Source organism: Bufo gargarizans, chromosome 1, assembly GCF_014858855.1.
Source record: "Bufo gargarizans isolate SCDJY-AF-19 chromosome 1, ASM1485885v1, whole genome shotgun sequence".
Classification (NCBI taxonomy): Eukaryota; Metazoa; Chordata; class Amphibia; order Anura; family Bufonidae; genus Bufo; species Bufo gargarizans.
Window position 1 is genome coordinate 227,459,269 of NC_058080.1, and position 72,089 is coordinate 227,531,357.

The 72,089-nt window shown below is 44.0% G+C and overlaps 1 long non-coding RNA gene across 1 annotated transcript; it reads left to right on the top strand.

The window, feature by feature from the left end:
• The first annotated feature begins 24,267 nt into the window (after positions 1 to 24,267).
• Positions 24,268 to 28,978, top strand: LOC122920309. Its single transcript, XR_006386907.1, has 4 exons — positions 24,268 to 24,326; positions 24,893 to 24,963; positions 27,180 to 27,224; positions 28,798 to 28,978. It is a non-coding gene; the product is annotated as an uncharacterized LOC122920309 (long non-coding RNA).
• The last annotated feature ends 43,111 nt before the right edge of the window (positions 28,979 to 72,089 follow it).

Genomic DNA, 72,089 nt, shown 5'->3' on the forward strand with positions numbered 1-72,089 from the left:
GGCCACATCTGCAGTTTAACGTGTGCGCTTCGAAAATTTATCTGTGACATAAAATGTAATTTTTCCGTAGACAGTGTCCGCTTATGACAGTCACCTTACTAGGGCCACATCTGCAGTGTAACTTGTGCGCTTAGAAAAATTGTCTGTGATATACAATGTAATTTTTCCGTAGACGGTGTCTGCTTTTGACAGTGACCATACCAGGGCCATATCTGCAGTGTAACGTGTGAGCTTCAAAAATTTATCTGTGACATACATTGTAATTTTTCAGTAGATGGTGTCCGCTTCTGACAGTGACCTTACCAGGGCCACATTTGCAGTGAAACATGTGCGCTTCGAAAATGTATCTGTGACATACAATGTACTTTGTCAGCTTTGAAACCATACTCCCCCTGGAACCCAAAGACTTTGGTTTCCCGGAAGCAGCTCAGCAGGTCATGGGAATAAAGCTGCCGGATAGCAACAGCTGGAGGGCCGCAGGTTGAGCATCCCTGTTTTAGAGGATCAGGCCCTCACCTAATTATACCTAATAGGTAATTTGCGCGCATGCTGCCTTGCTTGGATGTGGTAGCTGTAGCCGTTTCTCAGACTCTCCAGAATCGAACACTGATTCCCCCTTACCCACGGTCACCGTGGTTGGCACTTAAAATAACATTGAAAGTTGATAGGAAAGACATCCCAATGCATCGTCGCCATAACGGAGATGTGCGATCGGCCCCAGGTTATCTAGAGTCACCAAAGCGGCAGCAGGTCCTCGCCCATGATGTTTTAGATGGTCAGATCAGCAGTCGCTTGCTCCAAATGTTTTTGAGGGTCACCAGCAGGCTATCAATCATAATTTTTCAAGGCTGTGTATGATGCCCTACTTTATGTGTAACAAAGGGTGTATCGGAGTGCTGGTTCCTTGTAATTTTTGGCAGCACTTGCACTTTATATACAAGTAAATATACAGGAAAGAATGTTTCCTAACAATTTTTCCTATAAAATTGATTTTATCTTCGGTTTGGTGCGTATTATTGTCAGAAAATTAATACTTGGACAACATCGTTCCCAGCAGCGACCTAAGAGTCCAAGATGCATCCAGACATCCTCCCCGTGCTGTTCCCGAACTATTTCAGTGGTGTTTTCATCAATTTCTGACCTTTTCCTATGAACCAGGCACCCTCCCCTCTTCAGAGCAGGGGGTGCCTGGTTTATTGCTCGGGTTCTCCCATTGACTTCTATTATACTCGGGTGCTCGGTAGAGCACCCGAGCATCCCGATGTATTCGGCCCGAGCCCCCGAGCACTATGGTGCTCGATCAACACTAGTCAGACATCAATGCCCACTCGTCACTTGTGAAGAGCGGAAGCTGACTGGAAAGGTGAGAAACCATGTTGCAGCTGGTATTCCACTACTCACAAAGCCTGGCCAACATGTGGAATGTGGAGTTCCAGCGCGTGCTCACATTGCACAAAAGTCGGTGAGCTGGCAATTGCAAGCACTGCTGCAGCGTTGCCAGACCGGCAGAAGCTGTCGTTGACTTGCGGAAATGGGCACACATGCAGCGCACCTTCACCAGTAGCTCAGGCAAATTGTGGTAGGTTTTGAGAAACCTCTTAACCACTAGGTTGAACACGTGGGCATGGTAGTGTGTGAGCTTGCGGAGCTCCAAAGCTGCCACCAAGTTACGGCCATTATCAGACACAACCATGCCTGGTTGTAGGTTGAGTGGCGAGAGCCACAGCTCAGTCTGGTCCCTTATTCCCTACCACAGCTCTGCGGTGGTGTACTGTTTGTCACCTAAGCAGATCAGTTTAAGCCCAGCCTGTTGCCGCTTCCCCACAGCAGTGCTATACTGCTTCCAGCTACTGACTGATGTCTGACTGGTGCTGCAAGATGATAATTCTGAGGTGGAAGTGGAGGAGGAGAAGGGGGGGTTGCACCCACTAACGTAGGTGGTGGCGGAAACCCTGATAGAAGTAGGACCCGCAATCCTTGGCGTCGGTAGCACCTGTGCCATCCCAGGGTACGACTCTCTCCCGGCCTCTACAACTTTCACCCAGTGTGCCGTCAGGGAAATGTAACGTCCCTGGCCAAAAGCACTTATCCATGTGTCAGTCGTTAAGTGGACCTTCCCAATAACTGTGTTGGTCAGGGCACAGATGATGTTACGGGACACATGCTGGTGTAAGGCTGGGACTGCACACTTGTGAAAAATATTGGCGGCTGGGGACAGAGTACCTTCTTCCTTTTGCCACCCCACTGCCTCTTCCAGCCTGTTGCGGTGCTGCTGATCCCTCCCCCTCTGTACTGCTGTCCTCGCTCGGCTTGCCACCTTCCTAGGTTGGGTCAGTGACTTCATTGTCCAGCACCTCCTCTTTCACTTCCTCACTCTGGTCAACCTCCTGACTTGTTGACCTAACAACAACCTCAGTTATTGACAACCGTGTCTCATCCTCATCATGAACCTCTTGAGACACTAATTGCGGTTGACTTTTTGGCAACTGTGTCTCATCATCATCATCCACCTCGTGAAACACTAATTGCTGTTCCCCACCATCATCTTCTTGTGACTGTGGATGCTCCAGAGTTTGGGAATCAGGGCACAAGATCTCCTCATGTCCCTCTTCAAGCAGGCTTGGCAAGAGGCCTAAATTAAGGAATGGCGATGAAAACAGCTCCTCGGAATATCCGAGTGTGGGATCACTTGTTTGCCAAGACTCTCCATGGTGGATGGAAGGAGTATCAGGGGGACGATTCTGTTGACCAGACTCTTGGCTACTGAGACTGGACTTTGTGGAAGACAGGGTGGTGCTTAACTGGCTGGAAGCATTATCTGCTGCAATCTAACGACCACCTGGTCGCACTGGTCTGACTTTGAGAGTGGTGTCCTGCGCCTCCCTGCAAACTGGGACATGAAGCTAGGTATGGTGGATGAGTGTGTTTCTTGTGCTCTGGCAGCAGGCACAGTTTCACTGCGCACTGGGCCAGCAGCACGGCCACTTCCCTGTCCCTTACTGCTCGCCTTGCGCATATTAAATGGTATATGTCACACGTATGGTAGTGCAGGTTTTGTAAGTGTATGCGCAAATAAAGTACACAGAACGTCACAGATATTTTTAGGATGCGCACACATTAAACTGGAGGTATAGCACAAGTAATGTCACTGTCACCACCGTCTAATAAAAAATTACACTGAATGAATGTCACTGAGATGCGCACACGTTAAACAGGAGGTATAGCGCAAGTAATGTCACTGTCACCGCCGCCTAATAAAAAATTACACAAAAAATATATATTGCTGTCACACACAATAGTCCTTACAAGGACTTTTGGGTCTATAACAAGTGTAAAAACTAAAATATTGCTATTTTAATCCCTACACTATCTCTTCCTTCTGCTCTCCAGCTCTCCCTGACTAATACTAAGCCGAACACGTGTCATTGGGTGCTAGATAGCACCCGATGACGCGTTCTGGCCAGCCTATCACTGTGATGCCAGCAGCCAACATGCCTACGGCATTACAGTGAATGGCAGTACTTACTTGCATGTTTATTGGCTGCGTAGGCAGCCAACAAATGTGCTGGGAGGAGACTCGAGCATCGTGCTCGAGCACACGCACGCGGTATTCGGCCGAACACAGCGATGTGCCGAGCATTGTAATGCTCGAGCCAAACTAGTGTTCGGCCGAGCATGCTCGCCCAACACTAGACTTTACCTATCAATATAGAAAACTGGCCAACCCCTTTAAGGCCGTTTCCCCTTGTTCAATATCTTCCATCAGCATTTGCAAACCAGAGCCATTGGATCTACAGCTACTGATGAAAAATACTGAAGAAATACTGATCATGTAAAAGTGTCATGAATCCACCAAAGCACCATACCTCCCAACCTTGTGAACGGTCAAATAGGGACATTTATGGTTCATTGTGTGAAAGATCCATTTTTTTGCATGTCTATACACTTCAATAATTTTCTTTTTACACAATGGCTCAAAAATAATCTGAACATAGAAATTTCTAACATCCAAATTGCATCAAGTAATGAAATAATATTCAAGGCGGGCTCTAATATACAGAGAGGAACCAAACGCTTTCTAGGTCAATATTGTAATGTAATAATTGAAAATCTATACCAGATCAAAAAGAGTGACATTTAAGGAGCAAAAAGGGACAGAGGGACTTGGGTCAAAAATAGGGACTGTCCCTCCAAAAGAGAGACACTTGGGAGGTCTGAAGCACTGCTCCTGTTCCTGACAACACTGTCTGCTGTCCTCCTTATTTTTCTCAGTGTGTGTGAAAAGGGAGGAGAAAATTCAAGAAGACAGCTCACACAGGCTGTAGATCAAGAGAAAAGCACACAGGGAAGTTGGCAGTAGGAGGCAGCAGCATCCTGGACACATAATCATCATGCACAGTAATTAACAAAAAAAAAATGCACCCAGAAGGGTATGTTGGAATAGAATTAAGCTTTATGTATGTGAATGTAATGATGATATATGTAAGTGATTACAGTACTGAAGTGAAAGTATAAGTACAAATGAACGGAAGTTCTAGTACCCTGTTGGGCCACCTTTAGCTTGGATACAAGATGAGATACGGTTGAGCATGGAGACTTACAGGTTTAGATATCCTTCAGCACATATGCCCACAGATATTGCAGTGGGGCCTGTAGATCCTGCACACTCATAGGTTGCTGTCTTCCAGCTGGCCCCATAAATGCACAATGTGTGACAAATCTGGCAATCGGGCAGACCAAGGAAGTGTTGCAATCTGGCAGAGACATTTCTGGGAAACCCTTGCTGTGTGTCGGTGTGCGTTATTCTGCTGAAAAATGCCAGTTGGAAGGCCTGCCATGAGAGGCACGCTGTTAGTGTTTCTTATATTACTATGAGGGGTGACCGACTGTCGTATGCGATGACTCCATAGATCATCACACCAGCACTTGGGGCAGTGTGTCATTCCACAGCAAAGGCAGGCTTGAAGAGCTCAGCACCAGGCCTCCGTACTCAAACCCAACCATCATCGCATCACAAATAGAACCTGGATTTGTTGCTTAAGACTATATAGTTTCAGTCTGTAGCAGTCCAGGTTTCTCATTCATGACACCACTGCAAATGAAGGTGATGGTGGTTGGTTTTCAATGGCAGGACACAAAATGGTTGCCATGATGCCAAATTTCCTTCTGCTAAGCACATGGAAATGGTTCAGCCAGACACAGGGGGGTGTAATGGAGGTGCCACCTGTTAGATGGTGGACAACTGTGATGGTGAAACTGTGGAAGCTGCTCATGATTGTCATTGGGTCAAACAATATTCTCTACTGGTGGTCTGTTTGGGCCATAAAGAGCCTGGTTACCGTGTGTGTGTTCTTGCGTAAACCCTGCTCTCAACATATCCTAACAACTAGGTCAAAATGGCCTGAATACAGGGCAATTTGTTGAAATGACTTTTCTGCTTCTCTCAGTCCAATAATGCGCCCTCTATCAAAGTCTTTCAACTGGGCAAAATGTATTCAAGAGCTTCATAGAGGAACGTCTAGCAGTTAACAATCTCTCACCAAGAGGTGCCCTACCCAAAAGTAGCCCCTGAGAGACCTATAGGGCAATAAGAGAATTGTTTGTACGCCCTTTTGTGGCAAGATCCAGTGTTATCAGTCCAGACCTGTAATGATTTACATATTTGCCTGAGACATAACTGCATGCCGAGTTTTGCAGCAAATTGACATTTCTATCTGGGTGCTTTATTATTTTGTCAGTGAGTATATTATTGGAGCCCGTCCACATGTGAAAAGTCTGAAACTAAGAGCAGGTTGCAGACTGAATATCAGGCGGTTTGGAAAATGAATAAAGGAATGAAGATTACAGACTGAAACTTAATGTAACTTTTTTAATCAAGATATTCACAAACATATGCACAATTTTTTTCCATTTCGAAATAGTTTGTAGTACGTATGAATGTGTTTTATGGCATTATGTTTGTACTTTATATTAGTTTTATGTCTGGCAGAAAATAGGTCTTGGGGTTGGGAATGGTTAAGGTGCAGTATTGTGTGCTTCAGTATTGTGTTTTTCTGTAGTAAGAGCATACAATTTCACTATATACTGCCTATATCTAACAGATCTTATGACTATTTGCACATAGTATTATATTTTCATGCCAAAGAGTAATTAAGGTTGTTAGGAATTTGCTATTTAACACTTCATACATCGATGCACCTTGCTTTGTAATATATCTGGCAGCAAAACCACCTGGGTTTACATGTAAATATGTAGCCAAGTGAAATAAAGACTGAAAACACAAAGCTCCATGATTCATGTTTAATCTTGCAATGTGATCAGTGTTCATACCACAGAAATGAATACATTTGCAGCATGCAGCACTAAAATCTAAATATACTGAAGGACCGTTCTGCAAAACAACTGCAAATATTGTATTGTAAGTATATGTACAAGAAGCAATTGTAGCCCATAGTAGTAGTTGTAGTAGCTTCTCTCCTGCTCCTTAAAGGGAACCTGTCACCGGCATTTTATGTATAGAGCTGAGGACATGGGTTGTTAGATGGCCGCTAGCACATCCGCAATACCCAGTCCCCATAGCTCTGTGTGCTTTTATTGTGTAAAAAACCTGATTTGATACATATGCAAATTAACCTGAGAGGAGTCCTGTCCCTGACTCATCTCACGTACAGGACTCATCTCAGGTTAATTTGCATATGTATCAAATCGGTTTTTTTACACAATAAAAGCACACAGAGCTATGGGGACTGGGTATTGCGGATGTGCTAGCGGCCATCTAGCAACCCATGTCCTCAGCTCTGTACACAAAATCCCGGTGACAGGTTCCCATTAAGGTAAAGTTTAGATAAAGGTTGGCCAAATTGAACAATTTTGGTTGCATTGGCCAATGATAATATGTGCGTGGACATCTCTAGACTCTCCTCCAAGAGCAGATTTCACAGGGGAAAGGGATTGGGCACATTGCATTTCCAATGACACTCCTTTGATCCCTCTGTCAGAGATTTTAGGCATCAGCTTATTCCCATTTTCCAACTGAGATAAAAATGTGCCTCTCCTGAACCATGGCAGAATCTGGAAAAGTAGCTGTCATACGGCCAACAACTATCTAAATTGTATGGCATGCTTTACAAGATCTAAGAATAAATCTCAGCATCTATTAAGGATATGGTATATTTTGAATCTTATGCAATATTCTCATATTCTGCATACAGGAAATCTTTAAACGCTAATATCAGATTATATTATCATAACGTAGTTCTATAAAATCACCAACAGTGCTGGCTATCTTGCATTCATGCAGTTGTACCAAAGTAAAAATATATACCTCCGAACTTAACTAAGCCATGACTAACCCTGCCCTATTTTTGTCCATACACCGAATCCCACCCAGTGCCCCTGCATAGTAAAGATGCCCCATTAGAGCCATAGTGCTCCTAGTGATGCCCCTTTAATGTCCTCACACAGTATGATGCTCCTTAAGTGTCCCCAGACAGTACGATGCCCATTTAAGTGCTACCACACATTGAGAATCTACCTTAAGTTCCCTCATAAAGTATTATGCCTACTTAAGTGCCACCCATATAGTATGATACCCCTTAAATGTGCCACACACAGTGTGAGACCCCCATAAGGGCCAACATGTGCCCTCCGTACTGTATGAGTCTCTTATAAGTGCCCCAACATAGTATGATGTCCCCATAATTGCCCCATACAGTCTTATGCCCCCTTAAATACCCCCCACACAGAGTGATGCCCCCTTAGTATCCCCAAAGAAATACATAGCCCATGTTCCCATGATGAATGGAGCAGTGCAGGTCTGCTCCAGTCTGTCTGTGACTGCATTGACACCACTGCATTGCACCAGCCTGCCTCAAACCATGGACAGAAGGGGGATGGTGGAGAAAGGAGCTGTTGGCTCCCTCTTTCACCATTATAATCCACTGTATCTGCATCCTGAGGATGCAGATACAGTTGAAATTGTGATATGCAGCAGTGAGCAAAATTAAGGACTGTCCCACTGGATCCGGGATGAATGGGAGGCATGAAAAATGTTATTATTTACATAGTGGTGCCTAATAACCTGACGTCAGTGGCTGCAAAATACTGCCGGCCTTTTTAGTTTTAATGTAGTATGCATTACCATATATAAAAGAGTACCACCCTTACTAGCGTATGGTAATATCAACCAGTGATGCAAATATACGAAAAGATTTCATCGGAGTCATTGCACTAGCATTGATTTCCAAGGCAAATCTTTGATTTTAAGTAAACCTATGAGCCGTACCAAATATTTTCTAGAATGCAGAGAAGCAATTAGACAATTTGTTTTATAAAACAGGGAAATCATACATCAAAACCTACGTCATAAAGAGATATATTCTGTTAACTAGAGTCAAGTTAGTCACCTTTTTTGAGTGCTTGGTTGAATTTCCGTTTTTAATGAAGTAGAATATTTAGCATTACACACAGTACTGACTTTAATAATACTGTTATGTAACTATCTCCTGTTTTTCCTTTGAAGTGTTAAGGGTCCGTGTTTGGCCAGCTAAGAGGCTGAACGGTATGGGGAGAAATCAATAATTCTAATACGAGTATATGTTTTGCAACACTCATCAGGGATTAGTATTCACACTTAGAGCTTGGTATTGACCGTGTAATTAAATTAAGGTCTTGCAGATGCTACTGAAATGACAGTCCTTTGGATTCAATACTTTACCCCCTAGGAACTAAAAGCACAACAGAGATTGGTGCTAAAACTGACCTAGATACTTATTGTTCTGAACTTTGCACGAAACAATGTAAAAAAAGAAATGTTAAAGGGGTACTCCAGGAATTTAACAATCTTCAGGATATCTGATCAGTAAGAGGCTGCCACCCTTCGTCCATGGTGTAGTGAACGAAGATGTTTACTTCAAAACTGAATGTGATCAGTGTTGCTGTAACACAGTGGACAGAGCTGTGTAGTTCTGGCACTGGAGCTACTCAGGCACAGCGGATCGGTGGGGTAGGTGGAGTCAGACATGCGTTGATCAGATATTGATGGCCTATCCTGATGCTACTGTATGAGGCTACTGTCACCATATTTTTTTTGGGGGGGGGATGTTGTAATTTGTTGGTATACAGGTGTTATACGTATCCAAAATGAGATCTTATAAGACCTGATATGGTCCTGATATATCATGCCTTCACTCCAGAATTCTGTCTTTAAAAAGTCACAAAATGGGATTTTTTTTTTTACTTTTTGGACTCACTTGCACAAAAATGTTGTGACTTTTTGCATTTTGACACCACTCACTCCAGTTTTGAAATATGTATGGGGAAGTAGGTGTGGTTAAGGTGTGTAATGCATTCCCCCCAGTTTTACTTGATTTCATGTTCTCTTACATTTAAATTTTTACCCACCATATCAATATGAGTTCCCTTTGTTACACCCCACCACCACCACCACCACCACCACCACCTTTGAAGCTGCAACAAGTTAGATACCTCGGAAACAGTCATTAGTTATCTAAAACAACTTCCCTGCGCATAATTAACTCCTTTTGGCTAAAAGCAATGGACTCTTTGCAGAAATGTGTTTTCACTTTGATAGTAGAAAGTATTAACCATTGTAAAAAAGCAAGCAAATTGAAAGTTTATGATTCAATACAACATGAAAGAGTGAAAGAAGGTGATTCATTTTTCCAAAAGATTGTCCTTATAAACAATAGAGTTTGTTTGCATGAGCTGTTCTTTTATGCTTTCTCTCTTGAAGTAAGAGCAAAAAATTTATTAAAAATTGACTCATGATCTAGAATTTACTGATAGTCCAAAGACAGCAGTCGCCTACAATAGCCTATGTGCAGGGGATCAAACATCTTACAAGGATTTGTTGCAAAACTGACTAACCCTTTATGTTTGCTATTAATATATGGAGGTGCTTACTTCTTTCTAAATCCGATATGTAATTTGATATCAATTTTGGATAGATAAAATGGTTGTAGGGCAGCCAGACCTCACTGCCACGAGCATGGTTTCATTTTAAGTCCAGTGATGAATAAAAGGATAATAGTAGACAGAGTTACAATTTTTCTATTTGACAGTCCCATATCATCTTATTTGCTTCCAACCAACAGTTTAAACAAGTTAAATGATTATATTTAATCTGGCTTCTGCATCCTCTAGATCAGTGGTGTACAAACTGTGGCCCAATGCTTCATGTGACCCACAATGCCTTTCTACGTGACCCTCAAAAGGACACAGAAATGCTTGTCTATGTCCTGATAGCTCTATCCCTTCTAGAAACGTGGAGGATAATGTGTGGTTGGCAATATTATAGGGTGAACAGTGAGACTGAATAAGTATGTTTAAAAGGGGGTTGTTCTGCCTAGGAGCCCTCAACCCGTATGATCCTAACCGATTCCTGATGGCTTCATTGATGTGACTGGGCCTGAGGTACAATACTAACTGAACAGTGCTTCACTGGCTCATCACTAGCAGTGACTTGCAGTTGAGACAGATATGGCTTCTGAAGGATGTGATTGGCCACAGTGGTCACTGGACCAGCTGGTCTCCTCACAGAGACGGCACTGTCTGCCACTTTATCCAGAGCTCACCTATAGCTATTTGGTTGATCAGCACTGATGCCCAGTTGTACCAAAGCTTTGCTATGTATATGTCAGAGCAGCGATGTCATCAGGAGAAACACCCAATCAGCCAAATACGTAGGTCAATGCTAGGGATGGCTCACATGAGTAGGATGCCATCTCATATTGACTAAAACAGATATGCCACCAACACCACAGTGTGATTGGATTTGAGGATAGTCTAAAAGGATTACTGTCCCAGTGTGTATCAGATCACTACCAAAAATATACCAAACTTAACAATAAAGTCTGCCTGAAATCCAAGCCCATTAGAAAGGCTAGAAACACAAATGCCAGGATCTAGGCTGAAAAAAATAGATGCCCAGTGATAGCATATTGCACTGGCTGTGTTTAGAAACCAAATGTTGATGCTTCAGTGAGTGTATGCACACTCAATAAAGATGAGGCCATAACATCAGGGTCAAAGTGGTGCATAACCCTTTATAACCAGTGAGACAGAAGGTGAATTGGTTATCACACAGTGTAGTAGGGGCATACAAATGTGGCTCATGCATGGCATGCCAATCCATCAGACTAGAATATACAGTACCTTCAGAAGTACCACTACCAAGGAGGAGCTCTGTATGAGATCCTTTACAAAGGGGGTGGTCTATCTTATAACTCTGTCTTTCCTAAGAGTTTGGTACATTTTAGTTTCAAAAATCATTTATTTGAAGAATTGTGATTCAAGTACAGATAGTTACAGTATCGAACACATTACAGATCAATTATGTGATACAGATCATTATGGTGAAGTTTTGTCAGAGAAAATCTAACAATAACCAAAAAACATACAAACAAATCGGATCAATCGTTTCAGGTACAGGTAAGTACAGTATACAACTATACAATTTTGCACAGGCATTTTACAGCGTGAAAGTGTATCTGAGGTCTACTGCGAAAGATGACAACATCCATGGTTCCCAGACCTTCTCAAAGACATTGACCGTATCTGTCCTGATTGCCGTGAGCCTTTCAGAAAGAAACAATTTGTTAACCCTATCTATGACCGCTTGTTTACTAAGTGAAGGCGAGCGCCACTTGAAAGCGACATGAATTCTTGCCGCCAGCAAGATAAATTGCGACAATTTAAAGTTGGGCATGGACAACCCTGAGGGCTTGTCACCCAATAAACACAGAGGAATCGTGGCCAAATACCTACAACCTACGACCAAAGCAATCAGTGAACAGATCCTGTCCCAAAACCGCCTCACCACCGGGCAGCCCCACCAGAGTTTGGTACATTTTTATACTGATCTCTAAGATGTTCAATTATTTTATTTTCAAGAATATAGATCACAGCAAAGGTTTCTTTCAGGAATATTTATTTCCAAATAGATATGCGGCAGAAGATTTTAATTATTGTGCAAACGTTTTCGGCCGTATTTGGCCTTCGTCAGGCACTGTGCCGCTGGAGGTAAACAGGGGAAGATGCTGTTATACATGGGGAGCCTATGGCCGCCGAATTGTGTATGTGGTAGCATACCACATACACAATTCGGCGGCCATAGGCTCCCCATGTATAACAGCATCTTCCCCTGTTTACCTCCAGCGGCACAGTGCCTGACGAAGGCCAAATACGGCCGAAAACGTTTGCACAATAATTAAAATCTTCTGCCGCATATCTATTTGGAAATAAATATTCCTGAAAGAAACCTTTGCTGTGATCTATATTCTTGATAACTACGGGGTTGGGAACCCTATCCACAGCATTAAAAGCAGAATAGCCACAAAGTTCGGTACAAAACAATTATTTTATTAGACACACACCGGGACATAACCCAAGAGGTAAATCACCTGTGACATATCTTTCAGACTATCCTCAGATCCAATGACTTTGGTGTAGGTGGCATATCTGTTTTCGTCAATACAAGATGGTGTCCTACTCATGTGAGCCATCCCCAGGACTGACCTGAGATATATATCTGGCTACACGGGTAATTCTTCTGAAGACAGTGTTGTTTTGACATATACATATATATACGACTAGGCATCAGCTCTGATCAGTCATGTAGCTGTACGTCAACTCTGGATAGAGTGGCAATGGAGCAGCCACCTAAAGGTCCCCATGGTAGCGGGAACTATGACTCAAACCTCTACCCCACCTCCCATTTGACCAATAATGATAGGATGGCTTTCCACTGATGTCATGATTGGGTTTAATGAGCAGATTGGCTGGCTATTGGTCTGTCTGCATCATCAAAGGAGGTGTGGTTTGGTCTATATAAAGAGCTACTGCTGGTAATAATGCACGGCTAGCCCTCAAAGTCATGCTTCCTGACACTATGCTCTTTGACTCATGTACATGATTTAGCATAGGGTAAAATGTCGAGTTGTATGAGAGTATAGTTGGTGGAAATTTACCTAGGGGATGTGACAGCAATCTAACTGATCGCCGCAATTAGATCACCAGTATTTATAGACATATCTGGCCAGAAGGATCTTGGTAGGATCATGATATATGTACATGCTTGTTTTTAATGTTTGTAGTACACAGATATATTTTAAAGAACCACTGTAAGAATGATCATCCCTATTAAACCAAGCAAAGTGCCTGGTAGTGTTATCCTGCTGATTGAAATGACACATTTCTTTATTTTATAGCTTGCATTACTGTTGAGTTATTTGTACTTTTATCAGTATGCAAATTAGCAATTTGGAGTACCAAGGGGTGGCCTGTAGCGGAACTATACCCCTAGTCCTCACTACATCCCCCCATGCCCTTTGACAGTGCAGGATATCGCTTCTAGCGCTGTCTTCTCATGCTTGCTCTGTTGTGCACAGACTTGGCGCCTGAGTACTCCATCTGCTGCTGCTTGCCCAACAGTGCAGATTCTAACTGCACAGGCGCTAAGTCTGTGCACAAAGGCGCCGTCAATTAATAGGGTTGATCATGCTGACAAAGGCTCTTTAGTCAATCTAGTCAGGCAGAACACTACACAAATAGTTAAGGCTGCGTGCAGCCTGTAATTGTGGGAGGGGCCAGGTCCCCCTTCTTAAACCCCCTCGGCCAGTTCACCACACCGCGCTCGGCTACTCGTAGTTCCGGTGACTCCCGTTACTTCCGGTGCCCGTAGCGTTCGTGGTCCCCGCCGTGTTGTGTCTCGACTTCCTGACGTCAGGTTTAGGCTCTGCAGAAGGTCCCTGCCGGCCACTCGTGGGAATTCTCAAGCTTGAGGGTTTTCAGGTAGGTAATTCTGGGCTGCACCCCGCAGTTCCTCTTGCCAGCATCCCGTATTACCTCCCCGGAGGCGTTCAGGGGATGTTTCTATTCTGCTTAACCTGAGGCATTCAGGTGTCTTCTCTGTACGTCTTAGCCTGAAGCATTCAGGTGTCTTCTCTGTCCATCTCAGCCTGGAGCGTTCAGGTTTTTTCTCTGTCCATTTTAGCCTGCAGTGTTTAGGTGTCTTCTCTGTCCATGTACCCTGAAGCGTTCAGGTGTCTTCTCAGTCCATCTTAGCCTGAGGCGTTCAGGTGTCTTCTCTGTCCAGGTACCCTGAAGCGTTCAGGTGTCTTCTCTGTCCATTTTTAGCCTGAAGCGTTCAGGTGTCTTCTCTGTCCATGTACCCTGAAGCGTTCAGGTGTCTTCTCTGTCCATCTTAGCCTGAGACGTTCAGGTGTCTTCTCTGTCCAGGTACCCTGAAGCGTTCAGGTGTCTTCCTTGTCCAGGTACCCTGAAGCGTTCAGGTGTCTTCCCTGTCTACTATTGCCTGTAACGTCAGGGTCTCGTTCCTGGTTTCTTTAGCCCACTGCGTGCAGCCGTCATTACTATCATTAGCCTGTACATCAGGTGTCTTCCCGGTCCTACGTAGCCTGCAGCGCTCAGGCAACCCTGCTCACGTCCCCTGCTCATGTCAGGCCTCCTTCTCGCCACAGTCTACGACTCCGCCTCCTGGCTCTCCAGATACCCCTCTGTTCTTGGTTTTCATTTCATCCACGTCTCTCTGTTTCCGTTGTTAGCCGGCACAGCGGTGTGTCCGTCCGCATCATCATTGGTTTTCAGGTCCCGCTCCGCAATTCTCTCACGTCGCTCCTAACTTTTCCAGTCCTCAGGACCAGCCGGGTCGTTCCCGTCGATCCTCAGGCGGTAAGGCAAGGGTATTGAATCCACACTCTCAGGTACGTTCTCGAATACGTTCGCTCACGACCTTAGTAATTACGGTACACGGTCCTCATGACCTCTCCAGCTGCCATATTTTTGTCTGTAATTCCAGGTCTCGCGTAAGGTCTCTACAATCCTCGGAGCCATGTCACAGGTGTCGGACGTCGACGACGCGTTGTCCCTCCCGGGTACTTCGGTCTCTGGCCAAGGCGGCCCAGAATCCCTCCGAAGATGGACCGTACCAAGGCTCATTGCGGAGTTAAGCAGAAGGGGCATCAGGCACCCAGCGTCAGCCAGGAAGGCTGAGTTATACAGGCTGTTGATGACCGAACCCGGTCCTCCTGAAAGAGAAGATCCACCCCCATCCATCCAGCAGTCCTTGGTGCAGTTACAGGCCTCCATGGATTCGCTCGTCTCATCTGTTGCCGACATCAGGACCAGGGTGGTGGACTTGGAGTCTAGAACACCGGCGTCATCCCAGGCGGTGGTCCCTCTCACCGATCCCCCTCTGTATCAGCTACCGGCTCCAGGTACGACCCCGGCTGCTCCCGTGGTGGCTCCTGCACACTTCGTGCCGGACAACATCAGGAAGGACATCCTGGCAGGCAAGGACGTGAATCTCGCTTCCATTCTGATTGCGTCCCATGATGCCGCCGACAATAAGACCTTCGACTGCGGGGAAATCTCGGTGGTCCTTCGGGCCAAGGATGCCCGTCTCAACCGCAAGCTCTCGGTACCAGAGTTCATTTTGGCCTTTAGCCTGTATAGAGACGTGATCTGCTCCGCCTACCCAGCCCGCCGGGAGGAGCTGGACACGTATCTATACAGGGTTACTGATCTTGGGCGCAAGTACGGCGGCACGGATTTTTATGATTACCACCGCTCCTTTTCAGCCAAGGCCGCCGCCGCGCTGACCCAGTTTCAGTTCTCCGTCAACTGGGCTACTCTGGATATGGAGTTGTTCTGCCGGCATTTCGCCGGTCTCCGGGCCCCCGCCTGTTCGACTTGTCAGTCGATTTTTCATTCAACAGAGTGGTGTCCTCAAACGGCCACGGCCCAACCAGACAGGGTCATCCCAGGCCCCTCCGGGGTCTCCCGCAGCCCCTCCTCCACTGATAAGTTAGGCAGACCCATCGTCTACCTTGGCAACAGCCAAGTATGTAACAACTTCAACTTCGGTTCTTGTCTCTTCAGCGGTTGCAGGGCCCTGCACATCTGCTCCATCTGCTTCAGGGCACACCCCAGGTCCACGTGTCCCAAAAAGGCGTCCAAGCGCCTATGACTGGCCGATTGTAACATTGACCTCCTGGCCCTCCTGTTACGGGAACATCCGGTTCCGGGATTTGTGGACTTCCTGATCACTGGCCTCTGCTTCGGCTTTGACACAGGGTTGGTGGCACTCCCCCATTCCAACTGGGAGTGCGACAATCTGCAGTCAGCCAGGTTAGATCCTGCCGCTGTTCAGGAGCTCCTGAACTCTGAGGTTGAGAAAGGGTTCCTCCTGGGCCCTTTCAACCAGATTCCTTTTTCTCGCTGGCGGATCAGCCCCATAGGAGTAGTGTCAAAAAAAGATTCAAATGAAAAACGTTTGATCTACGATCTCTCAGCCCCCCATGATTCCGTCATCCCCAGCATCAATTCACTAATTCCTTCCGAAGAGTTTGCCATGACATATGCGTCCATCGACGAAGCCATTGCTCTCATCCTCAGCGCTGGGAAAGGCGCCTGGTTGTCTAAAACTGACATAGCGGACGCCTTCAAACTGCTGCCTATTGCCCCACACCTATGGCAATTCTATGGTATTCAGTGGGAGAGCAGGTTCTATTTTGCCAACCGGTTGACGTTCGGCTCTAAAAGCAGCCCGTGGTTTTTTCGACCAACTGGCGCAGGCTCTCCACTGGATCCTGATCCATCACGGCAGCGCCCCAGCGGTCATCCACTATCTGGACGACTTTCTCCTCATAGAACCTCCGCTATGTCAGCCATCCGGGCTGCACTCCCTCCTGGAGCTCTTTGCCGCCCCTCACATCCCAATATCGCAGGGCAAGACCTCGGGGCCGGCCACTTCCATCACCTTCCTGGGTATTGTCCTGGACTCCGACAGGATGGAGGCCAGGCTTCCGGAGGCAAAGCTGTTCCAAATCCGAGAAGTCGTTGCAGGGGCCATCACCTCTTCCCAGGTGACCAAGGTCGAGCTACAGTCCATCCTCGGTAGGCTGAACTTTGCCTTAAGGGTGATGCCCCAGGGCAGGGCCTTTATTTCCCGCCTGCTCTCGCTCCTTCCTGCAGCCTCTGAACCCAAGAGCATTGTCCACTTGGACAGGGCTGCCATGGCAGACTTGCGCATGTGGGACAGCTTTCTTTCAGCCTGGAACGGGGTCAGCCTGTTCGTCCCCTCATGGACCCAGTCCTCCGCCGGGGTGTTTTCTGATGCCGCGGCGTCCCGGGGGTTCGCTGCCATCTTCGGGTCCCACTGGTTAGCTGGTCCATGGCCACCTCAGGTCAGTTCTGACCCTCAGGCCCTCAGTTCGTTTCTGGAATTTTATCCCATCGTGGCAGCCGCCTCTGTCTGGGGTCACCTCTGGGCTAATTCCAGTGTCATGTTCATTTCTGACAGTCAGGACTTGGTGGACATCATCTTCAAAGGCCGAGCCAAGTCTGCCAAGATCATGTCCCTTTTGCGCAAACTGGTCTGGCTGGCCATGATCAATAACTTCCATTTCTCATGTTCCCATATTCCAGGTGTCAGCAACACGGCAGCCGATGCCTTATCCAGATTTAACTTTCAAACATTCTTTCAGGTATGTCCGGAAGCAGACCAGACCGGGGCCCGGATTCCCGGCTTCAGCAACCTGATGTTGGATTGAGGTCTCTGCTGGCAACCGCCAAGGACCTCATGCACCGATCCCTCTCCGTCAACACGGCTCGCAATTACAGCACAGGTTGGAACCTCTTTCTAAAATTTTCCAGGGACCATCCCCAACATGATACAGCCTTCGTTTCCTACATCATGGCTTTCATGGCCCATTGCCATGTCAACCTCAAGCTGGCACCCAACACCATCCGTCTGTACCTAGCCGGGGCACAACATTTTTTAGTCCTACAGAATCCAGAGGTTCGCTCGGCTTTCACATCCCAAGCCGTCAAGGCCACACTCAGGGGCATTGAGAAAAGCAGTAAGGACTTCCCGATGGCCGGTCTCCGGCGAACTATTCAGGCAGCTGTCAGCAACCCTAGATGGCAACCCTTTTGGCCCTTCCTTTAGTCTGGTCATCAAGGCCGCAATGTATCTAAGCTTCTACGGCTTCCTACGCCCAGGAGAATTCTCAGTTTCTTCCCAAAAGGCGACCTTTCTGAAAAAGAAGCAGCTATCCTGGAGCCAGGATCACCTGGTGTTAAGCCTTCCTTCCACCAAGACATCCCAAACCGGTCCTCCCATACAGATTCGCTTCTTTGAGTCCAAAAACGCCTGGTGTCCGGTGCTGGTGCTCCGACGTCTCCTAGATTCTACGCCATCTCCAGATCCTGAGTCTCCTTTGCTTCCATTCCAAGGGAAACCCCTATCCACGCCACAGTTCGTCTCACACATCAGATCCCTGGTCGCAGGGTTGGGGATGGACCCCAAAACTATATCGGGACGCCTCCGCACGTCATTCGTCACATGGGTAGGTGGAGGTCTGCCTGTTTCTCCCGGTACATTCCGGATCCGCTGACTGAAACCCGCCAGGTATTCCGTTCCTTGGTTTTGTAAACATGTTCTAACATGCATTAAACAACAGCACTTCCCCTACCCGGTGTATTTTGGCCCTCTTTTAGGCAGGCCCACGTCCCGTGGCTCCAGGCACACACCAGCCACTGTTAGGGCCCCTTCCTGTCACCTTACTGACCGTGGCCGCGGCCACAAATAGTTAAGGCTGCGTGCAGCCTGTAATTGTGGGAGGGGCCAGGTCCACCTTCTTAAACCCCCTCGGCCAGTTCACCACACCGCGCTCGGCTACTCGTACTTCCCCCCCTTTTCCCACCCCTTTTCTCTACTCTTCCTAGGGTTGGCCCTCTTTTAGGCAGGCCCACGTCCCGTGGCTCCAGGCACACACCAGCCACTGTTAGGGCCCCTTCCTGTCACCTTACTGACCGTGGCCACGGCCACAAAACTACACTGTTATACTACACAATACTGCACACAACCTATTCTGTATTTGATATAAGGTAGACATGCTTTTCTAATCCTCGACAACTCCATTAAGGGTATGTTCACATGGCAGTTTCTGCCAAGGCTTTTCACTCTGAATGCAGCAGACCCACTTGCAGTTTAGCCCCACTAAATGGAGCCAAACTGCAAACGGACCGCTACCACGGCTTTCAGCGGTATCCATCCAGACACCACACCAAGAAAGGTTATGCCTTTTCTTTGACGCGGTGATAACTTTAAACTGTCGGAATTCACAACAAATTCTGGCGGCAACGTCTGCCGTGTAAACATAGCCTAACTATATGGCTGAACGAAAGCAGGGCATTTTGAATAACAGACTTACCTATGGAACATAAAGTATTTTGTACGATGTCCAATTACATTTCTAAAACAGCATAGATTTATAACAGTTCGTCCTAGCAGCTTATAAAAACAAAGTGATAATCTTTTTGCATTTAGTTAGTAGCAAGCAGATGGGGATTTTTATATATCAAGTATTTGAAAAGATCAAAAGAATATCCTGCAAAGTATTAAATCAGGGTATGTGCAGAGCATGACTTCCTTGCCGGCACAACAAACCACTTGAACCTCAGTGTATTCTCCAGATGCATTTTGAAAGCTCTTCTCCATCATGAGGAGTTGGCTTCTTATTACACCTTTACTTATCTTCGTTAGCAACATACTGTACTGTATAGCTGGTAAAATATACAGTATATAACTAAAAAGCTATCAGTGTGGAAAGGCATCAATGTGAAATGAAGAAGAGGAGCGTATGAGAGACACAATGGTCTGCTCTGACAAGATGGTATCAGTGTTAAGACAGATGGATTGAGATCTCGTTTGAAGAAGTGTCTGTGGCAGATCCAGAAGGATGCTTGGTGAGTCACGTTGACAGGTGTGTTCTTGAAGTGATTCAGGTGGTCTGGAATGTCACATAAAAGAACGAGAAATTATCCATAAACAAATTAACTGCTTCAGAAGTACAGGGGGAAAGACAGCAAAGACTATGGCAGGAATTGCATGGTTTCTTTTAAAGCTAATTCGCAATATCAGAAAGATAAGATGCTGCAGCAGCAGTGTCTAACGTACATACATTGCAGGTGATTTCAATCCCAAATATAGCAACTCTGCCAATGAGATCTTAAAGGGGTTGTCCACAATTTCCTTAAAGGGAACCTGTCACATTGCACATGGTGTCTCAGCTGCAGGCAGCATGTTACAGAGCAGGAAGAGCTGAGCAGACTGATATATAGCTTTATGAGAAAAGATTCAGTATAACTGATTAGAATTCCTGCTCATTCTGGGCTTTGAAGTCAAGGAGGCGGTCCTATCAGTGATTGACAGGCTTCCCTCTATGACTGTGCATATAAAGATAGCTGTCAATTACTGATAGGACCGCCTCCTTGACTTCAAAGCCCACAGTGAGCAGGAATTTAAACACAAGTATTACTGAATCTTTTCTCACCAAACTATAGTTCAATCTGCTCAGCTCCGCCTGCTGTATAACATGCTGCCTGTAGCTTACATTGGATTTTCATGGTGACAGGTTCCTTTAAATCTCCTACCAAGGATCTACAGGATCTGTGAAGGGAACTATACTTACCTGCTCTCTGCTGCTCGGTTATGGCTCCATGGGTCCCTGGCTGTCTTCACTGCACTTCCGGTCCTGGCATTTAAACTTCCTGCATGGATGGAGTCACGTGTGCTGCTGAAGCCAATGAATGACTTTAGTGATGATGTGTCCCCAAGTGGCATGCCACTGCTGAGGCCAGTCATTAATTGAAGCAGTACATGTGACCCCCATCAATGCAGGAAGTTTACCTGGAGGCACCAGAAGTGCAGAGAAGACAGACGGTGACCCATAGAGACAAAAATGAACATTGGGATGCAGCAAAATTTAGCTCCTTTTGCTTGTTCTCATGAAGTACAGGGAATACAAAAAAAAAAGTAAAACGTGGGCCCAGTATTGGGGCGATAATTGGGAAAGAACGTTCATACAAATGCTCGTTCCCAAAACTTGGTCCATGTGAACAAGAAAATGCTCCTTCATCAGGAAGAAGCATTGTCAATGTCACACCCATAATCATCGTTTCTCGGCTCCAGATCATCCTGTGTAAATAGTGATCTGCTTTACAGAAACAGTTCTATGGCGATGAGCTATTGCAGTAGCAATCACTTGTCCCCATATTTGGCTGACAAAAAGGCAATTATTGGGAATAAATGGTTTATTCACAATAATTGCCTGCTCAGTCAGCTCATGTAAAGGGACCTTTAGAGTTACTATGGAATGAAATAAGAGCAAACATGGACAGTTTTATGGATTGAAAGGTAACTTCAAGCAAAAGCAAAAAAAAAAGGTCAGTGAAGTTGGCTGGATAAAAATAAATACTACATTACCCACTCATCTGAAGCCACAAAGACTGAGGTTAAGATAAAAGTGGCAATAGACCCAGTTTCCAAATACGCGTGCAACAATCACTCCCAGGCAACACAAAGTGCAATGCTGCCGTATTGGCACACCTACACATCACACCTACAGGAGCTTTTATGACATCCCATTCTAAATCATTAGGCATTCATATGGAGTCAGTCCCCACTCTACAGCTCAAACAGCTTCTACTCTTTTGGGAAGGCTTTCTACAAGATTTTGGAGTCCAGAAGAGCATTTGGAGGTTAGACACTGATGTTGGATGAGAGGCCAGGCTTGCAGTCTCTCTTCTAGTTCATACCAAAGGTGTTCAGTTCAAGGGTTGAGGGCAGGGCTCTATGTGGCTCAGTCAAGTTCTTCCACACCAAACTCACCCAACCATGCCTTTATGGACCTTGCATTGTGCACTGGGGCACAACCATGCTGGTACAGATAAGGGCCTTCCTCAAACTGTTTCCACAAAGCTTGAAGTGTACAGTTGTCCAAAATGTCTCAGTATACTGAAGCATTAAGATTTCTCTTCACTGGAACTAAGGAGCCTAGGCTCACCTATGGAAACCAATACCATGGAGTTCCTCATTCACAGTTTTTGTGTTGATGTTAATAACTTCCCCTGGCTTCACCATGGAGATAAATGGGAGGATGCTGACAGGGACAAGGAAAATGTGTGCTTTCATTGCGGAGGCGCTCATCTCTCTATATTCAACTGTATCAGTTAGATACAATTAGATACTATGGCATGGCACAGCAGCAACATCTCCCAGCCCCGACCCTTCTGATAGGCTTCAGGCCTGGTGTCTGTGGCCTATCAGAGGCCGGTGTAGGCAGCACAATGACGTCATCATCAGTGATGAGCCGCAGGGGCAATATGCACATTATTTTTGGTGAAGATATTTTGGTGAATATTCGTCATATATTTGCAAATTCGAGAATTCATGATCTCCAGTCATTATTTAGTTGATTGCAAATATCAGCAATCGGAAAATTTGCGATAAAAATTTGCGATATGACAATTCGTGATCAACACTAGTCCTAAAGTCAAAGATATTGCAGCCTTCTCATTGGCCCACAAGCAAGAAACAGTGAGGGATCATGGGTACTGAGGAAAAAAAATCTAAAATATTAGCGATTACGAAGATATAGCACTATATATTAGATATTCGTGAATTCTCAAAGTGCCAATATTCGCGATAAAAATTTGCAATTAGAATATTCGCGATCAACACTAGCCATCATTATCCCGCCGCCTGAGCGGGGCAGCATACAGCGTGGGGCACAGTCCAGAAGAAGCCTGCACTGTATTGCTGACAGCCTCATGGAGGTAAGTTTTTCTTGTCATTTGACACCATGCTGTTTGGCCAATATGAGGAAGAGGGGAGAGAGGAATAGACTGGGAGGCACTATATAAGGACATTATACACTGGCACACATTATGGGGCCACTGTAGGGGCACTATTACTATTAAGTCTGTTCTGGAAGAGAATTATTACTATCAATAGGGCTCCTTTGGGAGCACTATTACCGTAGGGGGCACCCAGGCACAGTATCAACTTAGCACAATTATTTTTTGGGGGAAATTATGTTGGCAACACAATTAATGTGAGGGACACAATTTTCTTGGCACAGTTAGTTTCTAGGGTACTGCATCCCAATCATTATTGAAGGGGGCACTATCTGTGTGGTATTAGTATTTTCAGGTGGGCTATTTCTACAGTAAAATATTGGGGAGCACAGCTGGCACAGTATTGGGGTGGCAGGATGGGGTATTCAGAAGGCGGGAGGATGATGGAAAAGTAGGAAACTAAGATGTCTGTTTGCCAAACTCTGCAGAGATGAGACACAGCTGAAATAAAAAATCATCATGGCGGAGGAGAAGATGAGGAAAGAGAACATCTACATCAAAGGAGACGTCACTGGATGTAAGTCATATGTGGTACTCTTACCCAGTTACTGTAGTACTGTATGTAATGTTAGGAGGGAAGAGGTTAGGTTAAGAATTTGGCATGGGGATATGGTGGGGGGCGTTTCAGTTTTCACCTCAGGCAGCAGAAAAGCTAGGTGAACCCCTGGATACCACTTACAGTTGATTGTGGAATATCTAGGAGTTCACAAACTGACTTGTAATGGTGACATTCTATTACCGGACCACGCTGATACATCTTTGGAAAGACCCATTCTTTCACAAATACACAAGGGAAAATATCAAGCAACGTTTTTAACCAATTTACGTCTAAAAACAAAAAATAAGAGAAATAAATGGCGGAATGTTCGTGACTCAAGTTTTAACTACCATGGATGATGTTACAGTCACAGTCTAACTACCAACCAGTCTCAAAGACACAGAACACTCACACGGTCTCTCTCTCTTCTCACTCTTACACACACGCACGGTCCCTCTCCTCTCTCACTCTTACACACACGCACACACTTTCAGCTCTTTTCGAGCACTATGTAATTCCTTCACGAAATGCAAATGTAGTTTAGATTGATCTATAGGGTATTATCATTTTATTTGATAGACAACATTGTGATATGCAGGAATATTTTATTGTCTGGTGAATGATGTCATACGCTCCAATTCACAAAATAGAATAAATCATCACTCAAAATAGAATTTAAGCAAATATCTTTATTTATTTAGTTGGGTAATTAAAGGCCGCAATGCTTATTACTTAACCAATTAATTATAATCTGGTTAATCCAATTTATTCTCAAATATAAATAAGTAAATATTTAAACCAATAAACCATATAACACTCAGTCCACTCAGAGAGTGACTTAACCCCCGTCAATAAGCAAAGCGACAAAATAAATAGGGAAGGGAGGGAGGGAACTTGAAAAATACTTACGTGAATGAGCCAAAATCGTTATTTTCTGTTCTTTTATAGGTTCTCAAACTGGCAGTTAAAGTGATCTCCAATCAAATTTGAAGATATCAGCGCAAGCACCCACAGCATCTGGGTTAACCCATTCTTCACATAGGTAAGTAAATAATATAATCAACATATTAACTGTAATGTTAGGTGCCATGTCATCATGGCTCACCACACTGAATTTATCAGTATGGTTCGCTCCATGATGTCATACGCTCCAATTCACAAAATAGAATAAATCATCACTCAAAATAGAATTTAAGCAAATATCTTTATTTATTTAGTTGGGTAATTAAAGGCCGCAATGCTTATTACTTAACCAATTAATTATAATCTGGTTAATCCAATTTATTCTCAAATATAAATAAGTAAATATTTAAACCAATAAACCATATAACACTCAGTCCACTCAGAGAGTGACTTAACCCCACAACGCCACATAAAAACAAGTGGCCCAATAAACATTGCAAGCCTTTAATAAAAACCATTATCAATTATGTTCTGCAAATCTGAAATGAATATATCACATCCAATATCAGAAAGCTGATCATCCTTTTCTTGGTAAAGTCCTCTAACGAATCCTTCTAATTCAACATGTCTGTAATTGCCATGACCAATTTCCTTCAAATAAATCTCCATTTTTTTTTTATTAATTCTTTTCCTAATTGTTTCCAGAAAGGATAACTCAGAATTGAACCAAGAAAATTTTGGGATGATGTCAGAAAATACGAGTACAACACCATCAAGTAAGTAGCATATTTTACATAACAATTCTTTTAATTCATAAATTAACAAATGCGTTTTGATTTTTCCCAAATCAAACGAGCCAATATGTAAAATAAACAGGTCAGGTTTCGACATTTTTGAATATATAAGGCTGACATTCTTGAAGATATCAGAAATTTTAAGGTCAGCAAAGGAAAACCAGTTTATGGAAAATTCTGCTGAATAACCTAAATTAACAGTAGAATGTCTAAAAGCAGATCTTCTCTCAGCCAATTGAATCAGTTCATCACCAAAAATCCATACAACTTTTGAAGGTCCTATATCAATAATGGGGGATTTGAGATTTTATTGTCTGCAGCAATCTCGCTTAATCTTAGAGCAGCAAAGAAAGCTATAGAAAATGCTGCAGAAAATAAATTGGTTTCATATTCCGAAGAACAAACTAATACTAAATTACATATGACCTTTTGTAACAATTCAATAGATAAAGGGCTGGTCTTAACATTGTGGACTGACTTTCTTTTGATACCTTTAATCATTAGTTTAATGATAAAATTATTCAGAATAGAGCTTTCGCCTTTTAATTTAAAGAAAAAAGAAATGCCCGATAATTTTTTAGAAATAGAATCGGCTTGTAAACCGTTGTTGTAAAGATATATAATAAATTTGATAAAATTCCCTAAATTAAAATCAATGTAAGAAATTTTTTGAGATATGCAGAAAAGCTTCCAATCCAACCATGCGGCAGAATATGCTGCCCATGTATTCTTGGCTAATGAACCAAAATTAAGTTCATTAGTTAATCCTCTGATATCTCCCAAAGATGAGTTGGACAAGGAATTCCCATTCGGGAAGCTCGAGGTGTCATTAAGAAGAATTCCTTGAAGCGCTGTCGGGACAAATAATCAGCAATATAATTAGTTTTCCCAGAAATAAATCTAGCTTTTATCCAAATGTTAAATTTTAGACATTGAAAAACTATCTTACGCAATAATGAAGAAACTAACGGAGACTTTGAAGTTAAACAGTTTATGGAAAAAACTACTCCCATATTGTCCGACCTTAGCAGAATTCTCTTATTCTGAAACACTGAGGACCAAATTGTTAGAGAAACTAGAACTGGAAATAATTCTAGAAAAACCAAATTTTTTGAGTACTTGTTATTAGTAATCCAATTTAAAGGCCAACGTTCGGCAGACCAAAAGTTGTCAAAATAAGCACCATATCCAATAGCACCAGACGCATCTGTATAAAGAGACAAGGTGTCTGAGCCAACAAACTCTTCCTGCCAAATGGTGTGACCGTTAAATTCACATAAAATTGCAACCAAACTGAAATGTCATCCTTTAGTTGTTTGGTGATGCGAATATGGGATCGAGGTGAGGACTTACCTGATGTGGCAGCATACAATCTTTTAGAAAAGACCCTTCCCATGGGAATCACACGAGAAATAAAATTAAGAGAACCTAAAAGAGACTGAAGTTGTTTAAGCGTAATTTTTTCTTTTCCGGATATGCGAGTTAATTGTTGAACAGTATTCTGGATTTTTTCCATTGGTATGCTAAATTCCATTGTTACTGTATTTATATCTATGCCCAAAAACTTGAGATTCGTAGTAGGATAGACAGTTTTATCTACAGCTAATGGAATGCAGAAATATTTAGCTATACCAATGAATCTATTCAGAAGATTCATACAATCATCCGAATCTACACGACCTATAAATAAAAAGTCATCGAGATAATGTAGTAAAAATCCACTACCTGAGTGAATATCCATAACCCAGTGTAGAAAAGTTGAAAACGCCTCAAAATAAAAGCAAGATAGGGTGAATCCCATGGGAAGGGCCATATCATAAAAGAATTTATCGAGAAAATAAAAACCCAAAGAATTATAACCGATGGGGTTTATAGGTAGTAGTCTGAAAGCAGATTTAATGTCAGCTTTGGCAAGAAGAGAATTGCGGCCTGCTTTTTGTAAAAAAGACAAAGCTTGATCAAATGAGGAGTATTTCACACTGGCTTTATTTTTTTCCATCTCATCGTTAAGGAACTGAATTTAGGATAAGATAAATTGTGAATAAGACGAAAAGAATTTGGTTCTTTTTTAGGAACTAAAGCTAAAGGAGATATACGAAAATTCAAGAAGGGGGGAGAATCAAAGGGACCAGCAATCCTACCTGCCAAAATTTCAGATTCAATTTTTTCTTTAACAATGTCAATATTTTGTTTTACAGATAACGCATTTTCAACTAGAATGCAACCTGGACCCACAAATTCAGGTATGAAAAACCCATTGGTAAAACTGTCAATTAATAAATTAGCCATCTGAATGTTTGGGTAATGACCTAGCCACTGAATTATTATTGGCAAATTCAGCGGAGTCACCTTGTTTAAACGATTGAATTTCCTTGTTAGAAATTGGGAAGTGAATACCTTGTTTTTTAAAACATTTTGAGGCTGAATGAGAACCGGCACAGAAAGAACACTCGTGTCGGTATTTGCAATTATGTTGCCATCTGCAATGCGACTCGTTAAATGCGAAACAGATACCTTTTTTGACGTTAATGAAATTGGGTTGACGAAAAAGATTGTTTTTGTTAGGGAGCATTAAATTCAACCAAAGCCCGACATCTTTACTACCCCAATTTAGATTCGGATATACTGCAAGTTTCTGACGAAAGGATTCGTCATACAGACACCAACCCATTCCGCCAAAATTTCTATATGCCTCCAAAATAGTATCTACATGGTAAATTAAACCAGTACAAAGACTAGGAAATTTTTCACCCAAAACTGCTGCGTATATATTAAATGCTTGCAGTCAGTTAAAAAAGGATTTCTGGTGTAATTTTCTATTTTCTTCAGAATCTGATTTTTTGTCTTTCAATAATTCACTTTTTAAATTCTCACTAGATGAAGGAAGAAGAGAAAAAATTTCAACATATTCTTTTCTCCAAATTTTTTCTTTCACGCTCAAGGGTAAATGAAACCCTAATGGAGAAATTTGACACGCCAGAACTTCTTTAACAGATGTCTCTTTTATACCTGAGTTAAATTCAAGCTCAGGAATTACTGCCATTTCAGGGTTAATATTGGACATTTTAGGTACATTAGTGAACGGTTGAATGGTTGAATTAGCAGCAGTCAGACTATTAAGGGTATTAACTTGACTGACATCTGCTAATCCAGACCAAACATTTTTTGGTGACTCATCCTTTTTAGATAGGTAAAGTAAAAATTCATCAAACAACTGAATCTTCAATTTAGAAGAATCAATGTCAAGTGAATTAATCTCTTGATTAATAGTGCCCTGCGGTTTGCAGTCACTTAAAAAGTTATAATTCAGCTCACCAGAAGCAGATGATGTAGGAGGATGATCAACTGTTGAAGCAGGTGATGGCTCCTGAGTGACAGTTGAATGCTGTTGAAAATGACGCCGTTGAATTTTCCTGCTGGCTCGGCTTGAAGATAAGTTGGTTTTCTTGGTCTTAGAAGGAGGCGCATATTGTGAAGGGGAATATGCCCTCTTGTCTCTCCGCTGACGTTTTTTAATCGGCGAGCGGGTCTCAGGTTTTTCGCGCATGCGCAAAAAATTATCGCAGGGAGGATCGATCAGTTCGGCGCTCGCGCCAGGTACTGCGCAGCAGACGGGATTAGAAGATAAAAGAAGCTCTTCTTGCTGGTCCGGTCCTTGCTGTAAGCACTTCCTCAGCCATTCTTCTCCCCCTTTGCTTTCTGCTCTGAAAATAAGTTGTTTCAACAGATCTTCCATGACACAGATGAACGCAGGTCTGTCTCTTGAAAAATACTTACGTGAATGAGCCAAAATCGTTATTTTCTGTTCTTTTATAGGTTCTCAAACTGGCAGTTAAAGTGATCTCCAATCAAATTTGAAGATATCAGCGCAAGCACCCACAGCATCTGGGTTAACCCATTCTTCACATAGGTAAGTAAATAATATAATCAACATATTAACTGTAATGTTAGGTGCCATGTCATCATGGCTCACCACACTGAATTTATCAGTATGGTTCGCTCCAGAATGGAAACACTTGTTCCCCACCTGTTTCTAAAATGTTAGCGTGGTGTCTGTTGAGTCCTAGTATTTCAGTTGTTTTTTTTTTAAACTACTGGTCATTTTTTTACTGAAGGATAAATCACTACTTGTGCTTGATTTCTCCAGCAGTGTTGGGACATTCATCATCTACTTAAGATGTGACTTTGTACACTTGTAATGACACCTGCTGACACGGAACATCTGCTCCCCTGTTAAAATCTGTTCTAAGAGTCTGGCTCTTATGTATCTCACTCACGTCGATACAGGCTGCTTTCCTAGTATCAGCCGTTGACTCATACATCCTCCAGCTGTCAAGGCATCTTAATACTTTAACATCTGGTATCTTTTCATATTAGCATAAACAAACCACATACCAAAGCCATATCTAAGTAAAGTATAAGATTGCATTTCAGGTGTCTAAACCTGCTAGGAATTTCCTTCAAAGTAACTCCAAATGTGAGATCACCTTGATCTGTATGAAAAAAAGGAAAAAAAACTGAGGGATAATATAGTTATATGAGCTTGCTGCTAGAATCATATTGATAGCAAGCAGTGGTGATGGTATGTGGTAAGCATATAATAGAGTTACACTGTCTTTCATGCATATGTGCATCATTAATAAATTTAGCACTAGGCAAGATAATATTTTAGGTTATGCCCTCAGATTTTCAAACTTAGGCTGAGTTCACATTGCGTTTTTCCCGTCCGTTTAACGTAAACAAAAAACATATACGTTAAACAGAGAGACTGATGCCTACAGTGGCATTCATTCACCATAGAGTTCCATGGTAATAAAAAGTATACGTTATTTTTTACAAGAACGTGGTGTGTGTTTTTTTTCTAATGTATACATAAAACGGAGGCATTAAACATGATGTGAACCCACCCTAAACAATACTTATCCCCTGTCTACAGGATCCCTTTGGGAGAACTGAAAACTGAGATCCCAGAATGCTCCAGGAGAATGTAGAGGTGTTGTGCATGCGTGACCATATTTCTATATGGGACTGAAGAATACAGTGCTCGAGCTTTCTCTTGCATAGAAGGCAGTGGAGAGTGCCTGTGAATTAGGGCATAAATATTGATAGTGGGAAAACCCGTGTAAGGGAGTATTACATTTTCAGCAAATGTGATTCTTTATATAATATTGTATATATAATTTTCTAGTATACTTTCTGTGGCTAGAAATCTGTCCTGGTCATGTGATGGACATATGGGTAATTACAGAATTGTGGGGGTGTCTTCTTTAGTCCCCATAGAACTGTTATCACTGTATGGTTATTGCTGTTACGGACAGTGGGAGTGGACCCACTGTGCCAACTAACTGGTTTGGCTTTGGGCTATTCTTACGGGCATTATCCTGGCAGTCCCCTGGTTTTTACGCCTTATTCTTTATACAGGGACCTGGTCTTCGCTGCAGGGGAGTTCAAGGCCTCTACCTCTTAGGATAGTCCCAGTGTAGTTGGAAGCTGACTCATGGGGGTCAGAGACTCTGGTATAAAACACCAAACGGTCAGCCAATATACCTAGTCAGTTAATAGGCCAATGTCAGGTCAGGCATGCATAGCACTTCATCTGCAGACAGCTGTTTGGGGGTTAATACTTGAAAGCATAGAATTCCAGCACTTACGATTTTGGTAGCTAAAACTTCGTCTTTTATTCAGGCAGTAGACAAAATGTACAGGACATCCACCCACAAGTGTAGCAAACTTGACGCGTTTCGAACAAAAGTTCTTATTCCTTGCTTTCAAGTATTAACGTTACAGAGGCTCACCAGCCATTTTCCGTGCACGCAGGTGTCTTGAATTGTGGGTGAGCTGGACTTTCTTTGTATATATACACACAGCTGTTTGGGGGTGATTGCTCCTCATCAGAATTCCAGAACAGTATGTATAGCCTATAAGTTTCCTCACACCAAAAAAAATGCTCTCTCCCCAAGGAGAGATAGTAACCCGCAAATCCTGACTTAGGCCTCTCATCCAGTTAAGCCAGTACTGTCTGCTCTGTACTGATGAGGGGCAATCTCCCCAAAACAGCTGTCTGCAGATGAGGTGCTGGCTTATTTAATATCTGAGTCATGTCTCAAGGCTTAGTTAAAGGGCCGAACATTGACTTATAGGATAGCTGCCTCACATCTGGTGGATTAGATGCAGAGCTTGTTTAGAGCTCATTTGCATCCCATTCTTCCATGCATGGCCTATAACTCTCCTCACACCAACTAAGGGGCTCTCTCCCCAAGGAGTGATAGCACCCCCCAATATCTCTATAAAGGAACAGTCTAGATCTATATCACATGTAATCTAAACAAATTCAGCATGGCCTGTTTCATACATTCTTCTCACACTTACAAATCCTGTTTTCTGGTGAATTCATACTCTGTAAATATAAAACATGCAGGTTATGTGGGTTATTTTGCAAACCATCTAGCTGGGAAAATACTGAGTAAAAATGTTAAAACAAAATATGAAAGCTTGAGTTATATGATATAAAATACAAGTGAGCCATTTTCTTATCCTGGTCAACCTTGTTTACCTAACATTCTCAATTAGTGTATGTCCACACAGAGCAGTCGTGCTGCAGTTGTGATGCGGCCACTCTGTGTGCAAAGTTGTACTATAAGTTTCATTGTGTTTGCCCGTGCCCGACCTCTGTTTGTTGGCTGCCTGACCTGACCTCTGCCTTTCTCTTGTGTTGCCCCTGTGCTGGCTGCCCCAACCCTTGAACTGTTTAACTGGCTTGAATGTACGCTGCCTGAGCTGACCCTGGCTTATTCACTGACAACTATTCTACCCGATTCCTGGTGCCACACACTGGTGTCTCTTTACCCGCGTGGATCACTTGTCACTGAACAGAGACTGCTGCATGAGGTAGTGGTTGGTGGTTCTCCTACAGGAGACCAGATTCCTGTACAAGGTAAAATGGTGAAGACCAGGATGCCACCTAGATAACGCCCTTAGGAGTATCCCTAAGCCAAATCCATTCAGTGACACACTAGGCCCACACCCCAGTAGCCTTATAGTCTAAAAATGAAGTAAGCACCTCTTAACAGCAGAGAACATTGAAGCCAGGTTCGTCACAGATTTCCATGCACCAAATTCACAGTATTGTACAGAACCAAAGAAGTTGATGAGAATTTCTGAAATCTCATTCACACATTGCAGGAAAAAAAATACATTGCTGCATTACGGATTTTAAATCTACAGCATGTCAATTTATACTGCGGATATTGCAATGAAGAGGGTGAAAAACTGCATGTAATACATGTGGAAATGCTGCAAAAACTGCAGTGGATTTATCTACTGGATATTAAGTCACTTGTAAGCCCATCCTTAAAGGGGTTCTCCAGGAATAATTTAAAACACTCCAGACCAAATCCTCCAGACCAAAACACTGCCACCAGAGAATTTGGCACATATGCATTGGGGCTTGGGCCCCATAGAGAGGAGCTGATTGCTACATTGAAATGCAGCTCTCACCTCCTCTGACAAGCAGACTATTATCAGGAATGAATGGTTCGCTCGAGATAATCGCCTTCTAAGTTGAGCTGTGTAAATGGGCCTTTAGATAAAAAGGAGACCAACTTGCCTTTTTGACTTTTCATCATGGATAAATAAACAAGCAGCCTGAGCTACTAGTATGGGCCATTCAAGAAGCTAAGCAGCAAAACAAAGCTTGGGTTGACTGATTTATTGATAGAGTACTTAGCGTAAGTGCTGGTAGTAAGGAGAGTACTTAGGCACATCTAATATATGCATGCATGTGGCGACGCACTCATCAGGAATATACATAACACAAGCAAGTTGACTAGTGCCATGGATTTGCGGCACTCTAATCATAGCCACATATGCAGCTTGTAGTGTGCAGTTTCTAATTCTGTTTGCACAGGGTTCCTTCCATATGCAGGAAAATCCAGCCATATATTTATTAGGCCTCATGCACACGTGTCAGGTCTGCATTTTTTGCGGATAGTACACTGACCCATTCATTTCTATAGGGCTAGGCACAAGTCAGTGTTTTTTCCGGATCCTTTTTGCCTTCTGCAAATTATAAAACATGTCCTGCGTTGGTCCATTTTTTGGATGTGGATAGCCTTTTCTGTTGATGAGAGTGAAAGAAATTTGGAATGCACATGAAAGATATCCATTTTTGCAGACCGAAATAGGGACATGGTTGTTTCCATGAGGCTTCATTATTGCAAAATGTATTATCCTCACTGTTACCATAGCTAGCTCTCAAGTACAACATTTCAATTATGACTTGTGTGCTTTATAAAACAAATGGATTTTTACTTGGATTGGGAATGCGTATATACCCTGTTCCTTATGATATACAAAAGGCTGGAAATCATTGGTAAAGACTTTATGAGATGCTGTTTACTTAAACTACATATACTCTGCTGCCCACAGAATCTTCTTAGCAGACCAGAAAGTGCAGTTGAAGATGTTAACTTTAATTTAGAGTTTCCTCCTCAGCTGACCGGAATGTGTCTGTGTATCTTATTGTCAGTCCATAAGCCTGAAAACCTCAGTCTAAAACCAATCCCTGCCAACTGTTCAAATCATTTTATTTGCTTGTGCTTTTCACTTTTGAAAGCCATGATTCACTCATTTCTGTGGTGTGGATTTTTTTGTTGTCAGCAGGATATACATTTAAGTGCTGCTCTGACCATGCCTGATTGGCTTATCTTTCTGAAAATGCAGTGACCACAATACCGTTCTTCAGTTGAGAAACACAACCTGAATGACAGCCGATTCCCTTTCTGCGTCTAACAAAAGGTGTTTGGGAAACCTACTTTTCTCTGCTTCCTTTACCAAACAGACTCTGAAATGAGACTCTTCTCTGCCTTGTTTATGCGGAAAACTTATCAGGGCTGAAGACAGGCAGTTCCTGCAGGTGGGGAGCAGCTTTCCAAGTGTGGGCACATTAACTTTTTTAAAGGTTTGCCATTTCATGAGAGTAAAAGGGGAAATGTGTGGTTACTTAGGTGTTAAAATAGTATTTATTAGTATATGGTCTAAATTAGAACGATAAACCAATATTTCTACAGCTTACCAACATTGTTAAACAGACTGGGAGTCATGTACTAACATTCTACGCCAGTTTTTTGTTGTAGAAAGGTCCCTAATTTTATCTCAAGTTTGGGACAAAATTTGCAACTTTTTAGCATTTTCCAAGACCTCGCCATTTTTCCAAAAAGTAGGTAGGGTGTGGGTGGGAGGAGGCAGTCTGCAGACGGAAGTGCATGGCCTGACGCATTTAACATGTTAACCAGAAAAATGTCTCACATTTCACCAGAAATCTATTTCAGTTCCTGTCTGGAATAGATTTTAGTTCTGGCAACGGACAGCAGAAGATGCAACAAATTTATTAAGATTGGGTTTTCACTTAGACCAGCGTGTGAAACGCCACTCTTTAGTAAATTACCCCCACCATGTATTCCAGATAAAAATCAACTGAGGTGATTCAGATGCAGAAACAACCAAGTCATTTAGGTTATGTTGACATTTACATTAGACCTGTAGCAGATTCTGTCATTTTTGATGGAAAACAAATGCTGCATGCTCTTTCCAATTTTGAAACCAAGAAAGAACTATTTTGCAAGTTTTTTGTTTTTTTACGGAAAATTATTATGTTTTATGTAAAAGGAGTACAGCATGGTAACAATATATAAATAATTAAATCTTTATAGTAGGTATAGAATGGATGGTGTGAACAGGTATCGATAAGAGGGGCAGTAGGTTTTTTTATGAATGGATCACGATAGTGATTTCTTATTGGCCATATTTGGACATGTGATTAAAAAGTGGTAAGAGTCGTCATTGTTAAAAGGGGATGGGAAGATTTTGCCTGATAGTACTTATTTTAGGTGTATAAATGAAAGATATTTTTTTAGTATGTTTTTTTTATTTTAATAATGTATTTTTGAAACTTTTAGAAGTTATTGTAATGGACATATAAACAAAGAGAACGTTAGGTAGGTGGAAGGAGGAGTTGAACTTGTGTATAAAAAGCTTGCCCCTGATGAGCGGGATATGCACCCCTGACGAAGCAAAGGTGAAAAACCGGGTCGGGTGACAGACGGGAAACTGGTCAAATTGTTTGACATGCTTGTATTCCCCTCAAGTTTGTGGGTATAATAAAAGCTGGTGTTAGAAAAAGATCTATTGCGGTGCTTCACTATCTTTGCCTATCTGGTTTGACCAATACAGGAGAGACGAATAGATGTGTGGCATGAAAACAGTGATTGGCGTATTGATGAATAGAACACACACTAAAGTGGTCTCAGTGGAGTTGTTGGAGAGCAGCACAGTTTCAAATTGGAAAGAGTGAACTAGGTGTGAACAGGACCCACCACACCCGTAACCTGATTGACAATTTGGAATTAACTAAATGCTGCATGCTGCACTTTTTGGGGGGGATCTAATTACTGTGGGTGACTAGGCAGAACCTGACAAACCCCATTATAAGCCGGTTCTGCTTGTGTGGCAACGGATCTATCACTGCATCATGGTTTCCGTTACAGATGATCACATTTCATAAAAATGTATCTTCCAAATGAATCCAAAGTTTTGGGGGATTTGCTTTGGATAAATTGTGCAAGAACAGCACTCAGCACCGTTTTACTGTAGGAATTGGTGGGAAAATAGGAGGGAGAGTGAAGATGAAGGATCACTTGACACTGGGAGGGGCAGGAACAATGTCTTGCCCTGATTAGCTCAAAGCCTGAAAGAATAATCAGCTTAATCAGCCAATCGGGAGCAGGATTGTGGCAACTATTGTGACTGTCGACTAGTTGTGGTCTTTCTACCTAGGGCTTGAACTGCAAGTAGGTAGGCGTGAGTTCCAGGTCAGGACTCATTGTCTGTGTCTGTCGTTACCTACGGGAATTACAATACCATGTAGTTACAGCAAAATAATTTTACAGCAAACACTGCATGTGTTTTACCTACAATAACGATACCTTCAGAAGGGGTTTATTACCTCCATTTAGACCAGATTTACAGCACTGTCTTTAGCCCTCTTCTTCAACAGCAGATTTGAGCTGAGAAGTGTAAATGATAGTTTTACGGCAGTAGGTGTATAACACTGTGTCAACCAAGAGATTTGACTTTGGACTAATTCTAGCAAAACCGTAGTCAAGGGTGGTTCAAGGTCAGGGAAGGCAGCAAAGAGTCAATACGGAGGTCAGGCACAGGTCAGGTAGCAGTGTTTCAGAATCTATAGTTGGGAAGAAGTTGGTTCATGTGCAGACACACAGACAAAGCATTCCTTTGCATGGAACTAGCAAGCTAGGTAACCTATTGCTCACGGACCTACCCACTATGGAAGGTGCCTTAAGTATGCTGAAGTGGCAAACCATAGACCGGAGAGAAATAGGGTGCCCAAGCTGACCCTTTAAGAGCTGGAGGGAGTGCACATGCATCTTATTGGCAGAGGCCTATGCTGGCAAGGATCAGGTCGCAGCCTGCAGGAGGCCAACACAGACAAGACTGGCGGCTGCACCCATCACAAGGAGACATAGAAAGGCTGGCAGGTCCAAGCCACCAGTGAAGCCAGTAAAGGGTAAATGAAGTGGTGCCCATGCCCTCAAGGAGAAGCAAGAGGGCAGTGGACATGGGCCGCTGATATAACAGGTAGAAAAGGAGAAACTGCCTTCTACTAAATATTTGAAATGATTTAAAGCTGAAATTTTATTTTGCTGTATCTGCAAAAATATAAGCAATGACTTCAAGTTTTATATATAACCCAAAAGTAATACTCTTTACGAAAATCTGAGGAAACATGCATTTATAATGAAAATAAGACTGCTAAATGATTTAGATAGTGTGGTCACTTTTAAAGATTGCCAAAACGTGTTAATTAATTATTGTTGTTACGGCGGCTTGTTGGATTTCTAAGAATAACCTAGAAAAACATCAGAAAACTAGAGCATGAAAACCAATGAAACACATATGCAGTATTTCCATTTTATTGCCAAAAGGTGTAATTAATTTGTGCTCCCAGTTATATCAGAGCACTAACAAGCATATAGTGTTGTATAATGGAGTAATAATTTATACAGAATACAATTAGCAAAATGTTGCTTTTCTGCAAGTACAGCATGGCTTATATTTTTTTAATTTATTTTATGGTTGCCTGATAATTGGAATGATTTAAAGGGGCAGTTGCTCATACCTGAGTGTGACAGTTTACATAGCTATGTCACATACACTGCCTGTCTAAAAAATAAGTTGCCACCTGGATTTAACTAAGCAAATAGTTATGAGCCTCCTATTGGATAATTACTGCGTGGGCGATTATCTTTCAGCTGGCAACAAGTTATTTAACCCCAACTGGTGCAATGAGTTGCTTCTCATTTTTTGAACAACCATCTTGAAAGACACATCTTGTGGTCGTGGAAAAGATGTTAGTATGTTTGAGAAGGGTCAAATCATTGGCATGCATCAAGCAGAGAAAACATCTAAGGAGATTGCAGAAACTACTAAATTTGGGTTAAGAACTGTCCAACGCATTATTAAAAACGGGAAGGATAGGGGGGACCCATCGTATTCGAGGAAGAAATGTGGCGGGGAAAAAATCCTGAATGATCGTGATCGGCGATCACTTAAAGGTTTGGTAAAATTTAATCGAAGAAAAACAACAGTAGAACTCAGGGCTATGTTTAATAGTGAAAGTAAGAGCATTTCCATACACACAATGAGAGAGGGAACTCAAGGGATTGGGACTGAACAGCTGTGTAGCCGTAAAAAAAACACTAATCAGTGAGGCAAACCAGAAAAAATTGCTTCAATTTGCTAGGGAGCATAAAGATTGGACTCTGGAACAATGGAAGAAAGTCATGTGGTCGGATGAGTCCAGATTTACCCTGTTCCAGAGTGATGGGCGCATCAGGGTAAGAAGAGAGGCAGATGAAGTGATGCACCCATCATACCTAGTGCCTACTGTACAAGCCTGTGGGGGCAGTGCTATGATCTGGGGTTGCTGCAGTTGGTCAGGTCTAGGTTCAGTAACAGTATGTGCTCCAAGAATGAGGTCAGCTGACTACCTGAACATACTGAATGACCAGGTTATTCCATCAATGGATTTTTTCTTCCCTGATGGCACAGGCATATTTCAAGATGTCAATGCCAGGATTCATCGGACTCAAATTGTGAAGGAGTGGTTCAGGGAGCATGAGACATCATTTTCACACATGGATTGGCCACCAAAGAGTCCTGACCTTAACCCCATTGAGAATCTTTGGGATGTGCTGGAGAAGGCTTTGTGCAGCAGTCAGTCTCTACCATCATTAATGCAAGATCTTGGTGAAAAATTAATGTAACACTGGATGGAAATAAATCTTGTGACATTGCAGAAGCTTATCGAAACAATGCCACAGCGAATGCGTGCCGTAATCAATGCTAAAGGCTTTTTTTTTTGTGGCAGGCAGTGTATTTTACATGCAGCTGAAGTGTTCCCATAAGGCCCCTTTCACACGGGCGTTGCGGGAAAATGTGCGGGTGCGTTGCGGGAACACCCGCGATTTTTCAGCGCGAGTGCAAAACATTGTAATGCGTTTTGCACTTGCATGAGAAAAATCTCGCGTGTTTGGTACCCAAACCCGAACTTCTTCAATGGGTCAATTGAAAACTCGGCTAATGCACCGTTTGTCATCCGCGTCCGTGATCCGTGGTTCCAGTCCGTTAAAAAAAATATAACCTGCCCTATTATTTTCGCGGAAAACGGTTCGCGGACCCATTCAAGTCAATGGGACCGCTAAAAAACACGGAGGCACACAAGATTGTCATCCGCGTTCCTATCATTTGCATGGCAAACCTGTCTTAGATTTTTTTTTACTTTCCTTCATATCTGGTGATCCTCCAAAAATAAAGGAAGACACACGGAAACAAAAACGGAAACAGATCACGGAACAACGGAACCCCATTTTGCGGAACGGAACACAACAACGGTCGTGTGCATGAGGCCTATGTGTGTAGTATTATCCTATCCTGCCTTTTCTATACCCCCAATAATACAATCAAGCTGTCATTAAATCCCCTACCTTCTGCTGATGCTACCCCAGTCTACACAGCAAAGTTGTCAAGTGTGAAGCAGAAAACTAGAAGCGTCAGCCTATTTTGATACTTCAAGTTGGCAGTGTTAAAACTGTATGCAATATTTTTTTTAAAAATTTAGCTTTCAGAACAGTCACATAAAAACTGCAAAAATTAAAAATATGTTTATAATAAAACCCAGATTTAAATAATGTAATGTAATTTGCTGATGACAATTTAGGGTACCATCACATGTAGTAGATTTCTGGGACTGAAAATCAGTCAATGGGGCTTTCAGAAATCCATGTCCTTTCCACTTAAACAATCCTATTCAACTTAATGGACTGATTTTCAGTTGCAGAAAATCTTCTGCAACAAAATGTGCTGAGTGTGAAGGCTCCTTTGAACAGCAGCTTTATAATATGTTTTAGGCCAAATGCACAGGGCCGTGTTTCACGGCCATGAGCCGTCCGTGGTAACACGGCCTGTATTCCGGCTGCGAGCAGGAGCGCACGGCGTCACTGGTTGCTATGACGCCGTGCGCTTCATGCCGCCACTGTACTACAGTAATACACTGTAGTACAGCGGGCTGTTACCTGTGTATGCTGGTTGCTTGGCTGTTGCGTGCTGGCTGCGGTCTTCTGTGTGTGAACTGTGTCCTGTGTATCTGTGTATTTCTTGTCTTGTATCACAGTATGGTTTACTGTCGCACTGTGTTCCCATGTAGGCTGTCTGTCTGTACGTTCGTACTGCCTGCAGTTGACTATTCCTGTGTTTGCTGGTTGTTTGTGTGGTGCCTGCTGGCTGCGGTGTTCTGTGGCTATGTGTGAACTGTCTCCCGTGACTTGTATGCTCTGTGTTCGTAGGGTTTACCTGGTCTGTGTGTTTGATTACCAGTTGGTCAGGTGCTCTAATTAACCAGCTATACAGACCTGTGTGCCTGTGGCAGTCTGTCTCCAGCTTGGCTGCATACAGGATGTATGTTCCTGACCTGGGTATTTGCCATTCTACCCTGATCTGTGTGGTTGGCTGGTAATTCATCGATGTCACCATGTCTCTATGTCTTTGGCCTTGTCTGACTGGGAACACCAGGCATCTGTTCCGCATGGTACTGTTGTCATGTCCGTGCAGCTCTGTCTGTGACGGCCATGCATCTGTTCCGCATGGGTACTGGTGTCATGTCCGTGCAGCTCTGTCTGTGATGGCCATGCATCTGTTCCACATGGGTACTGGTGCCATGACCGTGCAGCTCTGTCTGTGACCGCCATGCATCTGTTCCACATGGGTACTGGTGCCATGACCGTGCAGCTCTGTCTGTGACCGCCATGCCTCTGTTCTGCATGGGTTCCAGGCATCTGCCTGTCTCATATCTTAGCAGCTCTGTCTGTGACCGCCATGCATCCAGGTCCGCATGGGGTCCAGGCATCTGTCTTGGTTTGCCTGTGTTTGCCTTATGTCCTGTATTCTGTTCAGTTTGTGGCTTATGTCTGAACTGTGTCCAGGGGAGGGCTGGCAGCCTTAGTTCTGGGGGCAAATCCAGTCAAGTGCCCAATTTTTAGCCCCATCCATTATTAAAAGCTCTTCCTACATATAATAGGCCACTCCCAACAAACACTGTACAGCTGAAATTCTATAGTTGCAGCCTGTCTCTACACATCATACGGAGAGGGAAGGGTCTGTCCTGGCTAAACTGCCTGCTTCACATTATACAATAAACAGCAGGCTACAGCCAGGAAGCTCCTCCCTCCCCAGATCCTGCTCAGGGCTTGTGGTTCCCCCCACCATCTGCCACCCGCCCGTGGCCTGCTGCCCCCTTTGGCCATCCTCACCCAGCTCTGAATCCTCCTTCTGCAAATGGCAGAAGGAGGAGCCAGAGCATCTCCTCTCCTACATAGTGCCTCATACCTCTTACATCCAGTGATGTCACCTTTGTTGTAGACGTTCTCTTTCTTTATCTTCTCCATTCATACCAGACCGCCATGCTGATTTTTCAGCCATCTCCCGTCTCTGCAGAGATTGAGAAACAGACATTAGTTTCCCACATTTCAATTATCTTCACATCTTCTGAACACCCTTTCCTGCCACCCCCAATACTGTGCCCCAAATACTATACTGCAGAAACAGTCCCCCTGGAAATACTACTACCACACAGATAGTGCTCCCTTCAACAATTATTGGCACACAGTGCTCTAAAAAATAACTGCGCCAAGACACTAATAGTATAAAGATAATAATGTCCCCCAAAAATAATTGTGCTAAGCTGATACTGTGCCAGGGTGCCCCCCAAAGTAACAGTGTTCCCCAAAATCCCACTAATAGAAATAATTCTCTGCCAGAGCACACTTAGTAGTAATAATTCCGCTATAGTGCCCATACTAGTAATCATGTTCCTTATAGCCCCCAGTAGTAGTAAAGCTCCGCATAATACCTCCTAGTAGTACTAATTCTCCCTATAATATGACAGTACATGAAATACCCCCGCTTAGTGCCCGTAGTTGAGCTAATGTCTCCATAATGTATGCCAGTATAAAATACCCCTATATAGTGCCCCAGTAAATGCTCTCATAGTGCTCCTCTCCCCCTTCCCCATAGTGTCCCCCATAATATTCAAGCCATTCTGAGACAGTTTTTTTTGTCACATATTGTACTTCATGACACTGGTAAAATGGAGTAAAAAAACAAACAATTTTATTTATAAATAAAAGACCAAATTTGCCACAAATTTAGAAAAATTAGCACATTTCCAAGTTTCAATTTCTCTACTTCTATAATACATAGTAATACCTACAAAAATAGTTATTACTTTACATTCCCCATATGTCTACTTCATTTTAGAAAATGCAATTTTTAATTTTTTTTGGGGACGTTACAAGGCTTAGAAGTTTAGAAGCAAATCTTGAAATTTTTCAAAAATTTTCAAAAACCCACTTTTTAAGGACCAGTTCAGGTCTGAAGTCACTTTGTGAGGCTTAAATAATAGAAAAAAAAACCCCACCCAAAAATGACCCTATTCTAGAAACTACATACCTCAAGGTATTCAAAACTGATTTTACAAACGTTGTTAACCCTTTAGGTGTTCCACAAGAGTTAATGGCAAGTAGAGATATAATTTCTGAATTTTTTTATTTTTATTTTTTTGGGCCAAATTTTCCATTTTAATCCATTTTTTCCAGTAACAAAGCAAGGGTTAACAGCCAAACAAAACTCAATATTTATTGCCCTGATTCTGTAGTTTACAGAAACACCCCATATGTGGTCGTAAACTGCTGTATGACCAAACAGCAGGGCGCACAAGAAAAGGAACGCTATATTGTTTCTGGAAGGCAGATTTTGATGGCCTTTTTTTTTTTTTTTTACATTATGTCCCATTTGAAGCCTCCCTGATACACCCCTAAAAGTGACCACATCTAAGAAACTACACCCCTCAAGGTATTCAAAACTGATTTTACAAGCTTTATTAACCCTTTAGGCGTTCCAAAAGATGTAATGGAAAATTGAGATTTTGGAAGATTTTTCATTTTAATAATTTTTTTCCAGTAACAAAGCAAGGGTTAACAGCCAAAGTTTTTACAGTTTTTGGGCGATTGTCTTAGGTAGGGTATAATTTTTGTGGGATGAGATGACGGTTAGATTGACACTATTTTGGGGGGCATATGACTTTTTGATCGCTTGCTATTAAATTTTTTCTGATGTAAGTCTTTTTTTTGGGGCCAGTGTCTCATGTAGGGGCTCATTTTTTTGTGGGATGAGGTGACGGTTTGATTGGTTCTATTTTGGCGTGCATACGACTTTTTTGATCACTTTTATTACCTTTTTTGGGAAGTAAGGTGTGGGGAATAGGGATGAATATTTACTGTCAGCCATGTCCTCACACCCCCCATTTGCTGACAGACAGCAGAGGTAGGGATCTCCCTGCTTCAAAGCCCCCCCAGCCCTGATTGTAATTTTATGCACCTCTTGGCATGATTCAGTGTATATGCAAAATAAGTTTCCACTCCCCCCCCCCCCCAGCCAACTGAGTGTCAGTTGGCCAGGAAGACACCCCTCAGGGGGTCCAAGCTTCAAGGAGAAGTTCACACCTCTGTGCAGCAGTTGGGAGCCACCTGAATCTGCAGGAAAACCCCCTGCTGTGGGTATCTGCTTTTGCCTGGATCAATGAGATTTCCTAGACATATTGGCACCTACCTCTCATAAGGAATTATGAATCACCTGGCCATCGCAGGCGCAAACCGAATACATATTTGTGTCACGGTGGCCACGAGGTACGGTCCCATGGTCTTTGTTTACTCGTACCCAGTCGGGGTAGGGAGATACCCATATCTCCCCATAGAAGCCACCTACCGGTACCAGGTTTGGGCTCTACTTGTAGCCGGAACCCAGGCAGGTCCATTAGTCCCAGAACCATCTCCCTGTGACCCTCTGGTCTGGAGCTATGACCCCTAAAGGGTTTTGGGGGTCATTCACCGTCAGCCCCAGAAGAGGGGGAGTTGACCCCTCCCTGAGGCAGGGAGGGGAGGGGCCGGCTACAGGTTAAAAGCCTGGTGCCAGCAAGTAGGCGCGTCTTTTCTCTAAAGAGGGGTCACATCCTACACATGTGTTTAGAGGGACCCAGGAAATAGCAGGAGATCACAGCCCCTCGTGTGGACTCCAGCTCAGGACATCACAAGGAACTTTCATCATACTTGGTAACTGACTTTTACACTGCTTAACCCCGTTGTAACCATATACCCTGTAATCTGTAACCTCAGACCACTGTATATATATTGTCTGTGTATAGTGTGTTATATCTAGTGTGCTCTTATAGCGATTAAATCTATAATTTAATCTTGTGCTATCTTGTATCTCGATCACGAATCCCCACGTCCGTGTTTTGGCCTAGTTATAAGCTACCGTGGGTTGGTTTCTGACCCTATATAATCCCGTTAGCGGACCGGGCTTATATCAAACGAGAAACTGGTGGCAGTTACCCGGGCTGAGTGTGGGCTGTTTTCACGGTGGCAGTGAAAAGGCTCTCCCAGCTTGTTGCCTCTCTGTGCACGCGTGGACAGGAGGTGTGTGTGTAAACTATACCAGCCTGACCTTACGTGCTCCTCTGGAGGGCGTAACTTCACGTTTTTGGTAAACCCTGTGATCATACCAGGTCTCGTGAGCTCGACGTGGTTGACGTCAGCGGGCACGAGGGGTGGTATTCATCACATATTGGTGGCAGCAAAGTGGGATCGAGATACTAGTGTGTGTGAGTGTGAGACCCATACTTCCAGACACTAAAGACGACCAGCAGTAGCTCTTGCTGCTGGAGTCTTAAGATCAGTTCAACACTAGACCGTCTGAGTGCAGATACAATAAGGTGTGTGTGCATCAGGTTGCAGTGGTGTCAGTGACCATCCGTTGCAATGACGGCCAGTATCACAAGGAGCAAATCGAAGGAGATGGCCGATGCTTTAAATGAGGGCGGAGAGGAGGTGGAAGGCAAGGGGGAGCACAGCCAAAGCTCCCCAAGGAGCCAGTCGCCAGAGGTGAGGTCCGCGGCGGGCCTCAATCCACCTGCCCATCCCCCAGCCAAGCTGGCTCAGCTGCTCTCCTACAGGCTGCCATGGACCGTCTCCAGGCTGGAGACCAGGTAGCCTCGGAGCTCCTCCTGGCGGCTGCAGAGCGTCGCGAGCAAGCAGAGGCTGCAGAGCGTCGCGAGCGAGCAGAGGCTGCAGAGCGTCGCGAGCAAGCAGAGGCTGCAGAGCGTCGCGAGTGGGCCGAGCGTGAGCACCAGCTACAGATGCTCCAGCTAAAGCTCCAATTCCAGCAGCCATCCCCAGCCCAATGTAAGTCTCCAGAGGTCCGGATTCCGAAACTGCGGGCGGAGGACTTTCCCCTACTGGACAAAGATGGGGACCTGGACACCTTTTTGTTGGCATTTGAGACAGCCTGCCATCAATACCAGCTGCCAGAGGACCAGTGGGTCAGATTCCTCACGCCACGGCTCAGGGGAAAAGCCCTTGAAATCTTCGGGTACCTGCCCAGCGAGACCATCCTGAGCTATGAGGACATCAAACAGGCTCTGGTCAGGCAGTATAACTTAACCCCTGAGTCGTACCGGAAAAGGCTCAGGAATTTGCACCGGGGTTCTACCCAGAGCTGGGTCGATCACATGCGGGCCTTGCTGAGAGCGGTTGACCAATGGACCACAGGATTGGAGCTCAGCACCGTCCAGCAGCTGAAGGAGCTCATCGCCACAGAACAGTTCTTGTGGAACTGCCCAGAGGATCTCCAGCAGTACCTCCGTGACCGGAAGCCAAAGGGGGCCTCCGCAACAGCAGCCCTGGCCGATGATACTCAGGAGAAGTAGGGCAATGTGTTTTGGGGTGTATTTTTACATATACCCATGCTGGGTGAGAGAAATATCTCTGTAAATTGACAACTTTGTATAATTTTTTTTTTAAAGTTGTCATTTACAGAGATATTTCTCACACACAGTATGGGTATATGTAAAAATACACCCCAAAACACATTGCCCTACTTCTCCTGAGTACGGCGATACCACATGTGTTACACTTTTTTTTCAGCCTAGGTGCGCAAAGGGGCCCAAATTCCAATGAGTACCTTTAAGGAAGGCATTTTTACACAATTGGAGTCCAGACTTCTTCTCACGCTTTAGGGCCCCTAAAATACCAGGGCAGTATAAATACCCCACATGTGACCCCATTTTGGAAAGAAGACACTCCAAAGTATTCCGTGAGGGGCATGGTGAGGTCCTAGAATATATTATTTTTGGCACAAGTTAGCGGAAAATGATTTTGTAAGAGAAAAAAATAATAATACATTTTCCGCTAACTTGTGCCAAAAAATAAAAATATTCTAGGAACTTCACGGAATACCTTGGGGTGTCTTCTTTCCAAAATGGGGTCACTTATGGGGTATTTATACTGCCCTGGCATTTTAGGGGCCCTAAAGCGTGAGAAGAAGTCTGGAATATAAATGTCTAAAAAATTTTACGCATTTGGATTCTGTGAGAGGTATGGTGAGTTCATGTGAGATTTTATTTTTTGTCACAAGTTAGTGGAATATGAGACTTTGTAAGAAAAAAATAAATAAAAAATTCTGCTAACTTGTGCCCAAAAAAAAAAATCTTCTATGAACTCGCCATGCCCGTCAAAAGTGATCTTTATAGCACTGCAGCGATTTTACAGTGATCAGAAAAAATAATAATTCTGTCACTGCGGTGGGGTGGACTGAACGCAAGTGTGCGCACAAGATCAGGCCTGATCGGGCGAACACTGTGTTTTTTGTGGAGCCTATAGAACATTGCGGACAAGAAAAGGCATTTTCTATATAGTTCTGGCAATGTGCGGATCCGCAAAATGTGGAAAGCACATTGCCAGTGTCCATGTTTTGCAGATCCGCGGTGTCCGTGTTTTGCGGATCCGTGGATCTACAGATCCGCAGATCCGCAAAACACATACGGATGTCTGAATGGAGCCTTACAGGGTGGTGATCAATGACAGGGGGGTGATCAGGGGTTAATAAGGGGTTAATAAGTGACGGGGGGGTGTAGTGTAGTGTGGTGCTTGGTGCTACTTATTACAGAGCTGCCTGTGTCCTCTGGTGGTCGATCCAAGCAAAAGGGACCACCAGAGGACCAGGTATATCAGATGCTGTTAACAAAACAGCGTCTGATATACCTTTCAAAGGTTAAAAAAAATCGCATCTACAGCCTGCCAGCGAATGATCGCCGCTGGCAGGCTGTAGATCCACTGGTTTACCGTCCGATCCTGTGAACGCGTGCTCCTGTGTGGACGCGTTCACAGGAAATCTCGCCTCTCGCGAGAAGACGCATCGGCGCATCCAGGCGGAACAACAGGGCCGCCACCAGGATGCAATCCTGAGTTCGATGGTCCTGAGGTGGTTAATCAATGATAAATGTGTTTTTTTTATTTTTACTTTTTTTCACTTTTTTTATTTTTTTGACCCAGACCCACTTGGTTCTTGAAGATCCAGTGGGTCTGATGTCTGTATAATACAGTACAGTACACTATATAGTGTACTGTACTGTATTTTCACTTTACAAAGTCTGATTAGACTTTTGCCTTTTAGCAGAAGTCTGATCAGCATCATGGACAGCAGGAAGCCTGTGCAGGTATCCGGTTGCCATGGTAACCATCACTCGCTGCCACAACAGAGCAGCGGGTGATAGGAATGGAGGGGGGACCCCCTCCCTCTGTGATCCCGTCAAGAATCGGGGGCTGAAAAGGCACAGAAGCCCCCGATGGGAGAGGGAGCTCCCTCCCTGTTAACCTCTTTCATACAGCAGTCATTACCGCGGCATGGAAGGGGTTAAATGGCTGACATCTGCGCCAGCACAGATGTCAGCCGTTTCAAGCAGAGTGTCAGCAATGTGCTGACACTCTGCTAAAACCGTTCGGCCATCCTGAGAGAGGGGGCGGGCAGATGATCGCGTGCCAGCCCACCCCCCAGCACTGCCCTCCCTCCCGTCCGCACTGCCGCACCGCCCCGCACCCCCTCCCCGCTGCGCCCGCCGGCACATAACAAAGCGGGCTGCAGGGGGGGGGGGGGTTAAACATAAAATAAAGGCATTTTGAAGTTTCTGATCCCCGCTGTCAGTGCATTGAGCGGTTGAAATGTTGTAATGGGGTCAATAAATGGTCCACCGTATTTCATTTTATCGATTGGAGTGCTGCCTCATTTTTTTGGATATATATCATCTACTTTAGCTGCTGGGCCTGCGGTTTGGAGGATTTGCACCCGTGGCCTATTGGACTAGCGCTGCTGTTTAAATTTTTTTTTGTGTTATATGTACCCTCTATGGTTCTTCAAACTTGAGGATCCAAATCGTCAATGTCCCATACATAACAAGCCACATCCACTTAAGAAATGCATTGGCTTCAGAAAGAAACCTCTACAAGAACGTAAGGAACTTTTAAAGGGATTTTAAATTTGTTTCAGGTGCTGTGCCTCCCCTGAACACCTTGCAAAAGACTATAAGGTTGTTATTAAATGCATGGAATTCGGTAGTGACAACCACGTACAAGCCCTTCATCTGTACCAACACAGGTCTACTCCATCCACAGACATCCCTCTGGGGGCAAAGCATGGTGGGGAACACACTGAACAAATAGCTGCCTCCACCCGAGTATTCTCTACATGCACTGAAGTCTCTGGGGAAGGACTTTGTGAGAAATCCTGTGCAAAGATATGCTTGGTTCATGTATACACAAAGGGCCAGCCTGAAAGGGTCATAAGATTGTATACCATTCTTGACGATCAGAGTAACCGATCTCTTGCAAGTACAAGGTTCTTTGATCTGTTAGGCATAGCAGGAGATGCTCTACCTTATACCCTGGGTTCTTGTGCAGGCATTACAGAAGTCTTGGATAGAAGAGCTAGTGGCCTTGTAGTTGCTCCTTTCAATAGCAACATGGAAATACCCTTGGCTACTATCATTGAGTGTAATCAGATCCCAACTAACAAGGATGAGATCCCCACTCCTGAAGCTGCCTTGCACCATTCTCACTAAAAGGACATAGCTAACCAAATACCAGCCTTTGATGAAAATGCTGATATCCTGCTGTTACTCGGGAGAGACATTTTAAGGGTGCACAAGGTTCACCATCAAATCAACGGCCCACATGATGCACCTTACGCCCAGCGTCTGGATCTAGGCTGGGTCATCATAGGCAATGTCTGCCTTAGCAACACCAGGAAACCTTTCATAGTTTCTTCCTTTAAAACACAAATTCTGCCAAATGGATGCACTACCTGTTTTCCACGACAACATCACTACAGTGTGAAAGAAAAGCTGTTTGACAAAAGTACGCAAGAGCGTATCATACAAAATTGGTAACGCAGTGTTTGTGGTAACAAGAGACAACGAGTTAGCAGCCATGATGGAATTCTTGAAAACCATGAGTAAAGAGTTCTATCAAGATGATTCCAACAGCTTGGTTGCACCGCTACAATTTCGCACCCCAAGGAAGAGAATTCCAAATAATAGACAACATCCAGATTTACGGTTCATATCTTTAGAGCGCAATCTGAACTGGAAACTGGGCCTAACCTGAACAAAAACCTCATAGGATTCTTACTCTGTTTTAGATCAGAACCAATTGCCATTATGGCCGACATCCAACAAATATTTCATTGTTTCCTTGTCCATGAAGACAACAGAAACTTCCTCCGATTCTGATGGTACCACAAGAATGTCAACGACGAGGTTATAGACTATCAGATGAAAGTACACATTTTCGGTAATAGCCCTTCCCCCACACTTGCCATTTACGGACTGAGAAAGAAGAAGCCATCGACCTTCTCACCAGAACTCAGAACATGCTCGCTACTGCCAACCTCAGACAACACAAAATCATCTCCAACAGCAATGAGGTAATGAGAGCATTTCCGTCTGATGATCATGCTGTCAGTGCTAAGGAATTCTAACTAGGGTCTGACCTTTCCCTCACGCAACGCAGCCTTGGATTGCTGTGGATGTTAAACAAGACACGTTCACATTTCAAACATCAGTCTGTGACAAGTCCTTCACAAAACAAGGAGTACTGTCTGCAGTAAACATTATATATGATCCCTTGGGATTTATAGCACCCTTTACTATTCAGGGTAAGATATTACTAGGACAACTTACTTCAGAGAACACTGACTAGGATACATGAGTCCTGATGCATGTGGTCCCAATTACATCACCGCTCTTACACCAGGTCTCACAGGATGACGTAATTATGTGAGACCCAGTGCAGGAGTTTCAGTGATGTCATTGCGGCTTCTTGTGCTGTTCTAATGCCTCACAGGCTTGAGACTTAACGGCCTGAGGCTTGTGAAGTTGGACGGCCATGAGTGCACCCCTCTTTATGGGTAGCGAAGTGGTACCCAAAGCAAATCACTACCCTCACCTATTCATTGTCCCGGCCCTAATGCAGAGCACATTACCGCAGGAGGTATAAAAGGAGAGGACTATGACTCCCAGCATGTCTAAGCCATTATTATTTAATATCAGAGCACATTACAGGGGGACGTAAAAGAGGATGGGACTACAACTTCCAGCATATCCAAGCAGTTATTATGTAACAACAGAGTACATTATAAGAGGAGAGGACTACAACTCCCAGCATATCCAGGGTGTTGTAATGTACCCTGATATTACATAATAATGGCCTGGACATGCTGAGAGTTGTAGTCCTGTTATACCTGCTCTTGTAATGTACTCTGATATTTCATAACAAGCTGGACATGCTGGGAGTTTTAGTCTTTTCCTCATACCCCATCTTGTAATGTACTCTGATATTACATAGCAGGAGGTATAAGAGGAGAGGACTACAACTCCCAGCACTTCTCTGGCACTTACATTGAATCCTTGACTTCTTCCCATGCATTACTGGTCTTCTTCTTCATTACTTTACTGCATAGCTCCTCCTCCTGTTCTGGTCACACGAAGGTGAGGTTATCACAGGTCCTTCATCCCCCTCTTCTCTGCTGAGCTCCGCCTACTGCACGTGACATCATGGCAGGTCCTACAGCTCCAGTAGAAGAGTGTTGCTGGTGTCCGGAGCTGCACTGTGGTAATAACTTGTGTTATGTGTACAGGAAGGGGGCCTTACACTGCATTGTAAAGTGCAGCTTTTCAGCTGTCCGCCCGCTGAACAGCTGCACTGAAGCAGGGGGGCCCCTTAGACCATGGGGGCCCTGGGCAATTGCCCAGTTTTCCCCCCTAATGCCGGCCCTGTATATATATATATATATATATGTAACACCCCAGAGTTGTGTTACGAAACTCTTCTACCCCGCTACCATCTGTTAAGAGCCTTAACCTTGTCATCTCATATGATTTTATATTATGTCATTCACAAATGTGCATAAACCATGTTAAATGTAAATTAATGTTGCAATTTCCATGTTCACCAGCAGGTGGAAGGAATGTGTTAGTAAGGACTTAGGTTCGGTTTAGTACATCTAAGCTGGAATAGTTTATTCCAGCTTAGCTTACCCTCTGTGAGCAGAGTGGGCTGTGCCCAGATCCTGCAGTTTGGGTGGAGAAGAAAGTTAGAGGCAGTGTGCCAGCCACCCCTGTTGGGGAAGGCTGTGTGATAGAGTTCAGGAGTCCCTGATATAGGAAACCGAGCCAGGATCTTGTCTCAGCTGAGACATTGATTAAATCCCCAGCCTGAGCCCTGCAGCCTCAGCTGGATGAAACAGCAGACAACCTCCAGTTCCAGGAAGAAAGCATACCCTGAGAAGATAACTGTAAGTAAAGTCCAGAGACCCAGGATAAGTCATATTCCTCCTCAGCTAGTCAGTCCCCATACAGCAGAAGATAGAAAGTGCAGAAGCCAAATTCCTGCCACAGTAGAGAGCTAACAAGCAGACGTCCTTTCCTACAAGCTCCAGGTTGATAGAGCAGAAGATAAATTCCTGCCCACCATTGCTGAAAGCCTGCTGGGACCTAAGACTAAAGCTGTACCTTGCTTGGATGAAAGTTACAATCAGTAAAGACAAGTTTGAACTTTACCAAAGGTCTGGATCTCAATTTCTGCTGCAAAATCCCTCTATTACTCCTACTAGCACTACACTCAATTTTATTGCAAGTGAGCCAGGAGTCCAGCCGTACCCAGGTAGGAGACACCGTGGACACCATTATCAACACCATACAGAGACATTTCACCACTCTGGGATTCCTAACCTGGGGCGTGAGTTATAATATCCTTAAAGGGCCCTGTGATTGTACCCTGCGCACGCTGCAATTGGTATCACGAACAAACTACAAACTATTATACATCCATATCCTGACCCACTGCATAAGTGGCATCAGCGAGTACCTGTTCCTGGTCACTGCATTTATATCCCAGAGAATAAAAATAAAGTTATTTAAGTTTTATTCAGTACCGAGCCACCTTAAATCCCAGGCCGATTTTTGTAAATCTGACATGCAACACTTTGTGGTAATAACTTTGGAACGCTTTTACTTATCCAAGCCATTCTGAGATTATTTTCTCGTGACACATTACTTCATGACAGTCATAAATTTGAGTCAATATATTTCACCTATATTTATGAAAAATCTCAAATTTACCCAAAATTTTGAAAAATTAGCAATTTTCAAAATTTCAATTTCTCTGGTTTTAAAACAGAAAGTGATACCTCCTAAAATATTTATTACTTAAAGGGGTTATCTAATTTCTCAAACGGGCCCCTCACAGGTAATATACTTACCCCGCGCCACTCCTGGTCTCTACTCCTGGTCTCCACTCCGGCCCTGCTGCTTCTCCCTGTACACGGATGAAAACATCCGGTGTCGTGGAGGGGGGGGGGGGGGGATAGCCAATGGCAGGCGGGGAGGGGGACTAGCGTCACCCGTGATGTTAGGGAGGCTCTTTCCCGTCCCTGCCTGCCATTGGCTGCCCCTCCGACACTGGATATTTTCATCCGTAAGTATATTACCTGTGAGGGGCCTGGCACATGGGGCTGTTTGAGAAATTGGATAAACCCTTTAACATTTCCCATATGTCTATTTTATGTTGACATCATTTTGTAAATGTCGTTTTATTTTTTTTAGGACGTTAGAAGGCTTAGAAGTAATTTTTCAAATTTTCAACAAAATTTTCCAAACCATTTTTTTAAGCACTAATTCAGTTATAAAGTTAATTTGAGGGGCTTATGTAATGGAAACCACCCATAAATGACCTATTATTAAAAACTGATGTTACAAATTTCATTTGTTTTGTAGATTTTTTTTATGTTAATAAATTTTTTTCCTTGCAACACAGCAAGGGACAACAGCAAAATAAACCTCAATATACACTCACCTAAAGAATTATTAGGAACACCTGTTCTATTTCTCATTAATGCGATTATCTACAAACCGGATTCCCAAAAAGTTGGGACACTATACAAATCGTGAATAAAAACTGAATGCAATGATGTGGAGGTGCCAACTTCTAATATTTTATTCAGAATAGAACATAAATCACGGAACAAAAGTTTAAACTGAGAAAATGTACCATTTTAAGAGAAAAATATGTTGAATCAGAATTTCATGGTGTCAACAAATCCCCAAAAAGTTGGGAAAAGGCCATTTTCACCACTGTGTGGCATCTCCCCTTCTTCTTACAACACTCAACAGACGTCTGGGGACCGAGGAGACCAGTTTCTCAAGTTTAGAAATAGGAATCCTCTCCCATTCTTGTCTAATACAGGCCTTTAACTGGTCAATCGTCTTCGGCCTTCTTTGTTGCACCTTCCTCTTTATGATGCGCCAAATGTTCTCTATAGGTGAAAGATCTGGACTGCAGACTGGCCATTTCAGTACCCGGATCCTTCTCCTACGCAGCTATGATGTTGTGATTGATGCAGAATGTGGTCTGGCATTATCTTGTTGAAAAATGCAGGGTCTTCCCTGAAAGAGATGACGTCTGGATGGGAGCATATGTTGTTCTAGAACCTGAATATATTTTTCTGCATTGATGGTGTCTTTCCAGACATGCAAGCTGCCCATGCCACACGCACTCATGCAACCCCATACCATCACAGATGCAGGCTTCTGAACTGAGCGTTGATAACCACTTGGGTTGTCCTTGTCCTCTTTGGTCCGGATGACATGTCGTCCCAGATTTCCAAAAAGAACTTCGAATCGTGACTCGTCTGACCACAGAACAGTCTTCCATTTTGCCACACTCCATTTTAAATGATCCCTGGCCCAGTGAAAACGCCTGAGCTTGTGGATCTTGCTTAGAAATGGCTTCTTCTTTGCTCTGTAGAGTTTCAGCTGGCAACGGAGGATGGCACGGTGGATTGTGTTCACTGACAATGGTTTGTGTAAGTATTCCTGAGCCCATTCTGTGATTTCCTTTACAGTAGCATTCCTGTTTGTGGTGCAGTGTCGTTTAATGGCCCGGAGATCACGGGCATCCAGTATGGTTTTACGGCCTTGACCCTTACGCACAAAGATTGTTCCAGATTCTCTGAGTCTTCGGATGATGTTATGCACAGTTGATGATGATAGATGCAAAGTCTTTGCAATTTTTCGCGGGTAACACCTTTCTGATATTGCTCCACTATCTTTCTGTGCAATATTGTGGGAATTGGTGATCCTCTACCCATCTTGGCTTTTGAGAGACACTGCCACTCTGAGAAGCTCTTTTTATACCCAATCATACATTTACTCAGATTAAACGTTTGATCTGTCATCTACATTCTATTACAAATACAATATTGACATTTTCCATCTCCACATCATTGCATTCAGTTTTTATTCACAATTTGTTTAGTGTCCCAACTTTTTTGGAATCCGGTTTGTAGTCAACCAATCACATGGGAATTGCTTCAATGCATGTAGGGTTGCGGTCCTGGTCAAGACAATCTCCTGAACTCCAAACTGAATGTCAGAAAGGTGGGCTACAACAGCAGAAGACCCCACCGGGTACCACTCATCTCCACTAAAAATAGGAAAAAGAGGCTACAATTTGCACGAGCTCACCAAAATTGGACTGGAAGATTGGAAAAATGTTGCCTGGTCTGATGAGTCTCGATTTCTGTTGAGACATTCAAATGATAGAGTCCGAATTTGGCGTAAACAGAATGAGAACATGTATCCATCATGCCTTGTGTGCAGGCTGGTGCTGGTGGTGTAATGGTGTGGGGGATGTTTTCTGGGCACACTTTAGGCCCCTTAGTGTCAATTGGCCATCATTTAAATGCCACGGGCTACCTGAGCATTGTTTCTGACCATGTCCATCCCTTCATGACCACCATGTACCTATCCTCTGATGGCTACTTCCAGCAGGATAATGCACCATGTCACAAAGCTCGAATCATTTCAAATTGGTTTCTTGAACATCACTGTACTAAAATGGCCCCCTACAGTCACCAGATCTCAACCCAATAGAGCATCTTTGGGATGTGGTGGAACGGGAGCTTTGTGCCCTGGATGTGCATCTCTCAAATCTCCATCAACTGCAAGATGCTATCCTATCAATATGGGCCAACATTTCTAAAGAATGCTATCAGCACCTTGTTAAATCAATGCCACGTAGAATTAAGGCAGTTCTGAAGGCAAAAGGGGGTCCAACACCGTATTAGTATGGTGTTCCTAATAATTCTTTAGGTGAGTGTATATTAGGCAACTTTTACACTAGAGTTAATATTTTCCGGTATTGAGATTCGTCATAGGGTCTCAATACCGGAAAAAAACGCTTTAGTTTTGTCCCCATTCATTGTCAATTGGCACAAAACGTAACAGAACAGAACGGAATGCTCCAAAATGCTGTGGTTTGCTTTCCGTCCTGGGATGCGGAGCAAGACGTCCGTCATGACCCACAATGCAAGTAAAAGGGGGATGGATCCGTTTTCTCTGCCACAATAGATAACGGATCTGTCCCCCGTTGACTTTTAATAGAGTTCATGACGGATCCTTCTTGGGTATGTTGAAGATAATACAAGTTGTAGATGGTAGAACATAAGAGTTTTTGCTGAACTGTGCCGGATCCAGCAAAAACGCTAGTGTGAAAGTAGCCTTACTCTGATTCTGCAGTTTACAGAAATACCCCATATATGGCGGTAAACTGCTCTATGGGCACGTGGCTGTGGTCAGAAGGAAAGGCGTGCCAAGTGGATTTTGGAGGCAGATTTTGCTAGAATAGTTTTTAGGTGCATTTTGTATTTAAAGAGACCCTGATTTTCCCCCTACAGTGGAAACCCTTTAAAAGTGACCCCATTCTGGAAACTACACTACTTAAAGGGTGGGTACTGAACACTTTGACCCCCCCCCCCTCCCCCTAAGCATTTTATGGAATTTGGAAACACTTGGGTGTGAAAATGAAAAGTTTTATTTCTTCCAATAAAATGTTGCTTTAGCCCCAAATAATTTGTTACCCACTTTCTCCTGAATATGGCAACACTCTATATGTGGTGGTAAACTGCTGTGGGGGCACATGACAGGACTCAAAAGGGATAGAGCGCCATATGGCTTTTGCAGCACAGATTTTGATGGATTGGTTTACAGGTGTCATTGGTTTTGATTTTTTAAGTGATTGTTTTATGGGGGCTCATTTTTTGCGGGGTGAGGTGATGTTTTCATTGGTACCTTTTTATGAGGCAAGGTGATAAAAAAATGGCACTGTTTTTATTTTATTTTTTTACGCCGTTCACCGACGGGTGGATCATATGATATTTTAATAGAGACAGTCGATACAGATATCTAATATGCCAATTTTTTCTTTTTCCCTATTTTTTATGCTTTTTTTTTTTTACTTGAAACTTTTAATTTTTAATTTTGTTAAACTTTTTTATTTTTTCACATTTTTTTTACTTTTTTTTTGTCCCACTCTGGGACTTCAACTTTTTGGGATCTGAACCCCCTTTACAATGCATAAGGTTACTTTCACACTAGCGTTCGGGGCTCCGCTTGTGAGTTCCGTTTAAAGGCTCTCACAAGCGGCCCCGAACGCATCCGTACTGCCCTAATGCATTCTGAGCGGATGCGGATCCGCTCAGAATGCATTAGTCTGGCACCGTTTGTCCTCCGCTCCGCTCAGCAGGCGGACACCAGAACGCTGCTTGCAGTGTTCGGGTGTCCGCCTGGCCGTGCGGAGGCAAGCGGATCCGTCCAGACTTACAATGTAAGTCAATGGGGACGGATCCGTTTGAAGTTGACACAATATGGCTCAATTTTAAACGGATCCGTCCCCCATTGACTTTCAATGTAAAGTCTGGACGGATCCGTCTGAGCAACTTTCACACTTAGAATTTTTTCTAAACTATAATGCAGACGGATCCGTTCTGAACAGATCCCATCGTCTGCATTATAGGAGCGGATCCGTCTGTGCAGACACCAGATGGATCCGCTCTGAACGCAAGTGTGAAAGTAGCCTTACAATGCATCTGTATTGTAATGCATTGGCTGTAAGTGTGTATTACTGAGTGGAGGTGGAGGTGGTGATGGTGAGTACAATAAAGGAATTCAAGAGGGGCCTGGATGTATTTCTGGAGCGTAATAATATTACAGGCTATAGCTACTAGAGAGGGGTCGTTGATCCAGGGAGTTAGTCTGATTGCCTGATTGGAGTCGGGAAGGAATTTTTTATTCCCCTAAAGTGGGGAAAATTGGCTTCTACCTCACAGTTTTTTTTTTTGCCTTCCTCTGGATCGGCTTGCGGGATGACAGGCCAGACTGGATGGACAGATGTCTTTTTTCGGCCTTGTGTACTATGTTACTATGTTGTGAACTATCTTACAGGCTCCTAGGGATGCCGTCCAAGCCATCGGGTCCCCGTAACAGCAGCGCGGGGACCCGATGAACACGCGGGACCCGTCAGGATACCGCACGTGCCGCGGTCCGCCCTGGCAGCGGCAGTGCAAGGGTGTTTTCATCGATGCTGCCGCATACCACAGGGGTCCGGCTATCATTCACTGCCGGACCCCTGGCACTGATCAGGCGGGTGCAGTTCCTGCGCCAGCCCGATCAGCGTGCCGTACCTGTAAGATGCTGGGATTTCAGATCAAGTTCCCAGCGCCGTACATGTACATGGGTTAATGACAAAAAATGCCACAAAACATACTGTAAAAACTCGCCGTTTTTTTCCATTTTCCCCTTCCAGAATGTGTTAATATAAGTTAATTGGTAAGTTACGTGTACACCAAAATGGTGTCACTATAAACTACAACTTGTCCTGCATAAACAGAAAAATAAAAAGGTTATAGCTCTTGGAAGGCGGCAATCAAAAATGAAAAAGAATTTGCTTGGTCGAAGCCCTAAAATGCATACAGGTGGAAAAGGTTAAGAAAACATATGGCTATTTTTTGATTTCCTGCGTGATTGTAGCTCAATAAGCAACCTTTATATATACTATAATATGCAGTCTGAGGTGATATCTGCATTTATAAGTTTCTATTAGTACAACACAGATGTTACAGGTGCAAAGGATTATGTAAAGTATATGAGGATCTTTGGCAAAAGCATTCCCAGAGGACGTTCAGCAGATTTTAAAGTAGAAATATTCTTTAAAGCTACTGTTCTTGTCTGTTTCATGATCATATTCCGGAAATGAATAGCACTGCTGTTTTTACAGGTGTACTGTTATACATACATTTTACTGTAATTATATTAGTTGTGTACAACACTGGCAAACTGGACTTCACCTATAGCAGTCACCTTTCCCATGTCCCAACTGGAGATGAGCGAATTTCATGTTATAAAATTCGTTCACGCTTCGTTTGGTGGTAAAAGCAGAATTTCGTTATGGATTCCGTTACCACGGACCATAACGCAATTCTATGATGGAATGCATAACTGAATGCCTTTAGAGGCATTCCGTTATTCATTCTGTCATAATAGAGGTCTATGGGCTGCAAAACAGATCCGTCCCATTTCCGATATGCAAAAACAAAATGCCCCCCAAAAAATCAATGGGGAAAATTTATGAAAGCTTTACAGTAGTTTTATGGCATATAAAAGTCATAAAATTTGGTGCAAGCTGCAATTTCCAAAAAAAAAAGTAAGACTTTGGGGGGATTTTCTGCCTCTTACACCACTTTTCAAAATAGTGGATTGGGCTTCCACTAAATTGGTGTAAACTATACCTGGAATCTATGCCAACCCATGAATGACAGATTTCATTTTGTGGTGCATAGACAGCCCATGTTGCAACTAATTTATTAAGAGGCATGTGCCTCTTTAATAAATTTGGTGCATCTTACACCAATGACTTTTTAAGTTAAACTAGTTATATGCCAGTCTTAGTTAATCTGCCCCATGTGTGAAAGGGGTTTTCTAGAAGTACAATGTTGATGACCTATCCTCAGGATAGGTCGCCAATATCTGATTGGTTGGGGTCTTATTCCTGTCACCCCTCCCTGCTGATCAGCTGTTTGACGAGGCAAGGGTGTTCTGGTGAGGGCGATCTCCTTATAAGCACAGCGCCATACATTGTATAGTGGCTGTGCTTGGTATTGCAGCCCAGACCCATTCACTGGGAGTGAGCTGCACATAGGCCATGTGACTAATGAATGTGATGTCACTGGCTTAGGAAGAGGCCACAGCACTCACCGGAGCACCATAGCCTACTCAAACAACTAATCAGCAGGATAGGTCATCAATAGTCTACTCCCAGAAAACCCCTTGAAGGAAGCCTTGGTAGGGCAAGTTAACTCAAAATCAAAAATAAAACCTTTTCTGATGGAATAAATTATAATGTTCTCATTCATTTCCCAGTTATTGCTTTTCTGGGGTTCATTGTGGTTGTGATGATATTTAGTGACAGGGTTGCAATCTTCTCTCCTGGATAGATCTTCCCTCTTCTTAAATATCAGCTCCAGCAGGCTGTTCCAGCAGAGAACAGTCTGCCGGAGCTGTCTAGATCTGGTATAGCTGGATGCTACTGCAATGTCCCCTAGCCACATTGACTATAATCTGGCAGAGATCCGCCCACTACTCAGCAAATATGCGTGAAGCATTCTTTGCCGGAATCCCAATATATTTGGTGGGTAGTGGCTCAGTCTCCACCAGATCCCATTATAGTCAATGGGGCCAGCAGGCATTGTACTAACATCCAGCTATGCTGGATCCAGAGAGCTCCGGCAGACTGCTCTCTGCTGGAACAGCCTGCCATGCGTTTCAGGGTGGTATGATGATCTAAAGAATTCATATGAATACTTTGCCTTGTAGTGTCTCACATATATTTCACTGGGATCATATGTTACCATATCTATTAAAATAAGAAATTAGAAAAATTTTGAAATTAAAATTAGAAATTCTAATATAAGATGTGCTGCTCTCATATCAGGGTACATGACAATGTACAGTATATTAACATTAAATACTGGAATTTTTCCCTGCATGTTTGGTTTTGCCTAACTTGAATTTATAATAACCGCCAGCTCCCTATTAGCAACTAAAACACAGTTAATCAGCTCAACATGATAAACATCTACATCTGCATCAATATATCAACATATGAAGCCCTCACAGGCAATGTAATCTAGAAAAGCAAAGATAGGGAATTTCCAGTGGCTCTAGGCTATTGGCATACAATTGAATTTGTCTTATTTTGGACTGCAGTGGGAAATTCATTAACTCATTTTACCTTACATGTCTTGATTTGCTACTCCAAAAGTTCTGAAATAAATTTGATAACCCGACTATTCATATTACATCCACTAATAGATTAGGAATGTTGACATGTCACATTAATGCAGTTTTAATTTGATGTATGGTATTTAATCGTTAATCTAAATATAGACAGCCAAAAACATGAGAGGCTCACTAGGAATACCTTTTTAGCTTACATTTATTTTATTATATTGGTTATTTCTCTATTTAGAACATTAAAGAAGTTGTCGCATGAGAAGTTTTACTTATCCAGCTCATTGTTATGAGTGTTTGTATCTATTCTTATTTATATCCCCCCGATAATGCAGGATTAGTGTAAGAATAGCGCCATCTATTGTTTCAGACGATCAGCCTTTCTGTGTCCACCTCAGTAAATGTGCCGAGGTGGACGCACATGCTCGGTCTTGCTCCTTCAGATACGCTTCGGGATCACTAGTATTTGTGACTGTCTGCTTCTGAAACTGCAGCATCTTCTCTGTGTGTCAGAAGAAATGCCGAGCAGCTGATAAGACGGAGTTATTGCATTTAATGAGGTGGCACAGAAAGGATGTTCAATAGAAACAGCAGGTGGCGCTATTTAAAAATTTTCTCCTATAATATTTTTTTTAATAACTGTAAAAGCAAAATATATTTATAATATTGGTCTGGATTTAAAAGCAATCTGTTGGCTCCAAAACATCCCCCAAACTAGAGTAATTGGTGTATAGCCTAATTGACGTAGAGTCATCTTATGGAAAAAGTACAAAGGAGAGCGACTAAACTGATAAGGGGCATGGAGGGTTTTAGTTATGAAAAAACATTTATTTAGTCTTGATAAGAGTTGTCTAAGGAGGGACATGATTAGCCTATACAAATATGTAAATGGTCCATACAAAGAATACGGTGAAAAATTGTTCCATGTAAAATGGCCTCAAAAGACAGGGGGCACTGCCTCCAACTGTGAATCTGTGGAATAGACTACCTCAGGAAGTGGTCACAGCAGGAACAGTGGACAGTTTCAAAAAGGGTTCTAAAAATTTAATGACAATAATCCTTCCTTCTGGGATTCGTGTCCCCACCTATCCCTTGGTCGAACTTGATGGACTTATGTCTTTTTTCAACTACTAGAAAGGTAGTAGGGAGGAATCGGGCAACTATAGGCCAGTAAGCCTGACATCAATAGTGGGGAAATTAATGGAAACCATACTTAAGGAGAGGATTGTGGAACATCTAAAATCCCATGGATTGAAAGATATAAAACAGCATGGGTTTACTTCAGGGAGATCATGTCAAACTAATCTTATTGATTTTTTTTGATTGGGTGACTAAAATAATAGATGGCGGAGGTGCAGTAGACATCGCTTATCTAGACTTTAGTAAGGCTTTTGATACTGTTCCACATAGAAGGCTTATCAATAAAGTGCAGTCTTTGGGCTTGGACTCCCATATTGTTGAATGGATTAGGCAGTGGCTGAGGGACAGGCAACAGAGGGTTGTAGTCAATGGAGTATATTCAGACCAAGGTCTTGTTACCAGTGGGGCACCTCAGGGATCTTTTCTGGGACCCATATTGTTTAATATCTTTATCAGCGAAATTTCAGAAGGCTTCAATGGTAAGGTGTGTCTTTTTGCTGATGACACAAAGGTTTGTAACAGGGTTGATGTTCCTGGAGGGATACACCAAATGGAAAAGGACTTAGGAAAACTAGAAGAATGGTCAAAAATCTGGCAACTAAAATTTAATGTTGATTAGTGCAAGATAATGCACATGGGACATAAAAACCCAAGAGCAGAATATAAAATCAGTGATACAGTCCTAACCTCAGTATCTGAGAAAAGGGATTTAGGGGTCATTATTTCAGAAGACTTAAAGGTAGGCAGACAATGTCATAGAGCAGCAGGAAATGCTAGCAGAATGCTTGGGTGTATAGGGAGAGGCATTACCAGTAGAAAGAGGGAGGTGCTCATGCCGCTCTACAGAGCACTAGTGAGACCTAATTTCGAGTATTGTGCTCAGTACTGGAGACTATATCTCCAGAAGGATATTGATACTTTGGAGAGAGTTTAGAGAAGAGCTACTAAACTGGTACATGGATTGCAGGATAAAACTTACCAGGAAAGATTAAAGGACCTTAACATGTATAGCTTGGAAGAAAGACGAGACAGAGGGGATATGATAGAAACTTTTAAATACATAAAGGGAATCAACAAGGTAAAAGAGGAGAGAATATTTAAAAGAAGAAAAACTGCTACAAGAGGACATAGTTTTAAATTAGAGGGACAAAGGTTTAAAAGTAGGGATGAGCGAACTCGAACTGTATAGTTCGGGTTCGTACCGAATTTTGGGGTGTCCGTGACACGGACCCGAACCCGGACATTTTCGTAAAAGTCCGGGTTCGGGTTCGGTGTTCGTCGCTTTCTTGGCGCTTTTGTGACGCTTTCTTGGCGCTTTTTGAAAGGCTGCAAAGCAGCCAATCAACAAGCGTCATACTACTTGCCCCAAGAGGCCGTCACAGCCATGCCTACTATTGGCATGGCTGTGATTGGCCAGAGCACCATGTGACCCAGCCTCTATTTAAGCTGGAGTCACAGAGCGCCGCCCGTCACTCTGCTCTGATTAGCGTAGGGAGAGGTTGCGGCTGCGACAGTAGGGCGAGATTAGGCAGATTAACTCCTCCAAAGGACTTGATTATTGATCGATCTGCAGCTGTGGGTCATTGAGCTGCTGATACTCAATTGCTCACTGTTTTTAGGCTGCCCAGACCGTTTGTCAGTCACATTTTTCTGGGGTGATCGGCGGCCATTTTGTGTCTTGTGGTGCGCCAGCACAAGCTGCGACCAAGTGCATTTAACCCTCAATGGTGTGGTTGTTTTTTGGCTAAAGCCTACATCAGGGTGAAGCTGTCACACCAAGTGCATTTAACCAGCAATAGTCTGTTTATTTTTTGGCCATATACTACATCAGGGGCAAGCTGCGCCCGTCACCAAGTGCATTTAACCCTCAGTAGTGTGGTTGGTCAAGCTATCACACCAAGTGCATTTAACCAGCAATAGTCTGTTCATTTTTTGGCCATATACTAAATCAGGGGCAAGCTGCGCCCGTCACCAAGTGCATTTAACCAGCAATAGTCTGTTCATTTTTTGGCCATATACTACATCAGGGGCAAGCTGCGCCCGTCACCAAGTGCATTTAACCCTCAGTAGTGTGGTTGGTCAAGCTATCACACCAAGTGCATTTAACCAGCAATAGTCTGTTAATTTTTTGGCCATATACTAAATCAGGGGCAAGCTGCGCCCGTCACCAAGTGCATTTAACCAGCAATAGTCTGTTCATTTTTTGGCCATATACTACATCAGGGGCAAGCTGCGCCCGTCACCAAGTGCATTTAACCCTCAGTAGTGTGGTTCGTCAAGCTGTGACACCAAGTGCATTTAACCAGCAATAGTCTGTTCATTTTTTGGCCATATACTACATCAGGGGCAAGCTGCGCCCGTCACCAAGTGCATTTAACCAGCAATAGTGTGGTTATTTTTTGGCCATATCCCAGTCTAATTCTGTCACTAAATCCATACCGGTCACCTAGCGCCTAAATACTAGGCCTCAAATTTATATCCCGCTAAATCTGTCGTTACCGCTGTACTGTTGTGGCTGGGCAAGTTATTTAGTGTCCGTCAAAGCACATTTTTTGTTCAGGGTTGAAATACAATTCCCAATTTAGCAATTTCATAATTTAGTGGTTTCTGCTATATCAGAGCTATTTGAAATCTATCCCTAAAAGGGTATATAATATTCAAGGTGCACATAGGGTCATTCAGAATAACTTCACACACACGCTACTGTGCATTTCCAAGTCCAATTCTGTTAGTAAATCCATACCGGTCACCCAGCGCCTAAATACTAGGCCTCAAATTTATATCCCGCAAAATCTCTCGTTACCGCTGTCCTGTTGTGGCTGGGAAAGTTATTTAGTGTCCGTCAAAGCACATTTTTTGTTCTGGGTTGAAATACAATTCCCAATTTAGCAATTTCATAATTTAGTGGTTTCTGCTATATCAGAGCTATTTGAAATCTATCCCTAAAAGGGTATATAATATTCAAGGTGCACATAGGGTCATTCAGAATAACTTCACACACACGCTACTGTGCATTTCCAAGTCTAATTCTGTTAGTAAATCCATACCGGTCACCCAGCGCCTAAATACTAGGCCTCAAATTTATATCCCGCTGAATTTGAATACAATACATTGGGCCAAATAATATTTTTGTTGTTGTGGTGAACCATAACAATGAGGAAAACATCTAGTAAGGGACGCGGACGTGGACATGGTCGTGGTGGTGTTAGTGGACCCTCTGGTGCTGGGAGAGGACGTGGCCGTCCTAGTGTACCAACTACCTCAGGTCCCAGTAGCCGCCAGAATTTACAGCGATATATGGTGGGGCCCAATGCCGTTCTAAGGATGGTAAGGCCTGAGCAGTACCTGGGTGGCCTTTAGTCAATTGGGTGGCCGACAGTGGATCCAGCACGTTCACATTATCTCCCACCCAGTCTTCTGCAGAAAACGCACAGATGGCGCCTGAAAACCAACCCCATCAGTCTGTCACATCACCCCCATGCATACCAGGGAAACTGTCTCAGCCTCAAGTTATGCAGCAGTCTGTTATGCTGTTTGAAGACTCCGCTGGCAGGGTTTCCCAAGGGCATCCACCTAGCCCTTCCCCAGCGGTGAAAGACATAGAATGCACTGACGCACAACCACTTATGTTTCCTGATGATGAGGACATGGGAATACCACCTCAGCATGTCTCTGAAACACAGGTGCCAACTGCTGCGTCTTTCTGCAGTGTGCAGACTGAACAGGAGGTCAGGGATCAAGACTGGGTGGAAGACGATGCAGGGGACGATGAGGTCCTAGACCCCACATGGAATGAAGGTCGTGCCACTGACTTTCACAGTTCGGAGGAAGAGGCAGTGGTGAGACCGAGCCAACAGCGTAGCAAAAGAGGGAGCAGTGGGCAAAAGCAGAACACCCGCCGCCAAGAGACTCCGCCTGCTACTGACCGCCGCCATCTGGGACCGAGCACCCCAAAGGCAGCTTCAAGGAGTTCCCTGGCATGGCACTTCTTCAAACAATGTGCTGACGACAAGACCCGAGTGGTTTGCACGCTGTGCCATCAGAGCCTGAAGCGAGGCATTAACGTTCTGAACCTGAGCACAACCTGCATGACCAGGCACCTGCATGCAAAGCATGAACTGCAGTGGAGTAAACACCTTAAAACCAAGGAAGTCACTCAGGCTCCCCCTGCTACCTCTTCTGCTGCTGCCGCCTCGGCCTCTTCTGCTGCTGCCGCCTCGGCCTCTTCCTCCGCCTCTGGAGGAACGTTGGCACCTGCCGCCCAGCAAACAGGGGATGTACCACCAACACCACCACCACCACCTCCGTCACCAAGCGTCTCAACCATGTCACACGGCAGCGTTCAGCTCTCCATCTCACAAACATTTGAGAGAAAGCGTAAATTCCCACCTAGCCACCCTCGATCCCTGGCCCTGAATGCCAGCATTTCTAAACTACTGGCCTATGAAATGCTGTCATTTAGGCTGGTGGACACAGACAGCTTCAAACAGCTTATGTCGCTTGCTGTCCCACAGTATGTTGTTCCCAGCCGCCACTACTTCTCCAAGAGAGCCGTGCCTTCCCTGCACAACCAAGTATCCGATAAAATCAAGTGTGCACTGCGCAACGCCATCTGTAGCAAGGTCCACCTAACCACAGATACGTGGACCAGTAAGCACGGCCAGGGACGCTATATCTCCCTAACTGCACACTGGGTAAATGTAGTGGCAGCTGGGCCCCAGGCGGAGAGCTGTTTGGCGCACGTCCTTCCGCCGCCAAGGATCGCAGGGCAACATTCTTTGCCTCCTGTTGCCACCTCCTCCTTCTCGGCTTCCTCCTCCTCTTCTTCCACCTGCTCATCCAGTCAGCCACACACCTTCACCACCAACTTCAGCACAGCCCGGGGTAAACGTCAGCAGGCCATTCTGAAACTCATATGTTTGGGGGACAGGCCCCACACCGCACAGGAGTTGTGGCGGGGTATAGAACAACAGACCGACGAGTGGTTGCTGCCGGTGAGCCTCAAGCCCGGCCTGGTGGTGTGTGATAATGGGCGAAATCTCGTTGCAGCTCTGGGACTAGCCAATTTGACGCACATCCCTTGCTTGGCGCATGTGCTGAATTTGGTGGTGCAGAAGTTCATACACAACTACCCCGACATGTCAGAGCTGCTGCATAAAGTGCGGGCCGTCTGTTCGCGCTTCCGGCATTCACATCCTGCTGCTGCTCGCCTGTCTGAGCTACAGCGTAACTTCGGCCTTCCCGCTCACCGCCTCATATGCGACGTGCCCACCAGGTGGAACTCCACCTTGCACATGCTGGACAGACTGTGCGAGCAGCAGCAGGCCATAGTGGAGTTTCAGCTGCAGCACGCACGGGTCAGTCGCACTACAGAACAGCACCACTTCACCACCAATGACTGGGCCTCCATGCGAGACCTGTGTGCCCTGTTGCGCTGTTTCGAGTACTCCACCAACATGGCCAGTGGCGATGACGCCGTTATCAGCGTTACAATACCACTTCTATGTCTCCTTGAGAAAACACTTACGGCGATGATGGAAGAGGAGGTGGCCCAGGAGGAGGAGGAGGAGGAGGAGGAGGAGGAGGAAGAGGGGTCATTTTTAGCACTTTCAGGCCAGTCTCTTCGAAGTGACTCAGAGGGAGGTTTTTGGCAACAGCAGAGGCCAGGTACAAATGTGGCCAGCCAGGGCCCACTACTGGAGGACGAGGAGGACGAGGATGAGGAGGAGGTGGAGGAGGATGAGGATGAAGCATGGTCACAGCGGGGTGGCACCCAACGCAGCTCGGGTCCATCACTGGTGCGTGGCTGGGGGGAAAGGCAGGACGATGACGATACGCCTCCCACAGAGGACAGCTTGTCCTTACCCCTGGGCAGCCTGGCACACATGAGCGACTACATGCTGCAGTGCCTGCGCAACGACAGCAGAGTTGCCCACATTTTAACCTGTGCGGACTACTGGGTTGCCACCCTGCTGGATCCACGCTACAAAGACAATGTGCCCACCTTACTTCCTGCACTGGAGCGTGATAGGAAGATGCGCGAGTACAAGCGCACGTTGGTAGACGCGCTACTGAGAGCATTCCCAAATGTCACAGGGGAACAAGTGGAAGCCCAAGGCCAAGGCAGAGGAGGAGCAAGAGGTCGCCAAGGCAGCTGTGTCAATGCCAGCTCCTCTGAGGGCAGGGTTAGCATGGCAGAGATGTGGAAAACTTTTGTCAACACGCCACAGCTAACTGCACCACCACCTGATACGCAACGTGTTAGCAGGAGGCAACATTTCACTAACATGGTGGAACAGTACATGTGCACACCCCTCCACGTACTGACTGATGGTTCGGCCCCATTCAACTTCTGGGTCTCTAAATTGTCCACGTTGCCAGAGCTAGCCTTTTATGCCTTGGAGGTGCTGGCCTGCCCGGCGGCCAGCGTTTTGTCTGAACGTGTATTCAGCACGGCAGGGGGCATCATTACAGACAAACGCAGCCGCCTGTCTACAGCCAATGTGGACAAGCTGACGTTCATAAAAATGAACCAGGCATGGATCCCACAGGATCTGTCCGTCCCTTGTCCAGATTAGACATTAACTACCTCCCCTTAACCATATATTATTGGACTCCAGGGCACTTCCTCATTCAATCCTATTTTTATTTTCATTTTACCATTATATTGCGAGGCTACCCAAAGTTGAATGAACCTCTCCTCTGTCTGGGTGCCGGGGCCTAAATATATGCCAATGGACTGTTCCAATGTTGGGTGACGTGAAGCCTGATTCTCTGCTATGACATGCAGACTAATTCTCTGCTGACATGAAGCCAGATCCTCTGTTACTGGACCTCTCTCCTCTGCCTGGGTGCTGGGCCTAAATTTATGAAAATGGACTCTTACAGTGGTGGGTGACGTGAAGCCTGATTCTCTGCTATGATATGAAGACTGATTCTCTGCTGACATGAAGCCAGATTGTCTGTTACGGGACCTCTCTCCTCTGCCTGGGTGCTGGGCCTAAATATATGCCAATGGACTGTTGCAGTGGTGGCTGACGTGAAGCCTCATTCTCTGCTATGACATGCAGACTAATTCTCTGCTGACATGAAGCCAGATCCTCTGTTACGGGACCTCTCTCCTCTGCCTGGGTGCTGGGCCTAAATTTATGAAAATGGACTCTTACAGTGGTGGCTGACGTGAAGCCTGATTCTCTGCTATGACATGAAGACTGATTCTCTGCTGACATGAAGCCAGATTGTCTGTTACGGGACCTCTCTACTCTGCCTGGGTGCTGGGCCTAAATATATGCCAATGGACTGTTGCAGTGGTGGCTGACGTGAAGCCTCATTCTCTGCTATGACATGCAGACTAATTCTCTGCTGACATGAAGCCAGATTCTCTGTTACGGGACCTCTCTCCTCTGCCTGGGTTCCGGGGCCTAAATATCTGAGAATGGACTGTTCCAGTGGTGGGTGACGTGAAGCCAGATTCTCTGCTATGGGACCTCTCTCCAATTGATTTTGGTTAATTTTTATTTATTTAATTTTTTTTTTAATTCATTTCCCTATCCACATTTGTTTGCAGGGGATTTACCTACATGTTGCTGCCTTTTGCAGCCCTCTAGCCCTTTCCTGGGCTGTTTTACAGCCTTTTTAGTGCCGAAAAGTTCGGGTCCCCATTGACTTCAATGGGGTTCGGGTTCGGGACGAAGTTCGGATCGGGTTCGGATCCTGAACCCGAACATTTTCGGGAAGTTCAGCCGAACTTCTCGAACCCGAACATCCAGGTGTTCGCTCAACTCTATTTAAAAGTAATATCAGGAAGTATTACTTTACTGAGAGAGTAGTGGATGCATGGAATAGCCTTCCTGCAGAAGTGGTAGCTGCAAATACAGTGGAGGAGTTTAAGCATGCATGGGATAGGCCTAAGGCCATCCTTCATATAAGATAGGGCCAGGGGCTATCTATAGTATTTAGTATATTGGGCAGACTAGATGGGCCAAATGGTTCTTATCTGCCGACACATTCTATGTTTCTATGTTCTTATGTATTAACTGTGTAACTATGTACTTTTTATCTTCATATATTGTGCTCCCAGAAACCAGTAGTAAAATGCATTGGCAGGACTCTTCTTTGAGTCCTCTCCATTATGTGCGTCAGCTTGGGAGTCCTCTTAATGCACGTATAAAGATGAAAATGACATAACCAGACTTAGCACCACGTACACTATACACTGTATACTCTACTTTGTGGGGTGTTTCGGATATGACAGATTCCCTTAAACTATAAACATACGGTAAATATATTTTTCGTGGAACAACCCCTTTAAAATGATTAAAATTACTACACAACTGATCATTCCCCAATGCAGTTCTGACAGTCATGAATAATTAAACCAGTATGTTGGCTGGCAATCTGCCAGCATGATTAAATGAGAGTAGATCTGGCAAATCAATGGAATGTCCAATGGAATGTCCATCTTTAATCACTATGTTGTATTAAGTCTATTGTTGTATGTTCATTAATATCACAGTATATCTTGTAGAGGTAAGATATCCAAATCACATGTGCAGCCATGGTGGCTCAGTGGTTAGCATGTTTGCCTTGCATTGCTGGGGACCTGAGTCTACCTAAAAGCAAGGTCAACATCTGCATGGAGTTTGTGCATTCTCCCCATGGCTATAGGTATTCCTGTTTCCTACCACACTCCAAAAACATACTAACTGGTTATTTGGATTTAAAAAAAAGTTGGCATAACATGCGTGTCCTATTTTGGTGGGATTGTCAGACTATTTAATGTGTATAGGGGCCTTGCAGGTAGAGACCAAATGTTGGGAGGAGAAGGTCAGCCATGTTGGACTTCAATATGCTTCTTCCTTTTGACAGTGGTTTTCTACCTTCACAATCACATACTTGGCTAAGCCGAGCATGTCTGTTGCAGTATAATCAAAGCTTAGGTATCTGAAAAAGTTTAATTTAGCTATAAAGATATAATAAGAAATTAGTCAGCTCAGAAATTTAAACCTACTTAGGGTACTTTCACACTAGTTCCGTCCTAGGGGCTCAATACCGGAAAAAAAAACTGATCAGTTTTATCCTAATGCATTCTGAATTAAGAGCAATCCTTTCAGGATGCATCAGGATGTCTTCAGTTCAATCCCTCTTACGGTATTTGGCCGGAGAAAATACCGCAGCATGCTGCAGTATTTTCTCCATCCAAAATTCCGGAACACTTGCTGGAATTCCGGAATTATTTTCCATTGAAATGCATTAATGCCGGATCCAGCACCAAGTGTTCTGGAAAAACAGATCCGGTTTTCTGGTCTTTAAAAATGTGAAAAAATAAATACCGGATCCGTTCTTCCGGAGGACACCAGAGAGATGGATCCGTTATTGCAATGCATTTGTGAGGCGGATCCGGATCCGTCTACAAATGCTATCCGTTTGCATGCAGATGGCCGGATTCAACAACGCAAGTGTAAAAGTTCTGCATAACCTGAGTAGTATTATGGCTACACTTGCTAAATGCAATTCATCTCCCCAGTATTATTGATCTACAGGTCCTTCTCAAAAAATTAGCATATTGTGATAAAGTTCATTATTTTCTGTAATGTACTGATAAACATTAGACTTTCATATATTTTAGATTCATTACACACCAACTGAAGTAGTTCAAGCCTTTTATTGTTTTAATATTGATGATTTTGGCATACAGCTCATGAAAACCCAAAATTCCTATCTAAAAAAATTAGCATATCATGAAAAGGTTCTCTGAACGAGCTATTAACGTAATCATCTGAATCAACTAATTAACTCTAAACACCTGCAAAAGATTCCTGAGGCTTTTAAAAACTCCCAGCCTGGTTCATTACTCAAAACCGCAATCATGGGTAAGACTGCCGACCTGACTGCTGTCCAGAAGGCCATCATTGACACCCTCAGGCAAGAGGGTAAGACACAGAAAGAAATTTCTGAACGAATAGGCTGTTCCCAGAGTGCTGTATCAAGGCACCTCAGTGGGAAGTCTGTGGGAAGGAAAAAGTGTGTCAGAAAACGCTGCACAACGAGAAGAGGTGACCGGACCCTGAGGAAGATTGTGGAGAAGGACCGATTCCAGACCTTGGGGGACCTGCGGAAGCAGTGGACTGAGTCTGGAGTAGAAACATCCAGAGCCACCGTGTACAGGCGTGTGCAGGAAATGGGCTACAGGTGCCGCATTCCCCAGGTCAAGCCACTTTTGAACCAGAAACAGCGGCAGAAGCGCCTGACCTGGGCTACAGAGAAGCACTGGACTGTTGCTCAGTGGTCCAAAGTACTTTTTTCGGATGAAAGCAAATTTTGCATGTCATTCGGAAATCAAGGTGCCAGAGTCTGGAGGAAGACTGGGGAGAGGGAAATGCCAAAATGCCTGAAGTCCAGTGTCAAGTACCCACAGTCAGTGATGGTCTGGGGTGCCATGTCAGCTGCTGGTGTTGGTCCACTGTGTTTTATCAAGGGCAGGGTCAATGCAGCTAGCTATCAGGAGATTTTGGAGCACTTCATGCTTCCATCTGCTGAAAAGCTTTATGGAGATGAAGATTTCATTTTTCAGCACGACCTGGCACCTGCTCACAGTGCCAAAACCACTGGTAAATGGTTTACTGACCATGGTATTACTGTGCTCAATTGGCCTGCCAACTCTCCTGACCTGAACCCCATAGAGAATCTGTGGGATATTGGGAAGAGAAAGTTGAGAGACGCAAGACCCAACACTCTGGATGAGCTTAAGGCCGCTATCGAAGCATCCTGGGCCTCCATAACACCTCAGCAGTGCCACAGGCTGATTGCCTCCATGCCACGCCGC